This window comes from Dermacentor albipictus, chromosome 2 (assembly GCF_038994185.2).
Source record: "Dermacentor albipictus isolate Rhodes 1998 colony chromosome 2, USDA_Dalb.pri_finalv2, whole genome shotgun sequence".
In the NCBI taxonomy this organism is placed as follows: domain Eukaryota; kingdom Metazoa; phylum Arthropoda; class Arachnida; order Ixodida; family Ixodidae; genus Dermacentor; species Dermacentor albipictus.
Genome location: NC_091822.1, coordinates 57,185,792 through 57,257,880, shown reverse-complemented (window position 1 = coordinate 57,257,880; position 72,089 = coordinate 57,185,792). Strand labels below are relative to the sequence as shown.

Genomic DNA, 72,089 nt, shown 5'->3' with positions numbered 1-72,089 from the left:
GTTCTATTGGACTTGTCCTGAACGCGCCGGTTGACAGGCGGATGCCTAGATTATGAACAGGATCTGAAACTTTTAGCGCGTTTGGAGCTGCGTATATATAGGTGATGGCACCATAGTCAAGGTATGAGCGGACAAGACTCGTATGCAAGTTCAGGAGGTGCTTCCAATCACTACCGTATGTTGTGCAGGACAGAAGTTCTAAGAGGTTCATCGTCTTAAGGGATTTTGTCCTTACATACTTAAGATAAGGAATAAAGGTAAGCTTCGTGTCTAAAGTGGTTCGTAGGAACGTACACGGTTGCGGCTCGCAGAGAGCTCGTCTTCTGTGACTACAATACTTGGAACTTGCGCTACTCCGCTCTTGTTTCTAAGGAGTACGAGAGTGCTTTTCTGTTTGTTTCGCTTGCTCATTTAAACAACATATTTATTTCAAAGTTGATTTGCCGTTCTCCGATAGCAATGTTAAAGGATTTATTTATTTATTTATTTATTTATTTATTTATTTATTTTTACAATACTGCGGACAAGAAGACCAAACAGGGTGAGCAAAAAAGAAGATATACACAGAAGAACAAGATGAAACAAGTGTGTAACACGTTTTTTGCACAAATTGTTTCGTCGTAAGGTAGACGATTAAGGAAAATTCTAACTTGATTACAATACAACTATAATTATTACACGAAATAACAATATTATTTACACAAATGATATACAGCTCACGGGCGCTTTAGTTTTAGTTTATTCCAGTCATCTATTGTTTGTGGAAAAAAAGAGTACCGAAAAGTGTCACCCCTTGCGAAAATAGGTGTTAGAGAATGAGTGCAGTGGTGCCGAGTGGGTTTACTTATCAAGGGGGATACGTACTTTGTGGTGTCTAAGGCTATCCTATGATTAATTAAGTTTGAAAGAAACTCTATTCGACTTTTCCTTCTTCGAATTTCTAATAGTTCAATGCCGTTATCGGTTAGTAATGCAGAGGGCGAGTCAGTAGCCTTAAATTTACTGTAAATAAATCGTACTGCTTTTCTTTCAATTCTTTCTAGGTTCTTAATGTTAATTCTTGTGTGAGGGTCCCAAACTATTGAAACCTATTGGTACATCATCTACCTACATCGTAACGTACACGTAATTGGTGCCTGGAAATATTATATAAAGTTAATTCCTTTTCACAACAAAGGGTGCCAGTCTCTTGGGTGAATGATCTAGAAAAAGCGCTGCCAAATCTTACGCGGAATGTGCGGTCAGACAGGATACTTTCAATAATGTTCAACATGCTACCGCGGATACCCAGTGTCACCAGATCTCGTAATAATCCGAGGCGCCTTAGGCTTTATCTTACGCTTTATCGATGTTAAAGAATACAAATAAGAAGTATTGTTAATGAATGAAAACGTCCCTTATACTGGCGTCAATGCGGAATAGATGGTCGGTTGTGGATCTGCCTTCCTTGAAACCACATTGGTATGGATCGGACAGCTTATTGTTCTGCAGAAAGGGAAGCAGACGCCGATTGATCATCTTTTCGAACAAATTACAGAGACAGCTGCTCAGTGCTGTAGGCCTACACGTGGTGGCGAACGACGGGCCTTGCCGTGTTTGAGAATTGGAATTATAACGGACTCTTTCCAAGGAGACGGGATGTACCCTGAAGATCATATGACATTGAATAGAGAAAGGAAAGTTTCCTAGGTTTTAAGGTGCAAGTGTTTTATCATATCATAAATGATTTGAACGTGTCCCGGAGCGTAGTTACTACAGCAATTTAGAGATGCCTGGAGCTCAGCTAAGTTAAATAAAGGTTGTATGCCTCATTTTCACGCATTCCTGTTCCAAAGTTTGTCGTTCTGCTCTTTTTTTTGTATTTAAGCAATGTTTCTGGATATTATGAGGAACTGGAGGTGTGTTACAAAGGTGCGCTCAGAAAATCTGCCTAGTCTACGAGGCCATATCCCCGAGTATTTACTAAAGGTAATCGGTTTGACGGCCAGCATTTTCTTCTTACCCCTATTCCATACCTTTCGCTCCTAGCCTATTGACGCGTGATTTTCCCATGCGATTTTACATGCTTAAAGCTAATTAGGTTTTCCACAGTTGGAGAATAACGGAGACCCACGCTTTGTTTTATTGCTTATGTGCTTACTTATCCTTATTTCCGCCGTAGAACTCGTTGTTTTGTAGACACTCTATTCGTTTGTGGGATGCATTTCGGCGCAACATCAATAAGAAAAGCTGTAAAGTATGCAGCATCATCATACACGCTTAGGGAGCAGATGTCATTCCGTGACAACTACGCGAGTCCTCGGAAAAGCTTCTAGTCCGCTTATTCTACCTTTTACCGAGGTAAACGTCACAAGAATTTAGCCAGTTTTTTTTTTCTCAGCACTAAAGGAAAATCGTCATTAGCGTAGGGGCTTGTAATAGCATTCCACTGTATGCATGGCGTGAGTGCTGGAGTTGCTATGGTCAAATCTGGGGAGGCGTATGTGTTGTGAGAAGTACTGTAAAAAATCCTGAGCCATTACACTCTCTGAAGGTGGATGACCAGCGAAGCTGGATAGCAGACGACACAGAGGCGACACAGAATTTTGAACAAAGGTACGAACATGTATTGTCCTGTTCAGTGGTCATCCTGACGGTGGGTGCGTACGCACATTCTCGTATCACGTTTGTTAATGAACGCTTAAGCATTTATATGCCTACCCAGCGAGAAATTTGTCTGCCACATAAGAGAATGAATGTCTCATACCCCTTTCAAAAATGGCTCATAGCCCCATAAAAAAAAATAAAGGAGGCGGTTTTATACCGACAACTTCAAACGGGGTCGTTATTCACCCCGGTGCTGATGAGGCACGTGTGTCCAAGTGTTTATGAAAGTGATCTGTGTTGTGTGTGCCGAAAGGAAAGAGCCACTGCAGCTCACATCCTTTGGGACTGTGCTAAGAATCCGCATGAAGCTGCAACAATAACAACGATCCCGCCGCGGCTCGAGGCCGCAACGAGATGCTATGACCAAGATGTCCAAACCCAGGCCGTACAGCAGGTTTCAGCGGCCCTCGAAAGGCAACGACCGAGCGAAACCGAAGGGAGGCTGCCACCCCAAAGGAGGGGCAGGCGCGGTCGACCAAAGGGAATAGTGCGGCCGCGGCCGAAGTAGAGGCGCCACACGCCGCGAAGACGTCATGGCCGCGTCACGGTAACGCCTCCCTAACAGGGGAAGGCTAACCGTTCTGCGGGCGTTCACAACAAAGTTTCGTCACTCACTCACTCACGCGGCCTCCCCATTACGACGAGAGAAGAGAGGTGAAATTGTATGCTGGGATGATGAGTGGCAACGGACCAAACTGTGGAAGAAGACGACGCTCGAGCCATGGCTAATGATGACAGTGTTAACTGACGCAAATTTGTTGATGGACACAAAATATGCGCGGAAACCTAGCCATAAGCAGCTTCGCTGTAAAAGTAGGCTTCTTTTTATTTAGCAGACATGCCTCATTAGCAAGAAGAAAACTTTCAATTATACGGCCCCTCCCATCGCAGCGAGAGTCCCCCACTAATCTCCAACCATAATATAAGGTTCAGCAGCTCACCAGTTAAAGGCTAAAATTCCTGTCTGTGAAGAGATAATGCAGGGGTGCGTACAAAGATCAGTTGTTCATCATCGGCCTGGTTATGCCCACAGCAGGGCAAAGGCCTCTCCCATACTTCTCCAACTACCCCGGTCATGTACTAAGTGTGGTCATGTTGTCCCTGCAAACTTATTAATCTCATCCGCCCACCTAACTTTCTGCCCGCCTCTGCTACGCTTCTCTTCCCTTGGAATTAATTCCGTTACTCTTAATGACCATCGGTTATCTTCCCTCCTCATTACGTGTCCTGCCCATACCCATTTCTTTTTCTTGATTTCAACTAAGATATCATTAACTCGCGTTTGTTCGCTTACCCAATCTGCTCTTTTCTTATCCATTAACATTACTCATATCATTATTCTTTCCATAGCTCGTTGCGTCGTCCTCAATTTAGGTATAACCCTTTTCGTAAGCCTCCAGGTTTCTTCCCCGTACGTGAATACTGTTAACACACAGCTGTTATAAACTTATCTCTTGAGGGATAATGGCAACCTGCTGTTCATGATCTGAGAATGCCTGCCAAACGCACTCCAGCCCATTCTTATCCTTCCGATTATTTCAGTCTCATGATCCGGATCCATGGTCACTACCTGTCCTAAGTAGATGTATTGCGTTACCACTTCCAGTGCCTCACTACCTATCGTAAACTGATGCTCTCTTCCGAGACTAGAACTTGAGACTGACTCCAACCAAATAACTGAATTTTATTAGCCCGACGTTTCGGAGCCCATTCGGCTCCTTCTTCAGGGGGTTGTTCTTCGGGGGGTGGCGGTGTGCCGCTTTTAAAGCGTCTTTTTTGAAGAAAGGAGGGGGGGGGAACACGGGAGGTGGGGAGACACTCCACAGACGGAAAGGTGGGGGGGAACAAAAGGAAAGGGGGGTTTGTGTTGTTGACCGCTTCCAAGGTGCTGCGATGACCGGTGTTGAACATTACTTTAGTTTTCTGCAGATTAATTTTAAGACCAACCCTTCTGCTTTGGCTCTCCAGGTCAGTGAGCATGTATTGCAGTTGGTCCCCTGAGTTACTATGCAAGGCGATATCGTCAGCGAATCGCAAGTTACTAAGGTATCCTCCATTAACTCTTATCCCCAACTCTTCCCAATCCAGGTCTCAGAATACCTCCTGTAAAGACACTGTGAAGAGCATTGGAGAGATCGTATCTCCCTGCCTGACGCCTTTGTTCATTGGGATTTTGTTGCTTTCTTTATGGAGGACTACGGTGGCTGTGGAGCTGCTATAGATATATTTAAGTATTTTTACATACGGCTCGTCTACACCCCGATTCCGCAATGCCTACATGACTGCTGAGGTTTCGACTGAATCAAACGCTTTCTCGTAATCAATGTAAGCTATATATAAAGGGTGGTTATATTCCACACATTTTTCTATCACCTGATTGATTGTGTGAATATGGTCTATTGTTGAATAGATCAGTTGTTATTAAGTTTCTTATAAAGCACAGCGCGGACTGCAAGTGCCCCAAGGGCCGTTTGATGTTCGAATCGTTGGCACGTCATATTTTTGTTAACGATGATCGAAACACCGTGAGACAACGTAGTAGCGTCGTCGTGGTGTTTACGAATAATAACGCATTGTAGGAGAAAGTTTGTATCCTTAGCTTACAAGTGGCTTTGCTGTACACACTGCACCTTTGGACGGAATTTTCTGAAGAGCTCTTGAACATTATCGAGATTGTGGGGTAGACCTCTGACGTTTATTGTATTATTATTATAGCCATATTTAAAAGGGAAATTGCGCTTTGTGTACGAAAAAACGAGGCTATGTTGATTTATATTACGGAGACCTTTCGGTACCCTGTAATTCAGAGTTGTCCTTTTTTAGCGTTCAGGTGATTCGCGCCGCTCTTTAGGCACTGGCTACACCTTTTGGCTCGGTGTTATGTCCATCGCCTTTTGTGAAGTGCCGGACACGCGCTCTTGCAAGAAGGTGTGTTTGCTGTAAAAGCCTCGCCTCGAAAGCCGAGATTTGGGAGCCCACCAGCCCGGAGGTTGAAGGGCTCACTTTAACCTCTGAGCTGCGCTCGCTGCTGCCAACGCCAGCAGAGTACTCCAGTGTTGTGGTGCTTGAGGAAATTCCCTAAAGGTGCTTCCCTAAATGGGTGACGGGTGGCGGTGCTTCGCGCTCGCTGCGCGTGACGCAGGTGGCCGCCAAGTCTCGTTTTGGGGCTGCTCCCCAATGCACCACTTGGGCGAAGGTTGCGTTTTGTGTAAATGATGGAGAGTGAGGCTGACGTACATCTCTGAATACTGTATTCTTTTTTTTTACATTCAAAGCAATTATTTATTATTCTTTCTCCAAGGGTCGACATATATCTAGAGTGCGCAGTGTGACTGCCATTGCAATTTAGGCAATGGGCCTCACCATCAGAGGCGTCTTTCGTTCCGCAGTTTTCACACGTAAGACGCCCTCCACACCTCTGCATAACCTGACGGCCCCTATGCCACTTGAAACGGCTTCGTGGATTCCGAATGTAAGGCCTCACACGGATCTTAATGTATCCTGTTCTAGTGTCTCAGGTAGTGTGCTCGAGACAAACGTGGCTCTTGTGTGTTTCGTTGGCAGTGCTTCGTTGTCACGTCTGATTTTGATACGCTGCACATTGGTTCCGTTTTGTTCCTTCCATCGATCGAGGAGTTCCGTATCGCTCAAGTCCATCGTCTGATTATCTGTTCTGAAATTACTCCTTTAGCAGTGTTCATAGTTTGGTGCGCAGTTACTCTGATAGGGATATCTTCGAATGCCACAAGGCTGGTCAGCTTGTACTGCAGCTTGTCCTGAATTTCAAGTAGCAGATCCGCAATGGTCATCTTAGTCGCTTTGTTGCCTCATCCAATGGTCTCTGTGAGGCACTTTGAAACAAGAAATGGTGAAGTAATCCTGGCTATATGAAGGATATAATATTTGGTGAAAGTATTTTTGTTCTTCAGGCAAAACTGGAAAGTTGCATCGGTGTGCCCCCATTAAAGAACGATCAGTTGAGGAGGAGCTCGAGACTCCGATGAAGTGTAGTTCTATTCGACGACAATGCCAATCACCCACCACCGAGCCAAACAAAGTGACACGGCAAGGTGTGGGGTCATGCAAGCCTTACCACGCCCCCCCCCCCCCCCCAACAACACACTATCTCTATAAACATATATGTTATAACGAAGGTTGGTTATATCACACCCTGTTAGCTCTTTCTGTATGGATGATTCGAAGTAAAAGAAGTGAGGAGACAATAGGAAAGACTGAAAGTGAGAGAGAAAGACGAAGAGAAAACTCAGCCGGGTATCTTTGCTCCGTCGTGGCTACAGTAGCTTAAACCCTTCTTCAAGAAATGAAGGGCAAGAACAAAGCCAAACGGCTAGTCGGGAAAGTGCCGCAGGTTTTTCCTTGTGTGCACTCTGTAGCTCCTAACCGGAAATGTGGCTGACACGTACAAGATATCTATTATAGTTTTTGTGGCACCAGGCAAGCTGGTTGAATTGTGACCACGTTTTTCTCCACCGCGAAATCTGTCCCTGTGTGGAAAACACATGGTAGTGGATTGGATGCCCGCTTGGTTGGCATGGTCTATGAAGTGCCGCTTACTTGCAGCAGAGTAGGTAGGCTGGACCAGTTATCACCAACCAAGCTAAAAAAAACGAAAGCCATTAGCGCGGACGAAGCCAACTGCAAGTCGCTAGCAGCAATCTGAAGACGCCGGTCATGCTTATTTTATTCTTCCGATTGAAATATGTTTGTAATGAATAATTACCAAACTTTTCAGTTGTTATATTTACAGCAGGTATGTCGACATTACATGTTAGAGTGACTGCAAAAACATTAATTTTAATTGTTTGTGACACGCAATCTAGTGCGTGGCTGTATTATATTTTTTTTCGGCATGCTAAAGCAAGCGTGCGGCAATAAATAATACAACTTTTAGCTCGTTCTCAAGCGCATGGTGCGCTTTCATTAAGCTTAGAGCTTAAGGCTTACGATCACCATTTGCGATCAGACTTAAGCCATTGAATCAGTTACACAAAGTGCGCTGAACGAAAAGCGTGGTGTCGTACGAACGCGTCATCGCTATTTGCCACGTTCCTGACTCCTTTCTACGCATGCTTACTGCTTATTTCCCGTCACATCTGCCTTAGCAGTTTCATCCAGAGCCATTGAATGCCATAGAGCCGGACCTGTAATATCCGTCGAAGACGCGATCTCAAAATGGCACCCTTTTTCACCAACACGCGATCAGCATTTTTTCTGGGGTACACAACACGCATGCGCGAGTCACATGTGTGCGTCACACGGCAAACGCACCGAACAGAAGTCACTGCGCGTGCTGGAACCTGCGGAAGACAGGACCCACGTGATTTAATGGGCCTGTAAACTTCTGACCTAGTTTATTTGCTCTCACCTACATCACCATTACTACATCCCCAAGGAAAGACTAATAAACCTCATTCGACAGCGTGTGGGCAGAAGGTAAATGTTTGTTTGCACATTACACCTTTTTTAATTACGTCCCATGTCATTAGTTCTCACTCTAATGACGGCTGTGCAGGCTAGACATGGTGGCTAGTCTCAAGGCTGGAAGACAACGGGGAAAGTGAATAGTGCCGAGAGAGAGAGAGAGACCAAAACCACGCTGCTTAGCAGGGCGCAGGACTGTTGGCGGGGTTCTTGTATAGCGCTTAGCGCATAATGAAAGAAAGAACCTTCGCCTGTTGCACGTAGACAGGAATTCAGTGCGTAACAGTTCAATATATAAGCTCTGATTTTTCACGAGAACTTGGGATGCTTGTCCCAGGAAATGATGCAGATTGTTCTCCCGTTTGCAATTACCAAGTAAATTTTTTATGTATCAACGGACGCTAACGAGAAACATTAAATCAGTTTAATGGGATGTACTGTTCCAAAACGCTGTTTCTCTCATTTTCGTTGTAATAGATTGATTAGTATACGAAGAAACGAAGAGAAAAGTTCGAATTTTTTATTTACCTTCAAGCTGAAGCAACAGTTCCCGTTCTTCAGAGTGTTCTCAGAGATTTCAAAAATTCTTTTTTTTTCGTACTTTGGCCGTCGTGTCTTTGTACAAAATCTTGAAGCTTGCCAACTTCAGTCTCACCTCTTCTAGAATGCAATGTAGTCAATTTTTACCGATAGGCTACCATCTAGGCACAAGCAGACACTGTCGAAATCAATATGGCTTCGCGACGAGCCCGAGCGAGAACTTCAAAGCAGCGTCATCACCTACGTTTTCATTTTTCTGACTTACCAAGGCTCCCCTCATGGTAAGAATGCCTTTCTCGGTATTGCCGACTAGTATTTGCCAATACAGGTGAAGCCTTTTTTTTCTTACTTTCGAGTATCCACAACGCACTTTGAAGGGTAATAAATGTACAGCTTTATACTGCCGTAACATCGCCAATGGCGGCCAGACCCGCTAAACTTAGACCCGCCACGGTTCGTCATCACTTCGTTCACTGTGCTTTAATGAATATATATATATATATATATATATATATATATATATATATATATATATATATATATATATATATATATATATATATATATATATATATATATACATGCACACTCTTCAAAGCCCTGTGAACGAAACGGTGAAGAACCATGGTGGTGCCATGTTTAGCGAGTCTGGGCACCATTGGCGATGTCGTATATATATATGTGTATACTCGATGTAGGCAACGATGCACCAGAAAGAGGCAGTGAATTGTGTCAGTTGGAGCTAGCAGAAGCTAAACGAAACTGAATAGGTGAGGGGAAGTCAGACCGCACAGAAATGTTCCGCACCATTCTCGGGACGGCACATTGCCGCAGAAACGGGCATCATTTCTCATAATTGTCCTGTTGCGCTTCTCGAACGCCCGCAGGAGGGAAAAGCAGCGAACGCTTATACACCGGAAGGAGCTGCCAATTGAGTGAGTAAGCTTCGTCGTGGAAGGCCTTGTGTTGTGGTCATATTCTGCAAGCCGCGTATGAAGGCCTAACTCGCGAGAGTGAGTTTGGAGGGATATATGATTACCGTTGTGGTGTTGTAAGCGCTGAGCTTCTGACCTTCACATCGTTGGATACGTGCCCTATAGCCGTATTCATTAAAAATCCTGCTTAATACCATATACTTTTTGTCAATTCCGTTTGGTATAAGTGTCAGGAAACATGTGCGAACGTTATTGGCCCCATAGCTCTACAAAGAGAAACTGACCGAAAGTGAACGGTAAGATAAATCGATTTATATGGCCAGTCATTCTTCGTTGTTTGAAGCCATTAAATACGTGAAAGGAACCTGAAAACAGACAAATACATATGATCGCGGTGATGATTTTTCTTATCAACATCTAGCTGTTCTTGAGATTTCAGCGCTACTTCGCTGAGTACCTCTTGTTGCACAAGCTGTAGGTTTGGCGTTAGGATGATCCTTTGCATTGAAGGAGACTTTTATACAAAGAACAGTAGTCTTCACAGGACAAGCCCCACACCTGCATTACAAAAAGAGCAGCAGTAATCAGCGTTCCGTAGTGTCATACCGACCTCTTTTCTTCATCGTGGATTTTGATGCGCCTGTAACTATGAATTGTGCTTTCACCTTCTCCTGAGTTATTAACATCGGAACAATGATACACAGATGGGTAGTAAATATACCCAAAGTTTACGTCGTCGAATTATGGCGTAGCTATTTCAAGCATGAATGCGGTATTGAAAGCATCCTGCCGGTCATTAAGATCTCAATAATTGATCAAACTGGGGCTCACTGATGAAGCGCTTGCTTATTAAGAAACGCAATATCTGTGCTTGCGCTTTACCTTGCCGTGTTTCTCCACGAGCCCTTTCATTTTTTAATAGTAGACGTTTCTTCGACAGTGAAGCCCTTGTACAAATGTCCCGTACAAAATCACTTCTGTGTTGCGGAGCTCTGTTGTGATATCATGAACTCGAAAAATTAAACCAGACTCAATTTAAGTCGCCATCTACGCAAGATAAAGCATACACAGCGTGGTAGAGAATGGTTATTATTACTCATTTGACTGTTGTGGAGCGAATGGATAATGCCTCGGCGAAATCTTACAAACTAACGCACTGAAAGGCGGCTTTTCTGGCCCGAAATCAAGTCAAGCCCGAAATCGCTTTGCGCTGGCCCGTCCGAGCGGCCTACATCCCCTCTCCCCCCCTCTGCCATGGTGATTTCAAACTTGAGATGTCTTGCTGTGGTCACAAATTTCACGGCGTCGTATTTCAAATGATTATGGTGCTGCCAATTAACAAGTGAAAGAGAACGAAAAAAATTATGCGGATTCAATGCACAATTCGGATTCTATGTGAAGAGAAGCTTTTGAGAAGCGGTTATTGAAATTCTACAAATTTGCCCATTGTATTCCAGCGAACCCATGTTACGCATTTTGATAACTCTCATAGTGGCCTAAATTTGTTCAATTTTCTCATTTTTATAGATGCATTCCCCGATTCTTCGTCAATCCCCGTTGTCGGTATGTGCCATAGTACGGAACTCGCCACCGTATTGTATGCGGCGATCATCTCGAAGAACTACATCATGTTGACACGATAACTATGCACGTGCGGTTGCGGTCGAACGACTTGAACATCGGACTGCCGTTTGGAGGCTTATGTTCGATCGCAGCATCGGGCACCTAATTCAATCTTCATTTCTTTTTCTGAGTGTAAGCTATTCGACGGCAGCAGCAACCACTAGCCAGCAGCCTCATCAGAGATGTCCCACACGGTTTGCAAAATTAGCTTCGCTTTAAAAAGTGCAACCACCATTGAATACGCACTTGTGTTACAGAATGATATGCATGAACCCCCCGTAATACATTTTTCAGATATAATATTACAGTAATTCATAGCGAAGGCATAGGTAACTAATCTTGTACAAATCACTAGCCAGTTCGTCTCGGTACTGTAGCTACACGAACCATTGCAATGTACGGGGCTATCATTCGAGCGAATAAACTTAGCGGGAATGTAAATTTATCTACGGTAGTCTATTGGCTCTCAGAATTCCTTAATGCAGTTCCGCTAGTTCTCCTGCGCCTATAATATATATATATATATATATATATATATATATATATATATATATATATATATATATATATATATATGCAGGTTCCCACCAAGCGTAGCATTCACGTGTGAACATATTGTCATATAGACCATATGACATTGTTTGTCTTTACTGGCTTCAGTTCGATATTGCCCGTTTTTCAGCCAGCAGTTCAGGCATCCATGTCTCATATTCTGAGTGATCGTCGGCTCTGCCTAGATTTATGTTAACATGTGTGATGTTAAGAACAATACATATGAACCGTAAACAACGCAGCTGCTGTTTTGTTGCCTCTATTAAGGTAATATTTCACACCTCTTGAAAGCTGCGTAGGTAAAAACGGAAAGAACACAAGACGATGACCGCGAGGGCCGTGCTATTCAGCGGGTGAAAACTTCATTGAAATGAAAAATGCTGTGAGAGAGTACATTTTCCTGTGGTTCCTTTTATTTTTTTCCAGGCCAGTCAGGAGAGGCCCCAAACCTAGAGGATGGAAACCGTTGTCTGAAATAAACATCAAACTCCACACTAAAAGCGGTGTACCATCCCCAGAGTAGCCACCATTCGGGTCCTTGGCATGTTCATCGAATCGTATGGCAGTAATAATACTACGCTCAACAAGCTGACAGCCAAGACTGAGAACATGATGAGACTAATCAACAGAGTCTCGAATAGGCGTGGAGGCTTAAAGGAAGACAACCTCCTCCGGTTGTTCCACGCCTTCCTCATGAGTCATATAGTTTATGTGGCCGCCATGCACAACTGGTATAACTCCGAGAAAAAACGATTAAACACTCTCATCAGAAAAAGTATAAAAAAAGTACTAGGCATACCGTTACGGGCGAGCACGGACCTCCTTATGCAACTAGGAGTGCACAACACATTGGACGAGATAATCGAGGCCCAGGAGTCAGCCCAACTGGCCCGTCTATCCTGTACCCCGGCTGGAAAGAAGATCCTGGCAGTTCTTGGGATCAACCCTATCCTCATGGAAGAGCGGAAATATGAAATATCAGAAAATCAAAGGAACAACATACGAGTTGCACCGTTTCCCCGTAATGTTCATCCTCGACACAACGTAGGCAGACGCAGGGCAAGAGCCCTCGCCCTCCTCAAGCGTACCAAAGACGATCCTTACTCGGCATGTTTTGTCGACACAGCCCAATATGGACAGTCGTCTAACTTCGCCATTGCCCTCGTTGATCACAACGGACAGATAGTGAATGCGGCTTCCCTGATGTGCTCAACACCAACCAGAGCGGAGCAGGTCGCAGTTGCTATAGCACTCCTAGACAACAGCAGATCACAAATCTTCACTGATTCGAGATCGGCGATCAGGGCTTTCGCTTCAGGATCCATCGTTGAGGAGGCTCACGAGATTCTCAAGAACAAGATAATCTCTCCGCACACCATCACGTGGTTTCCGGCTCACCTCGACCCCCAGCTTGACTCGTTTCCCAATCTTAATGACATTGCCCACTCCCAAGCGCGTGCACTAACCCACCGCGCGGGAGCAGGATTGAGCTCAGACTCTGGGGTTCTCGAGTTTCGGGACACTCTCACTACTTTTTGCGAAATTACTATGCACTATCACCTGGGTAGGAGGACTTATCCTCCCCCTCACTGCAAACTGGCTAGACCTCTGGCGTCCACTTTACGCATGCTTCAGACGCAGTGCTATCCAAACCTGGCCCTTTTCCACATGATCACTCCAGAGGCTTTCAGCTCTACTTCCCCCACTTTGGGGCTGTTAGCAATCTCGAACACATGCTCTGGCGATGCCCCTCGTTACAGGGACCCAATCGCATCACAGAACAAGAATGGAGCTCTGCCATCCGGAGCTCAGAATATGCACATCAAACTTGGGCTGTCCAGAGAGCCAACGATGCGGCGGTTAGGCTCGGCCTACTAGTCCCCACGTGGGAGCGGCCCGCAGCTCTGCCTTAGGGCAAAGCGTCTCAGGACCTTGCTATTAAAGTTCTTTGTCTGTCTGTCTGTCAAGGCCCTTTTATGAACATTGCAAAGATTGAAAGCGCCCATTTGTTTGAAATATTTTTTTCTCAGAACGCTTTAAAGTCTGAATTTCATGTTGTTGGACTAAATATGTGATAATATGAGGCACATTACTGAACTCACTCGAACAAAGAGTGAAGAAGTAGAAACCTGCAGTGAGTTATCCTGTCATGCCCTAGGAATCAACATACATTTTCAACACTTATTCAAAAATTTATTTCCTGTGAGCTTACATTAGGTATAGTTTTGCAAGGTGACGCATTATTCACTGTTGCCCCCAGTGTAAACATTTTTGTGCAAGAAGAAATGATTATCGAACAACTCTGCTTTAAGCGCGTGTAGTGCTCTTCAGAAAATGTAACCAACTGAATTATTTTTTTTCACTGCTTGGACTTCTGACGTTTATACGACGAATACTTTTGACAATCGAACACATTCTAGAGTTTTGTTTCTGAGTCAGCCTGCCACGGTTCAGGCAGGTGTCCAATCTCCGCAGTGCTATTGCCATGCAAATATCCGTCTAACCCACTGTTATTCTGTTCCGCCTATGTGTCGGATTGTCAACATTCGTACTTTATCGCGTCCTGCGCTCCCCCCCCCCCCAGCAATGGCGCTTCCCTTCGTTATCCCGAGGGGTCAGTGTACCTTAGCTCGTCAACTGCATTCGCACGTGGGTTCGGCCGTCCCTTATCTGCGCACGAAATCCACCTCAAGAAATGCGAGCGCCTAATAACGTGGGAAGTGCACTACTCAGTGTTTTACAGACTGTGCAGCTAAGACGAAATAAGTAGAACACGGATAAATAAGAATGCCGGGCCTAATTCGGATCTGACTCAAGCCCGTGCCCGACCCAAGCAGGAAGCTCCTAGGCCGAAGAACAGACCCGGCCCAAGTCAAAACTTGCTTACGCGGCCCGAGCCCCGCCCACGGGCTGGGCCAGATCCGGGCTTTCGGGTAAGCCTGAGCCCGTGCTATGCTGTATTACAAAGTAATTCCTAGCGCACCGCATGGTGCTTTTTGACGTTGTGAAACGAAATAACATCAGTTGGTGTCAAAGACTTGCATTGAAGAGCGGCGCATACCCACGGAAACGGCCCCCGTTTTATACTGCACTGGCTTCGCGATCGGCCCGAACTGTATTGAACTAGTCTTGCATACTTTGCCCTAAAGCACGCACATTCAACGCAATATTAGAAAATGATTGACGCGAAGCTTCTTTGAGTTAGCGAGGTGGCAGCACTAGTGGGAGACACGAGCACAGCCTCGTCCGTCTAACCGCTGGTTGTTTACTCTCTGCGTAACGAAGATGAGCGGGCTGTATAATTGCTTGCCGTGAAAAGAATGTTCCTAGGAGGCGTATATGCACAGAGAAGCGCGACACATATGTCAATATATTTAAGCATTTTTATACCCCTCATGCCGCAGTGGCAGAAACCCGTTCTGGGGGATGCATGACAAGGTATGAACCTTTAACATGTCGCCAATATTATATGGGTCAGGTTGTTAATTATTACACAAAACCAGCAAAGAAACTAAAAAAAAGTACGTAATGAAAGAAAAACACTAGAGAAAAGTTCGACTTAATTCTCCCTCGGGCAAGGAAAGTTCCACGTCATGTGATTACCTTCTCTTTGAGTTGAAAATTGCCAGAGAAAATTACGCGTTAACCACCATTTTATTTCCTTGTTCTTCCCTTGAATTTGGGAACAGTATTGAAGTTTTTGGTCACCTTTGTTTAGTAAAGCCCATGGTGTTTTGGTATGCTTGGTTACAATGGACGTTTAGTTGGTGTAAGGTCGTAAAAGCAGTTCATGACTCAGCAGCAACTCGCTTTTTTCATGCCGTTGTGAACAGCGAACGGTGCAATTTTCCCGATTATTTTTCTTATTTTTTAAAACCAAAGAAAACGATAAATCACAAAACTTCATTCGTCAATGCAAATCAATAAATGAGATCTCGATGGCAGAATTCCGGTAGAACAATCCAGCCGTAGACACCATTTACGACTAGAACAACACAAACGGCGGCCACTGTATCGTGCAGTGTGTTTGTGCATGCGAAAGGCTTAGACGGCGGAAAGCGTAACAAGAAATCTGCAAACTATGGCCGCCACGTATCAGTGTCAGTATCAGTAAGTATCAGTAAAGCTCGGCGTACCTCTCGCTTGCCTAAGACCAATAAGAGTTTGTGCAGCGTAAGCTGTTACGGGCTTATTCCAGCAGCCATTAAGGGTGGCGATGATGTCCGGTGTCCGTAGCAGCTGTTGCACGGAATGAGAAAAAAAAAGTACCCAGTTCCCGCCCGGATCGAACCCGGGCCTGCTACGTGTTAATCAGCTGCTCTGCCACTGACCCACGTCAGTTCATTTTTTTCCTTTATTGCCTGTTTTCTCATACATAGCCTTTCACAAGTGCTTGCTAGCATGCAGCAGAAAAACATGTCCTTTAAACACGTCTTAGCGCACGAGGAGACGCGATGTGACATGCGCGCCGCGAAGGAGCAATACGTATACATTTTGCATTGCGATTGTGCCTTATTACACCAGGTAGAAGGCCATGTAGCAAATGCACAGGTTGCGGTATATATAGACGCAGATCCTTGTGATCTACCGGCACCTGCCCACTCTGCGGCAGTGGCTGAGAATCGGGTAGGTTGGAGTAAAGTGTAAAATAAGCCAAATTTTTTTAATGCGCAAGTTATAATGGAAAGGTAGATATTATAGAGTCTGCATAATGTTATGCAACTGAAAATTCCACCATGTTCACAAAATAAATTATTTCAAGTTAAACATTGGTGAAAGAAAAGCGGTCTATAAATTTTTGTATTCAGAGTTTAAATCTCGTTGATCCTAGAAGAAAATCTATCTTTGATGGCAGCGCTGACTTTCCCTTCGCTATGCTCAAGTGTAGAGCCACCCAAAGAAATTACATTTTGGACAGTTATATCAAATCCAAGAACGCGGAGTAGTGTTTCTAGCTTTCGTTTTCTTAGCCTAATAGAACGTCAACAAGAAATGATGCAATGCAGTTAAACAAAATTTGAGGGTTAAAAATCGAGGTGTATAAATCTTAATGTAAGAGAAATCAAGTATGGCATACCTGATTCTTTCAAGCAGGCTAAGTGACTGGTCTTCGCCGTCCCTCCTCAAAGGGAATGTATTTAAATCATCGTCACCATTAACATCGAATCGTGCCATTTCGCGTGCCAACAAACCTTAATTATCATCATCAGCGTGATCAACAATACCAACGTAACGTGCCACGGGTCAAGGTATTTCACATGTGCGCCACGTAGTCTGGAAACCTGGGTTTGCTCTTCTGTACACGTTATGATGCCTCCTTGCAAAATACGAACCGCTGTTGAAGAAGCGAATCGTAGAGCTACGCGCGCGACCTCAAGCAGGTGACATCGGGCTCAGCAGACCGCTGTGCAGAGAGCGGGACAAGCTGCAGCCCAAGCCGCGGCTCACCGTCGACGCTGGGCGGGCAGTTCAGGTCGTTGCGTGAAAACGACGCGATGAGACTTCGCCACGTGGACCCTGAAGAGCGTGGTTGCCGTAAACGGAGCTCCTATGCAGCCGCTCCTCCTGCCTACGTTGTGTCTGTGCTGCGTGCTCCGCGCAGGCATGTGAATTTTCTTTTTTAATGTAAATAAAGTAAAGAAATAAAGTTGAATTTTCATTTAGTCTTTAAATTTGCTATAGTTACGTTTAACGTTGTTATAGTATAGATATATTCTTGTGTTCCTGTCAGGCCTTCTTTCTTGGCCATTACTCTGTAGTCAGTAAACACTACTATTAACGAACGAAAACAGTAAGAACAAGATGACGCACATTTAATTTCATGTAATAGACGGAACTGCTAAACGAATTGAGCTTGTTAAGAGGAAGCTTTCTTCGCCTGCTTTCCTGGAGTTGACGTGGCATACTGGCTGTCGGTTCGGTGGCTATCTTTACCGATATACTTGTGCGTAATAGTGTGTCTCATGTAACTTTAGCCAATTATAAAAATGTACAAATGCGATGTAGTCGGACAGAACCAAGGTGATGTTGTTTGCCGACGTTTGGAAATACTCATATTAGTTTTTGTATTGCACCTAATTTTATAATTATTCTTCATTCATTATTCATCTTCTCGAATATTATAATTCGATAAAAAGTGCCGAAGAGAAAATTCGAGAACAGCCTTAAAAACTCTCGATACAGATTTCTGTTGCTTAATGCGTGCTACATAAAAATGTTTTTCCAAGTGGAACTCGGCCATCAAGAGCTCGGAATACCATCGTCAGCTTTGGGCTGTCCAGAGAGCCTGCGATGTGGGGGTTAGATTAGGCCTAACTGTCCCCACGTTGGAGCAGCCCACGGTGTCGCCCTGACGGGCGGCGCTTCAGGATCATTTTAGTAAAGTTGTTCGTATGCCTGTCCAAGCATGAGAGAAGCCCACGAATAAACGCAAAGTGCTTCGAGCAGCCAATCGTGCGGCAACATTTTGTGCATTCGCGGGCTTTATTCATGTTTCGAGGAACACTTTTACGTAGCACGAATTAGGCAACAAAAATCTATCATCATCATCATGATAATCATAAACAAGAACCTGTTTTATGTCCAATGCAGGACATAAAACCGGCGGTTGCTTTACAATTCTTTCATTGACACTTTCAGTTTTTTTATATTACCAGCGACGTTGATTAATTAATTAGGACGAATTAATTAGACGGAATGCACAAAATTATCCGAGTATGTCCAGGCTACAGCTAACAACATGACCTCGATTCTGTTCACCTACGTGATATATGCATATTTAATTTTTAATGTTTGGCTCAAGTACATGGGACTCCCTGTATATGAGTAGGTTATATGAAATTACCCGCGAAGTGGTTTACATAGCCCTCGTATGCTGACAGTGTATGTGCATTTCTGTTCTGCGTAAAAAAAGAAAATACTTTCGAGTCCAAGGAGTTAGAGCCGCCACCTGAGGCTACCACAGCCAAAACTGCCGGACCATTATTTTTAATTGTGCTTATTTGCTTCTTCTTCTTCTTCCTTGAACCTTAGCATCTGACATCGGCTCACAGGAATCTCTGAAACACTGGTCTGTTAGTAGAATGGGGAACGATATTTCAAGCATTATTTTATTTCCCTTCTTGGAATTAGCGATTCGATATGCGCCGTTGACAGTGTACCAGTTCAAGGCCAATCCTCCTGAATAGGTATATTTCACTGTGATCCAAGAGGTACGAGATCCTCGAATGTTGATTGATACGTGTGTGTTTTTCTGTGCATTCCCCTGTCACAGTCGTTATTCCCTCAAGCATCATATATCGCCTCCGCCGTTTTGACGTCGCTGTGCTTCGACGTGAGTTGCAGTGTGCATTTTGGCATAGATTGCGAACGACGCAGTGCACAAAAATAATATTGCATGGCATCAATTCCTTTGTTGTGGATGGCATTACATGAGATTACACGTAGTATAGGATGAAAGTAATCAAAATTTTGCGCCTCGCTATTAGTTGCAAAGCATATACTTAGGCGTTCTATTTAAGCTTTGCTCCAAGTAGCTTACAACATGCGCATGTGATGCGCATATTTTTAAGGCGGAAGCACTGCAGGCCCCATTACGCGTAAATCGATCGTCGTCGGCGGCGGCGTGACCGAGCGATGGTACCAACAATGGCCGACCTGTGCAATTAGTAAAAACGCATGAGAAATGCTAGGTTTTACGTCAGATTTCTCAGGGAAGTTCCAGTAAACAAAGTAAATAATGGCTTTGAAAAGAAAATTTGGCACATATTGCTCTTGGTGGTAATCGAACCCGGGCCTCCGGGGTGCAAGACGAGCACCGCTCTCCCAACGCCACGGTGGCTCCACGGTTCTCACTGACCAAAGGTTTGGCCCAGTGTGCGCGTCATTGGCAAGTGAGGAGGCAGCCAATGAGGTGGAGGTGACGCCACGTCATGAGTGCATAAAGTGAGGTCGTTCATAATGTTCCGCTATCTGCAAACAGCACAATGATTTGAAATTCCCACAGGTGACTGCTGATTTTTGTCCCTGTTCTTAGTGACAATGCAGATAAAAATAATTATAACTACTGGATTTATTTTCTTGGTGTTACAATACTTGCAAATTTAATAAAGTTTTTTTTTATATCAGTAAATATTAACAAACGCCCAGTCTTCGCAAATCCTCCCTTGTTGCATGCGCCAATGTCTGGGATCATCATTAGCCTTACAGATTCTCTACATATGCCGAACAGTGGGTCTGTGTCATATTTTGAGTGATAGTGTCGTCATCAGACTCTTTTGGCAACTAGAGGACGAGAAATACGCGACAAGGGTATGCGGATCCAGTCCTGGCTTGATGCGGTGGCCCGCCAAGTAGAAGAATGCCCGGTGCCCTGCGGCTGGGTGCGATGCTCGGTCATCACGGCCTCCATAGCGATACTCGGCATGCTGTTCGTAATCGTCGTGGTCGGCGGCCGCCACTACGCACGTCTCGGCGACTTCAGCGACGACAGCATCATGGCTGTCGCGGCAGTGAGTGTACACCTTTGAGACGTCCCATTTCGCGTTACGTATGGTTCGTTTTATGGCGACCGCTCTCGTGTGATACGAACCAAAGAGAGCGACAAAGGACCAAACGAGGTGGAAAAAATTTATGCAGAGCTAACCCGCATGTTGGAATCTGAGAAAGAAACTTTTTGTAAAGCGGATGAATTAGTGTCGCGGGACTGTTCATAGTCCGCACAGCGTTTGCCGCAGTAGCGATTACTTTCTAGCCAGTGAAGAGCGCATGACGCAGAGACCAACGTGTGACTTACGCCCGACTGCGGATTTTACTGTTTCCGGAATTGGCCACATTTGCTAGGACGCTGTATCCAGGGTGGGTGCAGTGCTTAGCCTCGACAGATCTTGTACACAGTGGAAGAGTAAACTGCACCCTACTCGGCAAAAAAACAAAACGACTAAGCAGATGCACCAAACCCCAAACCCTGAGGAAGCTGCCACCGAAAGGTTTACTTTATTAAGGAATAGTGCTTTTGATGGCCTATATTTGTTGCAACGAGAACATTTGGGTACATATTGTTTTATCATTGAGCAATGCCGCAGAACATTAATCCAGCAGCCAGGGCACCTGTAGGAGAAGTAAAGATGGCAGTGCAGTCCTGATTGTGACGCACTAAGCAAAACAGCACCCAGCTATGGTCGGAAAGCTTCTGGGAGGATTCGCAAAGAAACCGTCCCTTCAAAACACGGAACTACTGACCACACCAATTAAATACTCAATGTTATTCATGAAAGGGCATTTGCTTTCGCCACACTACAAAATTATCACGAAAGAGATGGTTTCATGATAGGGCGAGTAAATGCAGGCGAAACATAAAAAATGAATGTGGCGGCAACGTGGCCACGAATGGTGAAGGGACGTGACTGCTTTTTGTGATTTGGCACCTAGTGCAATTTACGAGCCTATGAATTACTACACAGGGCGTGATGTGTAGTCATCCTACATAAATGACCAGAGCTATTTAGGAGGGCGTAGGCATGCGTACGAGAGCTCTTAGAATGGAAGGTCGCCTAGGCATATCACCTAAGCTAAAGGCAGAATAAAATAACTGCAGTTTTTTAAATTACTGTTGGTACTATCTTTCTTCAGGTCGTATGCCTCACATGACAGAATTATTTATGTTTAAATAACTTGAATTTCGTTCTATGTCGTAATTGTTTGCAATAGTTGTGGCTTCCTGCACGTAAGAGCGAATGCATTTTCATCAATAAACTTCACCTGCTAGCTTATGTATGTCGGGTCAGTTTTTACATTTGGCCTGCTCGATTTTTGCCACGCTTTATTTTTTTTACATGAATTACCGTACAGGTCAAAGCAAGATGCAAATTATGGGCTTCATTGGTCTCTTCATAAATGAACCTGACAGCCGAGCCCGCTGAGGCATGCACCGTGGCTGTACCGGCTTTACCGATCGATCTCTGACATGACATGATGATGGACGAAGGATAAACGGGATGCCAACTCTTAGCGGCAGCTCCGTATAGAGATATCGATCCATGCGAAGACATCGGCGGAATTCTGCATGGCCCACTGCGGCAGCACTAACGTTTTGCTGAGGTATATTGAGCTCGACAGGAGAGGGCATGCACCTAGAGCCACAGGACACGTGCAGAGCCAACCACAGCGTCCCGCTTGTCATTTTGCTTCAAATCAGTTCTAAACCATCAGCGCACTTCGCAATATGCACGATCTACGGTTGGGCAGGAGCTAATTACCCGTGGTTTCAGTGAATCGGATATCTTCGACAGCTGCGGCAAAAGCGGTGGCTATAATTGTTCCGACTTTCATTTCATCCATTTCTATATATTATGTTTTTCATTGACAGATAAAGACTCGTGAAGGTACAGTACTCATCGGTTCAAACGTTCTTTTTTTCTCTCTGATCGACTAAAATGCCCATTGGTTCAAATGCGGGCTTTTTGTTTCTGCTTGCAAATCCTAATATTAGGCACAACAGTTGAAGGTCGCGCCGGTTGCTTAATGTGGCGAGACAGTTAATAGACGTGACTAAAGCAGACGGTATGCAAAAGCCGTCTGTACTGCTACGCGTGCACTCTACGTGACACAGCGTTAGCATTATCACATTATTCTTTCGGGAATAATATTTGAATTGCGAGGAAAAACCGTTTGCGAAAATATCCTACAGAACTAAACCGAAGGCCGGGAACTTTTCAATGGTCATATTACTAAAAGCTATAATTCCATAATTTACACAGATGTAGTACAGTCACTAATTAGTTAGCATATCACTAATTATTCCTGGCACTTTGTGACCATCTTCGCAGTTTAGTACTGTGAGATTAGGCGTTTGGGAAGCATCAATGTAACGTTCCACCTAATGCATGCTACGAGGCTTCGCCAGCATGTAAAATCTTAAAGATACGTGGGCACCTTCCCTACACATATGACTGCGAATGTACGCCGTGCATCAATATGAAAGAGACCACTAGATTTAACGTTAAACCTGGTATTGTTGCTTGCTGCTGCGCTCCAATAAGTATAGTTGCATCAAATAAATACCTTAACGCGTGAAGTGCATGGCCAGTAGCAAATAATTAAGCTTCTGACATCTACATTTGCAAGAATTGCTGAGAGACGAAAAACGTGTGCTCCCTTTCATATTGCTGCAGAGTGCACACAAGCTCGAGGTATTTAATAAGAAACGAAAGGCTTGAAAATTGTTGTCAGGGCCTTGTTTTAAATTTATTCCCATTCTCATTTCTTGGAGCGCTGCACAAATATTTTACTTCAAATAAAGTTTTTATCTTACGGTATTAAATATGCCTTGTGGCCTTACTGCCTTTGACCCACCCTTTTTGTCAGTAGAAACGTACTTTTCTTGCAATTCGTCAAACCAGAACACTTGCATGCAAATTTTGTTCGCCTGAGGCTGAATTCACAAAGGTTTTCGTGCGTAAGTGACGTTTCATATTGACCGTATGCTTTCGCTAACAATGTATCCATCATCTCAATTTGCAGCATTTGCTTTTTCTAAATGTTCTAGAGTAAGTAACTTTTTGTGAAAGTGGGCCTAGGTAAATTTGTATTCCCAACATGGAGTGAGGGTATTAGAAAAATTTCAGGCAGAGAATGAAGTATGTCGATGTAGGAGGTTGGTTACTTTTGATTGCTATAGTGAAAGTGCCAGTACGGCAGTTGATTAAGCAAGTTGATTAAAGGCATAATGATGTGTGTTCATGTTCTTGCAGCACGTCAGCCGAGGACACGATACTAATATGTCATATATTAAGGCGAGATAAAACAAATTTAGCAGTTTAAAAATATCGCTGCTACTTTGGTCAGCAATAAGCCAAACGTTGCCGCTTCCACGCAGGTGTACAACCGTCACGTCGATCCTCCTCTCGGTTACACCCAAGCCGACCTGAACGAGTGCACATCCGAGGTTTGCCGCTGGAACGCCAATTACCTCTTCAACAGAATCCGCATGCGGGGTGACCCTTGCGACGACTTCTACGAGCACGTGTGTTCAGCTTTCCAGTGAGTAAGGTCGGGCTGAAGTGCCATTGGGTCTTTTTGCATATTCCCTGTACCAGTACGTATGATCCGCTAACACTTTATATTGAAACTGCTCTTAATGCGATTAGTCTTCTTAGGGTTAACTTGACACACTTTTCGGGTCTGTCTGTCTGTCTGTCTGTCTGTCTGTCTGTCTGTCTGTCTGTCTGTCTGTCTGTCTGTCTGTCTGTCTGTCTGTCTGTCCGTCCGTCCATCCGTCCGTCCGTCCGTCCGTCTGTCTGTCTGTCTGTCTGTCTGTCTGTCGGTCGGTCGGTCGGTCGGTCGGCCGGTTGGTCGGTCGGTCGATATCTCTCACCCTTAAGGGCCGTTTATAGTCCGACGTAACGTACGCGCGCGCGCGCGCGCGCGCACGCTACGTCACGTCACGTCGGCGCAAACGACCCCTCTATAGTCGGGCGCACCGGCGCAGCCAACGTAACCGGCGGCTTCCGACGCGCCCCGACGGGCCCGGCGCCGATATGGCCTGAGCCATTCGCGCGTCGAAGTCGGCGGAACTCTGGCACCACAATGCATTGCGCGCGAAGAAAAAGGCGCCAACACAACTCCGCAGACGACTTTTGCGGACAGCGCGCGGCTTGGCAAACCTTCTGCGCATGCTCCGAAGATAGCAGCCTACGGCGCGCGCGTTGAAGTATAGAGGGGATGGCATCTCGGTTGGCGCAGCGCAACCAACGCAGCGTGACTGACCGCGAACGACGCTCGCCCGCGCGCCGATAACGTCGGACTATAAACGGGCCTTTAAGCCAACTTCTGTTACTAGGTATCTGCCACTGATTGTGTCCCTCTTTCATGAGCCCCATTCACCCGAACTTGCATCATTGCGTAGGTAGGTGTGCGCCACTCGGTCTGTACAACAACGTATGTGCCGCTCTTCCATAAACCTGTTTCACGACAACTAGGGTAACTGGGTATGTGTAATTGGGTATTTGTAACTAGCTGTGTGTGGTTCTTCAATGAAGCTCTATAACGCCAACTTGGGTTACTGTGTATGTGCCTCTGCGTGTGTGTCGCTCTTCAATGACAAAAAAATTATTTAAGTTTTTACGGTAGTGGGAGCTGAGTAGAACCCACGTAGTAAATATTTAAACTACGTTGCCTAAATAAGCGGTGCGTTTTATTTTACGTTTAATAGAAATTTTGAGAACACCCGTGTCACATAGTCCGATTATATTTCTGGAGCTGGATAACACTTTTAGGGAGACATTATATGAAAAAAAGATATATAATTTCAATTTATGAATAAATAATTTTTTGCTAATTAAGATTGAACTGATTACTTTACGACAGAGTGTAATTTACGAATTGCAGGTGATGACCTTTAAAGTCATCCACTTCGAATCAATTTTGAGGTTGACCCCACTGTCGAGATACGCTTTCTCAAAATTTGGCGCGAAGTGCATTCGTGTTCCAGTAGGCTTAGAGCTTCAAAGCATAAAAAGGCGTCTTTAGGAAACAAGTAAGTGTAACAACAGTGTATTTATGACAAGTTTGACTGCGCTTATGCAAAGAAGTGGAGCAGTTTCAAAATTCGTTTCAAGTGTATGTGCCTTGAAAAGAAAGCCATTGGTTTGAATTCCTGTGCTTCAATGTGTGCGTAAAAGTAATTAGTTTACTGGTTATTTGTGCGTTTTGATATTTCTTACTTATGCGCATTGATTTCGATTGTGAGTAATGTAAAATTTTCGAGTATTGAAGCTCAATAAGTAGATTTGTGTTAAATGCCACAGGGCTTAAAAAAACTGAGTGCCTTTCCACTCCGTGAAGAAGGATGACCAGCGAAGACGTGTCTTAATGGTGAACTGTACCTCCGCCGCGGGTAGGCGCGGCATTGCACTATCTTCGGGACTTAACGTTTGCTTTACCTTCGCTGCGGGTCGGCCCTACATTGCACTGTCTTCGGGATCAGCCCACGTATGGGAAGTTTTGTTTCTACACAGGGACACGATGTTGGGGGAACTAGCCCTTAATAGCTTCACTGTAGAATTGGATACGTCATTGTGTTTCTTAATTTATTATATAATTATATAATTAATTAATGATGACGACGACGAACGCGGTCGCATTAGCCCGAGCTTGTTCGCGCGGCGGCGCCGAGGGCCGCCAACGAGCCAGCTGTGAAAGAAAATGACGCTGTATTCAGTCGTGATGATGATGTTTTTATGCGAAGCATATTACGAGAGCTCAACCCAGCTCCTCAGGCGCGGCGGTGTCGCCTTCAATACCACGTGACACCGTGACGTCACGACAGAGGAAAAGTGGCTTTGGCTCAACTCTTGCAAGATGGGCTGGGTGGGAATCGAACCAGGGTCTCCGGAGTGTGAGACGGAGACGCTACCACTGAGCCACGAGTACGATGCTTCAAAGCGGTACAAAAGCGCCTCTAGTGAATGCGGTGTTGCCTTAGAAACGAGCTGTTTCTAAGGCTCAGGCGTGCGTCGCTTGCTCAGGCGCACATTTCGTTGCCGCGTCGAACGCTGCGTTGCTCGACGCTCACCGCGTCCAATGCGGGGCGCGTAGTCGCTGGCGAGTCGACGGGAACGCTGTCGCGTTCCACTCTTGAAGGCGAAGCAGAGTAACGCATGAGTTGTTTCTTCGTCTAGCCGAACCAAATATAGCCAAGCAACAGCAGTTCACCAGGCTAAACAGTGGTTCAACAACTAAAATAAAGGCTAGTATGCTTCGCATCCTGGGCTTAACCTTACCTAAGCCACAGCCATTTTTTTGTTAACACATGGACACAATCTAGGGGAAAGTAGCCCTTACCAGCTTTGCTTTAAAACTCTCGTAGATGTAAGCATGAAATGTCTGCCGGCGAAGCAGATGGGTATGAGATGATACTAGCCACAAACTTGCAATGGGTGTAGTGCATGTTCGCAACGACACACGCCCCCACATCACACCGCACCACGCCATACTGCGCACTCGTCCACATGGACGCAATAGTTTCCTGTCACACACAGTATTGCCTCTGTCAAACGGCCATTCGCGGCATGCCGGACACTCTAGGCTTAGACGCTGCCGGAGACGCCGCGGAATTCGCGGACCGCTGGCGTTGAAAGGAGCGCAGTCAACCCTGTGTAAACGCCAAAAGATGACAAGTATATAGTGCCCTGTATCTGCCTTTTGAACATCCCTATTTGGAATGAGATTTAAAACTTCAGCTTACTAAAAGTTACAGCTTGAGTGATATTGAACTTGGCAACAATCATCTTTGTAACTTGTTTGGGCAGTATCTTGCATATGTACTGCGATCTTGACCAGTTGCCTAGATGATCTCGTTTTGCTCTCGCAATTTGCGCGGGTGTTCTCGTTTGAGGTCTGGCATAACGGCTCTGGCTTTTTGTCTCAAGGTCACTTAAGGCCGCTGACAACGGGACCTAAAAGCGTTTGATGCCTAAAATCATGTTAACGTTAAAATAAATAACCCAGTATATTTACTCACGCACCACGCGGGGACTTCGCAGCGGTGGCGCAAGATGGCGCAGCATGACTCGACAGAAGCATGACAGAGCACCCCGGTTCCGCACACACCTAATACTCAAAGCGTATCTGCGTACGCAATACGTTGCGTCGATTCGTTGCTTTAATGCTAAGCGCAGTCGTGTTGAAATTCATTGTGAGATGAGTTCTGTCTGATTTTTTTTCTAATTAGAATCAAAGCACCTTATGAAAACAGCTTCTGAGGAAGCTTTAGCTCGGCCCCAACTCCGACGCGGCCCATTCAAATACATGTAAAACGCAAAAAACGCTTTTCTGAGCTAGCGCCTGGGCCGAGTTTAAGTTTGTTGTATTTGAGAGAGAATGTTAATTCTAGTGACTCTTGGAAGCGGAATTTAGATTTAATTCCTGAATTTTATAAAAATGATTTTCAAAAATTCGGAAGTGTGGAAAAAGATAGAGGTACGAAATTTATAAATTAATAGTTCTGCATCAAAAACAGATATCGCGTTTCTGTAAACGGCATCCATTAGATCATTCAAAGCGGATAAATTCGATATGTCAATTTATATTTTACATGAATTTGTCACGTTGTGTGCAAGAGTTCTGCTAAAGCTGTATTTACGTATTACTCAGTTTTTCAGATTCATGTGTGACATATCAAGTTTGTCCGCTTAAGATGTACTCTCAGATGAAATTCTCAGAATTGAGATATCTTTCTCGCTTGTTGAGTTGGAGAGTTGTAAACTTCATGGTTTCGTTTTCTGAAAATTTTTGATTTTGCCATGCTTTAATAATAAATTCACGGCCTAACTCGAAAATTAGAAAGCAACAGTCACTAGATTTAAAGTTTTTCTTTTAAATGCAAGAAACCTCGTCAAATTTGGCGCAGTGGTTGCGGAGAAAAACGAATGCTCCTTTTACATGTATTTAGATAGGAGCACCGGAGCTAAAGCTTCCTCTTAACAACTTGATCTATTAGTGCTATATTAGCCGCGAAGTGGCAAAAACATATGATATCGCGAGCAAGCTTGTATATTGTGGTGCGACTGTAAAAAAAGGACTAATGTGCCAAGAAATACGTTATCATTGCATCAGTGGTCCGATATTCCGCTTCAGATATGGACAGTTATGATTCCCTACGGCACATTCACACCGGATGGTCGCGACCAACAGTGCGAACAAGTTGGTCGCAAAGCAGCGGCTGCAAAGAAAAGCCACCCTTTCGTGTCAATCGCTGGCTACTCGATTTTTCAACTGTGCATCTGGGCTCGTACATCTAATGAACCAATAATTCGTAGCATGACATTAGAAAACGCTGACGCTTATTTTCCGTGGGTATTTTGGTGAGAGCACATGCTCATGACCATTCTAATTCTCTTGTCTGTTTGTATCGGCTCTCATCACAAACAGCGGAACACACCGCCGCTTCTCATTGCAAGAGACTTGATATAAGCCCATCAGAGTTTAGAGTTCGGCTAGGTGGTTTTACATATTACAGTGAAACAACGAACGAATCCGACGAATGCAGGCACAAAGAAGATAAACAAATCACTGAGTTTGTCTTCTGCCCATCTTTTCGTCTTCATTAGTTTACGGCGTTGTACCTTGTATTGATGTAATAAAGTTCGCAGTGGTGAGCGACTGGAGATAACTCGACTGAAAGTAAGCGAGTGATAGCTGTGTACGCGAAGGAAGGTGTAGCTTAACGTGCGCCCCGTCGACCTTGATAGCAGAAATATTGCCTTACAGTTGCATGTAATATATATATATATATATATATATATATATGAGGACACCGAGACACTTTTTGTGAGTTGGGAATGCGCAAGCGTAAATTTCGAATTGGGTTAGGAACTCTTCGCGGGCAAGCGAGCGCATTGAGACGCTTGGCCAACGTTTCCTAAATAGCACAAGGCTGATGCGGTTGGATACGTGACGTAAAGCTAGCCTAGCCGACTGCCATAATGTCAGATGAGGACCCAGCGGAGTAAGCAACTGTGATTTTGACGTCGGCGCTTTCATCAGGGCGGTGTTGGAAGTGGAAATTTTGGTTCAGGCAGCATGACGTCATAAAGTAGAGTGCACAGGGCTGCTGTACAGGAGGCGCTCGTTTAGCCCACTCAGTATGGCACTCGGCCTCTGAGCGTGGGGCCATAGCCTCGAAACTCATTACCGCCAAGGTTCCCGACGGCAGCTACCTCCAGGACTTACCCGCCAGAACTACAAGGTGCACTGCAGTCTGCAGACAAGGAATCACAACTATGGGCCGTCCAGCAGGCCCGGGGTGCGCTCGAGAAGCACAAGCCTCATGACCCACTACAAACGGGCCCAACTGGGCTAGTGCAGAGTAGGGCATAACCCCGGGTCGACGCTTGTCCAGCGTCACGACACGTTAAATCGTCGTTGCCGGCACTTCATTAAAGTTATTCCTATCCTATCCTATCCTATCCTACCGCCAAGGTTCTTCCTTTCAAATTTATTCTGCTTTTTTGTACATTCATTTTTTATAGAGGTTGCCGAGACTAAGTTAGAAAGCAGATCAGAGCTTGCGCGGGCAAGGAACTCCTGGATAACACGGGTTTCCGAGAGCGAGGGTGACGCGGTTTTGCGGCGATGCCTTCTGCACTCACGCAACACATGGTGCGCGAGCCCGGCAGCAGGTGGTCTCTTTAGGCCGAGCTGCTTCGTAGAGGCGCGCACGTGACCTGGCGTCACAGCCAATGGAAATGTATGCGCCGTTTTCTTGCTACAAACACCGAATTTTTCGCTAAATGGGACATTTGATTCCCTCGCATCAAAATGATAGCTTACTGCACCTTGGGTGCACGTCACAGAAGAAAGGCGGCCGAGTTTAAGCCAGATCCCGCTACGACGAGGCTCATAGTTTGCTTGAAGGGCAGCGCGAGAACCTACATAGGTCGAGAAAAAGAGACAGAACGACCGGACAGAGCGCTGGCTCTTATTTGACGGAATTTTTTTAACCTACCTAGCTTTATATAGAAATCGTGCTAAGGGCAGTACTGACAAAAAAAATCAGAGGATATGGTTAGGAAATAAGGAAGGGGATGGGGGAGAAAGGATAAGTATAAGGAAAAGTAAGAAAGGATAAGGATAGGAAAGGATAAGTATAATAAGAAAGGATAAGAAGTCAACGCGAACTGTAATACGAGGGACGTTCCGAAAGTAAGTTTCCTCGTTTAGTTTTACACGATAAGGTTATTGCAAAAGGAAAAGGAATACACCACGGCATCATGAACTATACACCTTGCACTATTTTTCTACATAGTCGCCACCGACATGGAGACATTTGTTGTAGCACGTAATTAGTTTAAAGAAACCACTCAGATAAAACTCGATTCCCTGCGATGCAATACCTGAGACATGACGTCTTCCCCATACAAGATCTGTAGGCGTCTGTGGATGACGGATGCGCTAGTTCCGCGTGCACATTCATACGGGATAACAGGACGCACTTTTATTTGCGACCGTGTTGTCAGCACACGTCTGTCTGCCATCGCGATTTGTACCCGAATAACCTCGAGCACACCGGTCTGCTGCTACTCTCTCTTACTCGGCTCTCTGCGCATACGCCATTCTTCCTCCACTGATGCTTCTTCCGTCATTGAACTAGAAACGGGCATGCATTCTTGTGGTCATTGTTTGTTTCACCTGCTGTACCATCTTCCCTCTCAAAAAAAAAAAAGACGGAACTAAATTTTGGAGCGCCCCTCATAGATGCGCAGTGAAAAAACGCGCACAATGCTGTGGCTATCAAAAATTCAAAAGCCCTGTGTACGCTCTCGCACTTCTCTTTCAATGTGTATCAGCAACAACTTCAGCGGTCCATTATTGTCCCTGATAACCCACTGTGAAGTTACTAGACGCTGACACTACACCATTTTATTAACGTAACCAAGCAGTATTGAGGACATGTTTATTCTTTTTTCGCTGCTTGTCTATGAACAGCCGTACTCGTTTGCTCCGAAATCCTTCCCTGTGGCGACAGTCAGTGTGCAAACAGTGTGTAAACATCTGTATTCTAGCGTCACTCCTTAATCGCCAATCGCGGTTAGTCGCGCGACCTCTGTCAATCTACTCTGTGAATGAGGCCTTAGGCAGACACGTCTCAACGGTAATATACAGGCTGCCGTGTCCCGTGTGCACCTTACACGATAGCGGGATACAGCATCTGGGTGTTTCTTTGAAGTTGTGATAAGTTAGCTCATTTTGGTGCATCTAAGGTACCATATTTCCATCTGTATAAGTGCTCGAGCTGAATATATATGGCACTTTTGTGATTTTAAAGTACTTTCGACTCCATTGCTCTACAATATAAGCGCTGCTGCCCCAGATTATAACGTAAAAACTTTTTCAGCACTCCGCTTGCTTAAAGCCCAACTCAGAGCCTGAATAAATCACATATATTACAAATGTATACAGGGGTCGTGCTGAGTCACCGGTCCAAGCGGCTCTCCGCCCTCCACAATCTTATCATCCACCACCGTGAAATATGAATGATAAGGAAGAAATTGAATTAGGCGATAATGTTTCTTCTAGTATAGCAACCATGTATTCCAAAACGGCTACTACAAAGGCAGCTTACAATTTTGCCGACACCATTAGGGCGTGCGAAGGAGTACTCGCTGTGACGTACTGAAAAGCGCATTGCCCCTTTCGGTTCCCCAGGTAGCTACTATGAGTCGGACTGCATTCGCACTTACAAAACATAACTCCTTTATGGGATAGAACAAGCATAAAAAATATCCACTTTCACACAAGTAGGATTGTGCTTGCCATTCAGGCAAGCACAATCAGCACGAAATCCGGAAACATAACCCTTGACTCCGCCGAAGTTCGGGACAACACTGAAAAAAGTTCAAACAACAATAAAGGCACCCTCCTATTCTACTTAGTTCAGTTTTCTTTCACGCATACACCTCCATTTAAATACCCCTGAATTGCATGTATAGAGACGGCTAGAATGGAAAGCTGCGCGTGCTGGCGCCAGTGTCGCAAACTGCAGGGTAACATGTGCTAGTGTCTCGGGAATTTCTTTGTGGTATTTAACTTATGAGCGTTTTAGAACAAATAAAAACAATGCTGTGCTAGCGATACCGAAGCATAATTGCAATCATCAGAGTAATACATATTCTGAACCTAACGAACGTTAACATACTAAACATAACGGTCAAATGCATTTTGATGTTTGTAGTATAAACCCACTACATCCCGATGCAAAAGTGCAAAAACGCTTGTGTATCATGCTTTGGGTGAGCATTAATAAAACCCAGGTCTCTCATAAAACAGTGTGCTGTTTTGGGACGTTGAACCTTATATTTATTTTCATATGAAGCTTGTATTGGCTCACAAGTGGCGTTCTCGTGGTCAAGCCAAAAACAGTTCCTCCCAGAGCAGGGCAGCTGCGGGAAAGGGCGGTTTGATGAGTTGACCGTTGCGCCGGCGCCGAAGCGTGAGTCATTAGCAAGGATTTCAGCTGCATAGGCGTGAGCTTAGGGCATGAGTGCAACGAATCAGAGCCGTTGTGCTTCCGCAGGGGAAGGAAGGGGCACGAGAGGGTTTCATTCGTGATGTGCCTGCTTCGTTTCTGTTCAGTACAGTCTCGGAACACGCATGGGAGGGCCACGCGTTGAGCGTTCCCCGAGGAACAGGCAGCGTTCGACGAGCGGCAGCGAGAACTTGCTCGTAAAAGGGCTCGCCGTCGGTGCGCCGCTCCAGCCGTTAAGGCCCGTTTATAGTCCGACGTTATCGGCGCGCGGGCGAGCGTCGTTCGCGGTCAGTCACGCTACGTCGGTTGCGCTGCGCCAGCCGAGATGCCATCCCCTCTATACTTCAACGCGCGCGCCGTAGGCTGCTATCTCCGGAGCATGCGCAGAAGGTTCGCCAAGCCGCGGGCCGTCCGCAAAGGCCGTCTGCGGAGCTGTGTTGGCGCCTTTTTCTTCGCCCGCAATGCATTGTGGTGCGAAAGTTCCGCCGACTTCGACGCGCGAACGGCTCCGGAGCCATATCGGCGCCGGGCCCGTCGGCGCGCGTTGGAAGCCGCCGGTTACGTTAGCTGCGCCGGTGCGCCCGACTATAGAGGTGTCGTTTTCGCCGAGGTGACGTAGCGTGCGCGCGCGCACGCGCGCGCGGGCGTTACGTCGGACTATAAACGGCCCTTTAGAGCCGCTCGAGCCCAGGCAATCCGACAGCAACGAGAAGATTTCGCGCTGAGGGACTGGGAAGCCCAAGCAATCCGGCCCCTTTACCTATCGGTTACTTAACCGGGGCTAAGGTCCAGTGCATGGAGGACAAACTTCGCTTACTCCCATTTTGCGGTAGGGGAAGGGTTGGTCATTTTATTTATTTTTGCTGCTCGCACTTACTTGCCCATCATTGAAATTGTATATGTCCCCGTGTTGTCTGCTCTGTTCGTTTGGGCGAATAAAAGCTTGACACCCATGAAAAAGAAGCTTGCATTACTGATAGGATAAACAAGTAGAATTTTTTCTGAGAAATTGAAAATATAATTACAGAGAAGCAAAGCAGCAGCATCTCACACGCTGCTGGCTGGTTGTTTGGTGATGTTCTATTTTTCAAGGTTTTCAAGCTCAAAAAATGCGAAACAGCGCTTGCTTTCAATTGCGAGGTAATTATTGTGAACACAACGAAGTGAATTCTTCGAAGCATGGGCATAATATACATTGTGTTTCCTTACAGGGACACCACGAAAACCCACCAGTTGCCATACCCGCAGCTCAGCATTCGGCAGCTGGTAGAAGATTTGGGTCTTTTCATGAGCAGATATTCGAAAATCAAGAATAGACGCAGGCTGTCTGGCGAAGGAAGTTTTCTGGACCAAGCAATGTGGTTTCACGAAAAGTGTAAAACCGCTCACGGGAACAACAGTGACGGGAATCAACAGTCAGATTGGGCGGAAATCCTAGGCACACTGCAGCTAAGCGCTTGGCCCTACCTCACATTCGAAGGTGACATTGTAAACGTTGTTTCCGCTGGAGATCGCTTCATGATGCTGCAATCACTCTTTAGGTTGAGCGTGCTTCGAAGTAACCGCAATGACTCTAAGCATCAGATTGTACTGAAAGAACCTGTGACGTATCTAAAACGTTACGCAAGTTGGCCAAGAAAAAATGTCCTGGAGCGATACCGAGATATAATTTTCAGCGCAATCAGCCTCTACAGCAACCCATTTACAGGCGCTATGGTTAGCAGGCAAATATCGAAACTCGAAATGATGCTGCATAAACTGACTTACCTTGACGGGGTTCCGATTCACTTGCTTGAAAAAGGCGTGAGTGCAGTAAATATGTTGCCCAAGAGCGAATGGTGGGACTGGCTGAAGTACATGACGCTTCTCTTCGATATGGAGCCAAGTGCTATGCGATCTACACTTACAATCGTAGAGGACCCCGTCTTTTTCAGCCACTTCACATCTATACGCAATTTTGTAGATTACCGCACTGCCATAGCCAATTACGTCGGCTTCAAAGCCATGGTTACCCTTGCACCGCTGATGCCACCGGGATACGCAGTGCTATATGATCTGAGTTACGGCTACGACATTCCCAGGGTGGAGCCGCCGCTCCTTCCATGCACGTTGCTGTTGGAAAAGATGTACCGCTATGGAATCGGAATCGCAGCGAAGCTGACGCTAAGCCGAGAGTTTGCCAACGTCTACCGGCGGCATCGCGATGGCCAGCTCAAAGAACTATTCAACAAGACGCGTCTTGTATTTCGACAAATGATGGGATCAGGGCAGTCATGGTTTTCGCCTAGTGACCTCAACCAGGCTTTGCGAAAGCTGGACGCAATGGCGATCGCTTTTGGTACGCAGGGAAACTTTGTCCAATATGAGAAGTACCGGCGCACACCACCCTTGCCGCTGGAATCCAATGACACGTTGCTCGGAACGGCATTCAGTATGCTGTCCTACGCGTCCCGCATATACTGGAGTGCCTGGAGCACTCGCGCCACAACAGGCGAAGCCTACGACAACGCCTACGACGCATCCGTGTTCGACTGGGAATGTGAGTACCAACCCACCAACAACCTCGTGTTCCTTCCGAACTCTATCGTGGCTTTCCTCACCGCCGTCTCGAACAAGATCCCTTTCCAGCTGTATCCCGTAGTTCTCGCTCCCATCGTTAGGGGTGTGGTTAAAGCTCTGCTCAGGAGTAATTCGGCCTTCGACGATGAGGGCCGAGCTTTGAGCAGGAGCTGGTGGAGCGCCGCATCTGTCGGCGCCAGCGAGAACATCACCGAGTGCCTTCAGCGCCAGTACCGGGCCGCTGCAGCAGCTGAAATCGGTGGTGGTCGGCTTTCTGCGGGGAAGTGGAGCGTGGCACGCCGCGAAGAAGCCTTTCTGGACAACGCCCTGCTGGTGCCCCTGTACGAACTCTACAAGCGCGCGCTGAGTGACCACAACGCCACAGGCATGTTCTATCAGCTGTCCGATTCGCAGGTCAGTGCGAGGGAACTATTCTTCTACAACTACGCGGTGGCATTCTGCGATGACGGCGACAGCGAATCACGCAGCGGGCAGCACTCGATGGCGATGACGCCCCGCAAGTGGCGCGTCAACATCCCGCTCAAAAATTTCCCGCCCTTTCGAAATATATTTTCTTGCGATGATTGGAAACAACCTCATCTGTACTGTAACGTGTGGAAGGGCTTCAGTTGAAAAGCGATTTCTGTTACTGGTTTTTCACGACCTTCATATGATTTGGAAACTGATGATGTACGTAATGTTTTCTCAGTAAATATTGTACACTCATTTCAAGGACAGCAGCCCAGTTCGTGTGATGCGTAGGAGAAGAATAGAGGTTAAATAAAGTTGTTCCTGCAGTAGGCGCTAGAAAATATCGCGTAGACAGTCTTATAATTTCTTTAGATTATATTTGTGCAACACTGACAGGGGGTCCTATAACGCAAAAGTATTCCAATGCGTTTTTATCCCAATCTCCTGACGTCAAATTTGCGCAATCACCAGCGTAAGCATCGGACGGTGACGCGCAGCGTTGCCGCAGCATCCCAATCAAACGTCCTCTTAGTTTGTGCGAGGTCACTTTTTTTGCTTTCAAAACAAATAACATTGCCTGGAATGAGCGCTTTTACCTTTGTAATTGGTTGCCAGGAGGCGAGGAGCAAGCTCAAGTGGAGAAGGTTTCGATGGGGCAGAGCCAGCGCACTGAAAATGTATAACCGGATGAAGAAGGTGGTGCCGGCGTCTACGATTGATCCGCTTTTCCTTACTCCGCTTGCCGCAGCTGCTCGAAAATCGCGACGGCGTGCAACGGAATGCAAACAACACCGCCAAAACGGATCCTCAGCAAAGAGTTGGCAGAGCGAGGTCATAAACATGCTGAAATTGCTCTAAAACTTTACAAGTACACGCAGGAAGCTTTATATACGCAAATGACCCCACGCTCTCCGGCAGGTGCAAGTAGCCAGTGCCCAAGCGATTGGCGGCAGCCATCTTTCGTTACTTTCGCAACGGGACAGCCTGCAGCTATTCAGAAAAAAAAGTTTTGTTCGGCATATTAATGCATCGTTAACGCGTGCACGTCACTTTGACGCGGTGAGTTTTCGCGGTTTTCGTAACGTCACGTGACAGGCAGGCGAAGTGGGGATGGTATAAAAAAGTTTTTGACCAATCGCGGAGGGCTGATTGCAGAATTGGAATAGAAAAGTTCGGAATAGCTTTATGTTATAGCGTCCGTGATTCGGGGACATTTGTTATCGAAATTACTCCGCGAAAGCAAGTATGCTGGAACAACAAGCGAGCACGACTGCCGTATAGCCATCTGTCGAGTGTCAGTACAAGTTATTATCGCCGTGGCTTTGTACACATGCGTGATTCTCGAAGAAACTGTCTTTTCTGGCTATTTCTAGACATCGTAATTTATATACCTAGGCCGGTATTCACAAAACGTTCTTACGCAGATATGTTCGTAAGAACTAATTCCCGCGAATCCTGAAGCAGGACATATCATTATCCAATGTTGTCGGCTAATGAGAAACGTCACTTACAAAGCAAAATGTTTATCAAATGGGCCACATAACATTTCACTCTCGCAATGACATTTAAAATTAACAAGCCCTCTTAATCGCGACACCCATGTCCCGCTGTCGGGACATCCCACACTGGGGTAAACGTTTAATTACTGGTCTACTGAAGACAAAGCCACGGTGGGCAAGAACTGGTGGTAACCATTCGATAAGAACAAATTGCTCGTTATTGCGACAGTTCCTTTCTTTATTCTTATGGTTCTCGCAGTCTTCGGCAATAAATGGTGGCCCCATAGAAGTGCCAGAAGCGCTTCAAAGTCTTGCTGTAGAAGCTGCAACTCTTACCTGCCTATTTCCTTGTTCTTTCTAAGCAGCGTTTTCTTTGCAGAAATCGAACAGTGGGCTGCAGTGGTGATGCCGCCGTGGAACAAATGAAAAGCATGCAGGGTACACAGAGTGCTCACCTTCATTATTCTTTATTCGATGTATCCAGCCTCTGCCACATTGTTTTGTACCAAAGGGTTGACATATACGTAAAATACGTCACAGCACCTTCCTCACACTCCGCACAGCAATCTTTATGTGGGGACTGCGATGTACACTCGTTAATATAACAGATTAATGAGCACCGATATGCCTTCACAGTCGTCGTACAAAGCACACCTTTCGAAGCATGCGGTAGCGTCAGCTTGGGGCTACTTTCATACAGGTCGCACACCACTGAGCGCAGATACTGCACGGTTCCGGCCAAAAATATTGCGATTCAGACATATTCACGGAAAATACATTTGTTTGTTGTTTACGTGAATCTTATTGCACGCTTCTGAGCGCTGTGTCTATGAAAACAGATAGTAAGCGCTTGATAAGCTAAACAGAAAGTTGTTTTGTTATGTTCAGTATAGAAACAATAATTATTACTACATGTATGACCAGCGACATATGCTGCACCCAGCTTCCGCAACATTAGCCGCTGACGCCCCTGTTATTACAATGTGCACTCAAAATTATGGGACTGGTCTGTGCAACAAGTATGATGCTGTGCACAACAAATCTTGCGCGCCTCGCTCACTTTCAGCTAGGTAGCTTTCAGTACGACTGTTATCTGTGCGGGTTTTCGTACCAAGAGAGGCTAGTTGCCAGAAACGTCTAACCTGCCTTAAATATCTTAAACTAACAGTTTTATTGTCGAGAACAAGCGATCCCAGCACTGCGGGGCATTGCCCCAGACAAACAAAAGTCGACAAAACCGCCTTTATCCACTTTTTCACTGTGATCCGCAGGAAGATACCGCGTGCACAAAACTCGCACTTTCGCGCACATAATTGGTCGGATGCGCGCAGCAAGTCTCCTTTACGGAATCAGATATCGGGCGTAGTGCCGCAGTCTTTCAACGTCACTCCCACTGGAAATTTGCAAAAGGTAAGCAGCGACACCACGTTGCCGACCGACCTTCTGATCACCACGAGGTAGAAAATGTCCCCACCGCAGGTTTTAGACTTCAGTAAATCCGACGAATGATGAACGTTCGTCACTCACATCAAGCATGCTTTGTTTTGCTGGCAAACAATCCTTGTTTACGATTAGTGCTCGTCAATGGATTTGCGCTCGCTTGCGGCCTCGTCAATGTCTGCCCATCGCTTGCGCAATGAGCGTGTCCTCCTTTCGCTCAGCAAAGATGGAGGTTCAGTCACCGAGTTCCTACAGGCGACTGCATCTTTTCAGAAGCTATAGCACGTTCCAAGAGCACGGTGTGTAGACTGGGTAGGAAACGAAGCGCACGAGCACAGGACCGTAGAGTCCGAGCAGTGTGCTGACACCAGCGAGAACGGAAGCCCAACCCAGGCGGCAGTGCCCGAGAGAGAAGGCTCCGGAGCCGTCACCGCAGTGAGCTTGTGCAAAGGGCGTGGCCAGGAACCAGGGGAACAGTAGAAGAGCCGTCGCCTGCAGAACCACTGCGGTGACAGAATTGTTGTTAAGGTTACATTCGCAATACATTCAGCTTCCTAAACAGCTCATGCTAGCGTGTACCAATGCATAAAATCATCGTGCAGCTTCAATTGTCTTTAAGCAAGTAGATGTCTAACACTGTTGGGTTCGAGCACTACCACAAGGTAATTTTTCAGTTACTATTGATTTCGCGTAGCATTGTGTTGCTCAGAGCTCTCGAAAGCGCGCATAGACTTTTGTAGTTTATAACATCCGAAAACAATAACGAAAAGGGCAAGGCCTGTGCAGAAACACCATCAACAAAGAATCCCATTTTAACCGAACAGCTATACACTCCTTGGAAGCTATGCGCTGTAATAAAGGATTTGTACGTTTGAGATGTATATTCATTTCAATTAGGATATTTAGGTAGCGTTCCTTGTGTAATTCGTCATTGCGTCAGTATCATAGCCGTTAACTAGCACGTCAGTAGCGGATGCATAGCTGACTGTACATTTAACGCCAATTTTTCATGTATATGTTGTATCCAATGGTGTCAACGCCAAAGTGGAGGGCGACGGCCATCCTTCTTCGCTCCTACCTGACTCTTTTCACGCAGCCTTAGGGGGAGCGCGAAAGGAGAATACGCTATCCTGTCTAAGAAGTCCATCACCGCATTTAAACATTCGAACGATTTAATGTTCTAGTGTAACAGCATGTCCATCTAGTTAAGAAGGCGTCCTGCAACTCAGTTGGTGGAGAGCACGTCCCCATTGCATCAGCACCTTTGTATCGGCGAATAAGATACGACCACTACCGACCATCAACCCCTAGAAAAACTGTAGATAAAGGCAAAAAAAATTATTCGCAATAAAAAAATGTATTGGTCAATAAAAGGTGCTTGTTCAAAGAACTCTTGATAATTTGTTTCCTGTTTATTATGGAAAACCCCAGACAGACATGTTGTTTACTGCATAAAGGATGTTCGTTAAGGTTCGTCACGGTGCGCACGTTGTGCGCGTGATTGTAACGTTTTGTGCATCATCAAGGCGCGACTTTTCCGTGATCATTCACTTTTGATATAGCATTACAGCTTATGCACAGCAAAATCACTGCTCGAAAGCACAAAAACGACTTGGTCCCCTTGGTTAATGTGAATACGACCAAGGGCAGTTTGCTCACTGGGGTTGCGCCACTAAAAAGCCTAACGCAGGGAGTTCTCCAACGCTGCCGTAACCTAACGCTGTGCGCAACCTTATGAAGAAAAAAAAAACGCACTGTCGCTCTAATTGCACAACATATACCGCGTATTTTTTTGGAGGGGTGTCATGTCCATTCAGCTTGACTGTAAATGTTTTGCGCACTACCATCGTGATCCCTTACAGTAAGGCTTGTGCAAGGAGGGAAGAGAAACGCGCGAGCGGTGCCGAGAGCCGTAGCTTGACGCTGATTGTCAGGACTGAAGCCCAGTGTCTAGGATTGCGGGGCCGCACCACGTCCCACGATTTTCCGGCCAAATGGGATTTTTCACACCTGCTACGCGTACCGTCAAAGTTTGCTGTTTGTCAGTAATACGACTCAATTGTTTCCCTGGTGTTTGGTTTCAAAGGTATTTAAAGAATTAAATATTAGAGGAATATGACGAATTATAGAGAAGGTAATGTTAGACATCCATATGCGTAGTTATAATTTCCACCGCGCCGTATGGCACGCAACCATTATATTTATGGAACCGATCGATAGCCACTTATAGCATAACACGAAAGCTAAGCTTTACACAAGTATCGAAAGAAAGTTGCTGTTGATAAATCGCAGCTTCCTACTCTGCAGTCAAGGAATCGAAAATGTGGAGTGGCATTGTTTGGTCTGCTGTCGGCCTGTTACGATAGTCAGTGACTTGCGTTTAGTACGTAGTCTCTGCGACTAGCTCATTTCTCCTTATGTGCTCTGTTGCTCTGAGGTAATAACAGTAACATAAAAATTCGCAATAAGGGTATGTAAGACGGGGCTTTCTTTTCTACGTTCATGATGCGTTTGCATTTGTGTATAGGTTGGTATAGTCTGCGTAAGGAGATATTGCTGGCTCTATGATCTGTTTCTTTTTTTCAGTTTAAGTCAAGGCACACGAACAGAGGGTTTCTTATGATGCAAAAGCAATAACGGATATTACGTGTAGCAATGCACGACGTGAAAATCATTATACAACACTGAGGCAAATAAATACATATTATTTTGATCTTCCTAATTATTCTGCTGAAGTATCTTTATTACAAAACACCACCTGTAAAGCTTTAGGGGACACAAGCTTGGAGAAGCCATCTGTAAAACTCCACTAACCAAATTATTATATGAAACGTTGTAAACATTTTGAATAAAACAGCCAAACAAAATGAAGAGCTAAGAGAGCTACCTCAATAATAGGGTCGAGATTTAAACTGCTCGTGGAAAAGAGTAGATCAAAATAAGTGCAGATTTTTGATGACACTGTACAAAATGATGCTGAATCTTTTGAGAATGACTGATTTCATACAAAGCAAAATGTGCACAAAATGATCCAATATGCCCTTAATGTACAGCTAAACTTTGCCACAGCATGTTGGTGATACGGGTTTGCTGTTTCCCACTTTGCAGAATTCGCAGCAACTACATAAAAAAATAAGAGAAACGACAAAACCTCGTTTTTCATCGTCGCACTGTGAGGGCTGCTTTTCATTGGTCCAAATATAAACCGCAATTTAAAAAGTACTATATAGCCTGCCACTAGAACATAGATGTCTACATTCGATGCTACAGTTACGTACCCGAAAGCAAGAACTGACGTTTTTACGGACTGTGAGAAGACACCATTTGAAGACGCGCGATCCTGAAAACAGAACTCCACCACAGAGGTAGGGTGGCTGTGGGCTAAAAAAGAAGGAATCGATTATGCGGAACTATGCGCTACCGACTTCCGGACATCTCACTGAAGGGTGCATTGGCACAAAGGGTCCGCGGGTGAAAGGTGCTACTCTTGCAAGGGAAAGAAGCAAAGCCAGCCTTTAATATAGGTGAAAGGGCGCAACGCTTGCGGTGAGTCAGCTAGCAATCCTGTTGATCGGGTGCAGGAGCTACGAGCTCGGGCCAAAGAAGGTGGCGGCAGGAAGGGTGGGGGGAGGCGTCCCTCTTGTGGGGGGAGATTCCATAGGTCGGTCCGGACGCTGGGGGGATCTCCCATCACCTCACCGCGTTACCTCGCACAATACAAAGAGTGCCGGATTGCGGGGAAAGATTAAAGCTCTTCTGGTTGTAGACCTGTCTCGTTCGGTATTCGGCCTCCTTTATCCGCCTGAGAGATGGCTTTCTCTTGACGGCGCAGCATGCTAGAAGTGCAGAGGTCGAGTCATCGCTCCGTGCTCCGCGCGTTCGTGGGACGGATAAGTTCGAGTGCGGGGTTCCTGCCCCCATCAGGGTTCAGGATGCGCGAGGTTATGGCTTGAGCGAGTTGGACAAAGCGAGGGATAGACTACTGGTTTCAGTAGCGGGCTTTGGTGTGGAGAAATGGCGCGAGGAGTACGCGTTGTCAAATGAATTCATTAGACGCCAGCTAAGTGAGGCCTTGGAGGCTCGTATGGTACACGAATCTATACTTGTTCGCATTGCACATATACAAGTATTGGCGTGTGCTTCAACAGGGATATGCTTATGAAGCTGCACCAGTTCACAGAAATGACAGCCCTAGCTGTGGACATGAGAAAAATACCAGTGATTATTATTGGGCCATGAAAGAGGAAGCGGTCCACAGAGTGGGATTTAAAGAGTAATGGACATGTTCTTGACGAAGATACCACAGCTTTACATACTATTTCGCTTCTTTGAACAACAAATGCGAACCAATCGGAATCTGACAATGCACATCGCGTGCATAATTTGTTAGTCTACGAATGTCAACATTATCACTGTTTGAAATACCTGATCTTCTCTCGCAATTTATTTTTTCTTAGAAAAGCAAATACAACTCCGTCAGGACAACCGAATTAAGCGTTAGAATGTTATACTGGAAGTAACAATACTGGGCTGTTATTTGTTGCATTTATTTCGAGACACTGTTAACATTAAGTTCAAATAAAAGCGTACATTCGCTCACGAAGTATGGCACCAGCGCTTTCACGGCCTGAAAATTACGAAAGACGTCGAGCACCAATGTATCTGCAGCATCTTCGCTAGGGCATCACCCACATCAAGCATGACGGAAAAGACGTCCAGAAATAATTTATTTTTGCTAAAAGCAGGGGTCCATCTTCGGAGTTCTGTTTTTTTCCACAAATATTTATGAAAATCATTCGTCATGCATTGTCACATGCATCAAACCAGGCCCGAGCGTGTCTTAGCGACTAGTTCACCTACTCATTGTGGGCCCTATTTTGACCTCTATGTATTTGTCCTTTCATCAACACCCCTTCTTGCCATACCTCACTGCAATCAGCTCCCGAAGACATCGCACGTCAGTAGTCTATGGACACACATGGCGTCAAATGAAAGCCCAACACGTTCTACGTATTCTTCATTATTATGGTTGCGTAATACTCGTGGAACTACGGCGTAAATAATAAGTTGTGCGGGTTAAGACGAAATGTTACATTGGGAGCTCATATCCCCCCCAAAAAAATGCAAACGACGAAACAAGTTCCTCGGTGACGACGGCACCGAGTTCGAGTAGGGTTATTTCATCTAAAAGGAAATACAAAAACCTACTAACTCCAGGAACTGGATATTAAACTTATATCATTAAGATTTTTAAGTGCAGAATTTCCAAAAACTAAAGTTTGAGGTTACAACTCTGTAAATCCGCAATGAAAAAAAAATGACATGACATTTCAGTAAACTGCAAGTAATGTTACATGAAAAGTGGACAACAAAACTCCTACTCCTGTAATACAGTACTTGTTTGTAAATAGAAATGTTGTATAATCCTCATAAACAATGTAACCGATTTCCCTTAAGCTGTGTATTCAATATCAATTTGGTCCTCTTGAGAATTGCAACGTCTGTTTCTGTTGCAGAGTTGCAATTATGGAATATTCGTAATTCAATTTTTTTACCACAGATTTTTGTCTATTTCGGTACAACACTGAGTTCAGAATTTAAAATTGGGCGTCCTACGCTTGCTAGAGTATGACATCTCACACACAAGAAAGTTCTTTAAAATAGGTCGAGTGGTTGTCTCATCAAAGCATTTCTGTGGTTTCCATATGTGCAACTAGGAAAATTGGAGTTGGTTCCATGTAAAGTTTCCTCTTGAAGACAGGAAAAACTAGAAGTCGGCGTAATTTTGCTACAATGTGAAGCTCGGGGGACGCTACGTTGCTGCAAATGTTGCTGGAGTGAATAATCTGGCTCTGATTTGCGAAGTAAGCAACTTATGCAGACCAAAACTGGATCTGCATAAACAGGAATATGAAGGAAGGTTCAGTGTTTTTGTATATGACTAGTTTCTTCAATCTGGCCACGCCCAACTTGGATTCTCGTTATACAGCGATTCGATTTCTCGTCAGGTGTGGGGATAGCTTACCTTGTATGTCTAGATATGAACATGATGGCAATGAATCGTGTGATTCCATAGGCAATAGGTGTTTCTGTGCTGAGAAAAAGGCCGACTCCCAGTTATGCTAAAGATATACGTGGTTTGTTTACACAATATTGGTGTCCTTGCACCGTGTAAGTTAAAGTTACGCATGTATTGACATTTCTTACAGTGAATTCACGCGTATTAGTGATCTGTTATGTTTTAGTTTGAAAGAAATGTACCCAGATATTTTCTGTAACACTTCCCGTAAGTGCAGACAGCAGTCACTTTATTGTTTATGTATCACTAATACCCATCGTAAAAAGACACATAAGTTACTCAGTTGTGGCTACATTCGACTAAAGTATGTGATTGCCTTTTTTGGTGATTTGATAGTTTAAACCTGCATATCATCTATGAGGGGGAAAATAGTGCAAATCTATACGGACGAGGACGTGATACAAGAAGACTGCAGGCGCGCTAATTTTCTCCTTAGGATAATTGCCTTAACAAGCCCTGCTAGTATTCTTATTATCTGCTCGTTTGTTTTTAGAGCGCAGCTTTTATGAGGCCGTTCCAGTGGTGAGCGTCGGCGTAACCGTGCGAACGAGCACAGCGAAAGATGAAAGCGAACGCGGAGAGCAGTGGTGGGATGAGAGACGCAAGGAAGAAAGCGGTGAGGAGAGTGCAGCGCAACCAGCAGGAGGGGAGCGGAGGAGGATATGGCGAAAAGGTTGAGGAGGAAAGCGGGGTGCCCGGTACGACCAGGTATGCGGCCAGAGCCGACACCAAGTGCTAGCGTGGGCTTCGAAACCACTGCTCATGCGCTACTTCACTTGCAGCGTGCCGCCGTTAGGAAATGCGCTCCGCACGAACCACGTGTTACCGTGTTCGCTGTTGCTTTATGAACACTGAGCAACGCAACAGGTGCAAATGCTTCGTCTGCCGCTGCTGGTAAACAAGCTGCCTGAGAAAAAACCCAGCGCTGCCGACGAGAGCGCCTTGTCCTTCAGGATCAAATTGTCTGCCGTAATATATCGCGAATTAAAAACACCTAAATAGCTGTCCTCCAAATTGGTATTAGGAAGTATACTTATCCTCAATGCATTATTTTTCTTTCTTACAGCGAAGCTGTTTACCTCTAACCCCCGTATGCATCCTGCGCATGCGTTCCCCCTGAGCTGCTTGCGTGCGCATCGGGGACACGGCACATGGACAGGAATGCGCGCGCAGCCGACCGTTTGTGTGTGAGGAAGGAAAGAGTGCGGCAACGGGACCCTGTGTACGTGGCCCGCGCTTCCTTGGTTATAACGTCACGCGCGTCGGAGGTGCAGGTGCTGCTGGAATGGAGAAAGGTAGGGGCGAGGAAAACCATTTAGAGCGCGAACTTGTGCCGCCTAAACAACATACAACACGACAGGGATAGAGAAGCGCAATCAATGGTCATGTGGTGCATTCGATTTTTCTAAGTTCGTCCACTTTTTATCGATGCCCTGTCTTCGACTGTAGCGCCTTCAAATGTGCTTGCGTCTATTCAGGAATGTGCTGTATGGGATGTTTTTAATAATCCACTCGCTGTGAGAGATACGAGCACCGCGTTTTGTGCAGCGCGAGCGTACTCGACTCTAACGTGCGTACGCGTGGGGTCCTTGCGCACCGCTATTGTCATTCTCGTCTTGTTCGAGACAGCGCGAGACTACTCGTTTTCCCAAAGCAGTGGCTTTAAGGGCAGTCAACAACATTCGGGTCTACTTTTTGCGGCTTACGAGTTCGTCTACACACTTGGGCACTCCTGTCAACTAAAAGCTCTGTCGCGACACGCGACCCCGCGTTCAGCAAAGCGCTTGCGTGCAGTGTACGCGGTGTAATGAACGCATTACTAAAACGATCTGTTATTCGTGCTGCGTGGACAACATGAATTATTCTTGAAGCCGAATCACTTGTGACATAACACGTTTGGCGCGTAACCTGAAACAGCGAGTGTGTCTTAAACTGAAATGAAACAGTGGCAACAAGCATCGATATTTAGATCAAGGCGAGCACTGGCGAAAAGTAAAACAACACATCCGTGGGAGCTAAAAAGACTAAATAAAAAGAACGTTTCTGCATCGGTGAAAACAAAAGCGAACTAACAAACAATACGTGTTTCTAGTTAACTGCTTTAGGGTTGCAAGAGAAGACTCTTCTGAGTGCTGGCACTGCAGTTATAACACAGGGGGCTGTGACAGCTACTCTACCACGTACCACGTAGCCTCAGCAGCACTTAAGCATTCTACACAACATTGGAGTAAATCACGGTGTGGCAACTTTTGTTGTCGAAGTGCCTCGCAACACTCAGTTACACCTTGCGTAGCTGCCGCGCAACGGCATGATTTGTTCCTCAATGGCTGCACGATGAGCCCTACAATTTAAGCCCCCGAATTACGGCTGGAAATGCGCTCTGCTGTATAATCTTGCTCCGTTATAGGCTCTTTCTCCGAGAGATCAATCTCACTTGTGTGGTGCCAGCTGCGAAGCGGCAGTGCGAGACATGATGTCGGTAGAGCGCAATCCTCTCGCCGTCCTAATTCCCCTGGTGGGTTCTGACGGGCGCTGAATTTGTGTAGGTGTTCCGCACTTTCACGTTAACGTAAGAGAACTGTGTTGCACTTGAGCTCCATGAAAAGCAAAAGTTAGCAACATGCGAGGGCTGGATTAGTGTACCCAATGAAGACGTTCCCAAAGCTCAGAGCGGCACTTTCATGAAAAAAAAAAGAATAAGACTGCGCTCAGCATGTTCTTTGCTTGAGCAAGAAGGTTGCAACGAAATCTTCTTGCTTTCTGTCGAACTTGATACCAAGGCAAATAGTACGATGGAAAACTCCACATGCTTAGTTAAATTGTAATTAACGTAGATGTGTGTTAGGTTTGGTGAGTTAGCGGCTTCTTGAAAGAACCATATGGCAGCTGGTGCAATCACCACCAGATATTTCCATCAATGAGGAAAATATTCCGAGACATATTGTAAAAAGAACAAGTGTACTTGGGCATAGAGAGATGTCTGCTTTTGCCCCAGCGAAGATTAGGAAAGTGCTTCCTGGTGTTGGTGTCCGCCGTGAAATCACAAAAACAATTTTTTTTTCATTTACTAACACGGCTGCACTAACTTTCAGTTGGGTGCGCACTACTCAACTCCATACCTCACTATGACAGTGAGCTTCGTGTAAGGCTCGCTGTCAGAGAACACCTAGGGGTAGTATAGATTTCAGCAAATATGGCCATAAAATTTACCACTGTCATTTGTTGAGTCGTACAGGCGGCGACAAGTACACTGCACCACAATCTGAACGGTGTCAATGAACTCAAACTTTCCGCATCCGCCGTAGTTCCTCAGTGGCTATGGTGTTAGTCTGCTGAGCACGAGGTCGCGGGATCGAATCCCGGCCACGGCGGCCGCATTATGATGGGGGCGAAATGCGGAAACACCCGTGTGCTTATGTTTAGGTGTACGTCAAAGAACCCCAGGTGGTCGAAATTTCCGGCGTCCCCCACTACGGCATGCCTCATAGTCAGAAAGTGATCTTGGCCCATAATAACCCACAATTTAATTCTTTTTCAAAAATTGCGCCAATCATGCCGTTGCTATCATCGCGCCGATCTATCCCGCGATCGTCTGCGTTAAAATTTTCGCAAGCCGAGGTTGAGATTTCAGAGGATATTACCACTCTGTGGCCGTGAAAGGCTTTATACGCTTCATCCTGGTACCGTTTAAGTTTCAGTGCTTCTGCGTCCGTTCTTTTTTTGCGTGCGAGATAGTTGACTATTTCCCTTCTGGTCTGCATGAACTGGGAGTTTGCCAATGAGAAAAGCGTCACCTACGTGTATTGCTGAGCGCAGCGGAAAACCACACGCGCGCACGAGTACAGTTCTGTTTCTACAGATTCCCGGCACTACCTCCAATCTTTATCGGCTTGAAAGCACGCGCTGCTTACCGCCAGCTGCTTGGGCATGTCCTATGACAGCGGCGGCGGCCACTCTGTTGGGCGTTCCGTGCATCGCTAACGACAGGATGGCAAGCACGGCCCCGATGCAGAGCACCGCCGACCCAGAGCTGAACAGCAGGAATCCGGCACGCCACGTGACGGAAGGGAACCTGGCACCTCCATGTGGTTCCTCGTGACCAGGGGGCATGTCGTCGAACCTGAAACACAGCGCGTCACCCCTCACCGCTGCTACGCTGATGGCATCGTCAGAGTCTCGGTAGCAGGCCCCGTAGAGACCCAGCATGTACGCGAGGTCATCGGGGTCATAGGTCAACGGAGGCCTGTACACGTCCGTCCGCTCGCGCACCAGCCACTCGGGTTGAACGAGGCTCACGAGACTCATAAGGGCCACCAGTGTGGAGAGCAGCGCCCACGCCACGGACACTGGCCACGATGTCTTGTGGTGCAAGACGTGCACGCGCCGCGGTGGAAGGAACAGCGCCGCAGTCGTGACGTCTGGGGGACAGAGAAGCGGGTGCGCGGGACAAAATCCGGGCGCAATGTCGTCTAACGTCGGCCCGATGCCTTCTGACGCGCGACATTTAATTCCTTTGCGGATGATCATTGATACCAGTTCACTTGGTCTACCTTGCCGAATATTGCCGGACGGATTTCACTGTTTCTCGTGTTCTTTGAAGGGTCGTTTCACTCGAAGCGAATCAAGCTTCTCATCAGTACGTATGTCAAAATTTGATACCGACTTGTGCTGACTAAAGTTCGTGAGGAATACGCCCTTTTCTCGTCGGATTCACAACGGCTCTCATTATATTGGCACACTTTCTTTATATGAGTGTTCCTCTCTTTTTTTTGTCGCAAAGAAGCAAGGTTTCTTACCGAAGTAAATCTATAGTACACAAGGGAGTACACGTGCTACTCAAATCAGTACTCCAGCCCAATACTGAGAGATTCCAAAACGCCGAACCCCAAACACTTATAAACTACTATAGAACTGTTGCTGATATTCTTCCTCTTACTTTCACATCACCAGTGCATTTACCCTTGCAAGTAGCAGCCTAACAAAACACACAATCATTTGTACTTCTGGCTTGTAAAAATGTAAGCATTCGGGGGAACCTATCTTCCTGGTGCTTACGCGACAAAGTTTGAATAAAGATGCCGCGTAATCATGTTTCTAGACGAAATTACGGTGCGTACGCGCTCCTTTGCGGAAGGTCCTTAGCGAAATGCAAACCAACCCGGTGTCTGGCAATCGACCAACGGCAACCACAGTATGCACGTCCGCCTGCCTAATTAGCGCACAGAGGTCCGGTCGAAATTCGATGTCGCTGCTACCGAATGCTGCACGGCTGACGGCAAGTGTAGCGTCTTCCGAGGTGTTCCTCTTCCACGACCTGGCGATCGCGAAGCCACGAGAATCCCGGAGCCTCCGCAGCTCTCATCGGTGCGAGCACTCAACCGAGAAAACAACTCGAGACGGCGTCGAAACTGTCGGTCGAACCGCGTAGCACTGCGCACTCCTCTTGCGTGCAAGTAGGTGCGGCGCACGCCGAGAGCGCTGCAACGGCGCAGAACGCCGCTGGCGCGCCACCTCTTCCTCGATCCCCAGCGATGCCGCCGGGTTCCTTGAGCGACAGCATCGGAATGAGAGGGCGTTCTCCGGGGCTCGCGGATGCCCCCTTCCAGACGGGGGAGCCTCCCTCTGCCTCCGCGGATCCCTCCTTTCCTCGAATGCTCCCGGAGGACCAGCGTTGCCAGGCCAACAAGTGGCGCTGTCCCTGCGCAACGGAACGCGCGCTGCCGCTACGCCGCCACAGCCGCCTTTGCTCGAAGAACGAGCGCATGCGCTCTGCTCTCCCCTCTGAGCCCGAGCACATCCTCCCTCCTCGGAGCCCAGCTCCCGAAGAGAGAGGCCGTTTTCTCCCTTCTCTACTCCTATTTCAGTTCCTTCTATTCTGGAATTTATCTACTTTCCGGGTAGGCTCTCGTTTATTTACATCTTTTTTTGTCGTGTTGTCGCGGATGTATCTGTCCTCGGCCAGTCATTCCTTTTGTTTTCTGGTTTCGTAACATCCCCGATTTCATACAGGGGAGCCGTCGTCGTCCTCATCCGGGGTTTCTTGTATGTCCCTGAGCGCCCACCGACAGTGGGGGCAAACCGGCTGTTCGGGATTTACTGGTTTCACTCTCATATGTTCTGTTATTTTTCACATACGTGCGCCACAAGACCGCTGTCAAAGGGATTTTATGCGCTTCTGTGGATGGAGTTGGCGTGTTGCATTGAGGTTGCCCTAAAGGCAGCATTTAGTTCTCATTGCGTATTTCAATAAAATACTACGACATTCAATCTCATAATTCAGAGGACAAAGCTCAGTGCATAACAGATTGCATCTGTAACCTACACGACGTACGTGCTTATTAATTCTTCTGTCCTTTTGCGCTATATTCTATTACTTTCGATCTCTTGTATTGGAAAGCTATCTATTTTTTATTTGATTTTTTCAATCTCGACTACCATTGCTCCAGCATGTGAAAATGTAGACTCGCATTAGCCAAATGACACAGTTTGGTTGCGTAATTTTTATGCAGTTAATATAGTTTAAGAAGCCCAAGCAAATTGGTGTCCGTGCATTTCTCTGCTGAATTGAATTCTGCGGTTTCACGTGCCAAAACCACGAGTGTATTATGAGGTAGTGGCCGACTCCAGAATAATTTGGACCCCCAGGGGATCTTCGATATGCCCCTATTGCGCGGGAGACAGGCATCTTTGCATCTCGCCACTATCGAAATAAGGCCGCTGGGGCTGGGATTTCATCCCGCGAACTCGTTCTTAGCAACGCAAAACCATAGCCTCTGTGCCACCGCGGCGGGTGACTATGTTTTTCTGAAGCAATCCCAATAGGTGGTATGAAACGTAGTAGTAGTCACCTCTAGCTTAGTACTTAAACTATTCGTTGCTGCGGAAGAAAACCAAGCTAATTTTCCTGCTTGCTGAAGGTTTGTTTGGGCACTAAAATATACTGAGGCGTAAGAGAACTACGATGGAAGCTCCGCTCTAGAGCAATGATACCTTGTGAGAGCTGGGATATTCAGGAAAACCACGTGAACATTACGAACGCATTCTGCGATTCGTCATAATCACTTAGTGTTTCTTTGGCGAGTAAAGGTGACCTGAGCTACACCACTCTGGTGTTTTCTTGCCTGTCAGTTCGCGAACTAGATTGTCCTACCCACATGTATAGTGCAACCTGCGTTGCATTGCCGTCTCTTGTCGCCCGAAGAGACAACGGTATGTGACCGCGCCGCCGCTTTCAATAAAGTCTACGGCATCTGCCTAGCCGCCACTTATTGAGTGCTAGTCTGGGGTGTGCCATTCGAACGCAGGCGTGTTCTCTGGAATTCCGTCTGAGAAGGTTCTCAGCCCCGGTTTGGGAAAGACTGCAAGGTATCAGAAACAAGACTACAGACGTTGGCAAACTGTTACGTCATATAACTTGTACAAGTTTTATAACTTCTAACACCTTGGAACCCTGGGTGTGTTGTGGCGAAGTCTCTTTATTCAGCGTGCACGTAAAGCCATGAAAATTTATTTTCTAACTTCGTACGTTTGATAACTACTGAGGAGGAGAGTGCAGCGGTGGCGTAGAGTGCAGCGGTGGCGTAGAGGTAGAACACCCGCCTCGCGTGCAAGAGGTCCGTGGTTTGAATCCCGGTGCCGGCAATTTTCCACCGGATTAAAAAAAAAGAATCCGCGTGTTGATAAAATTGCATAAACAGGCCTGGAGTGTGGCCTGATCCCGGTGACCAGAACCGGTAACGCACTCCCTCACCAGAGCAGGATTCGGCACCCTGGTGCAGTACTTGGCCACAACCTCCTATATGAACAACACAATCAAACCCCGGCCCTCAGTCCCCAGCAGCTGTGAAGCAACTGACCACGGCGGCGGTCAGACCTGCGACGCAGCTGAGGGTGCTAAGAATCACTGGCTCCGGACAGGCCGCCATTGGAATATGAACCTGGCAACGTTTAACGCTAGAACATTATCTAGTGAGGCGAGTCTAGCAGTGCTATTGGAGGAATTAGAGGGCAGTAAATGGGATATCATAGGGCTCATTGAAGTTAGGAGGCCAAAAGAAGCATATACAATGCTAAAAAGCGGGCACGTCCTGTGCTACCGGGGCTTAGCGGAGAGAAGAGAACTAGGCGTCGGATTCCTGATTAATAAGAATATAGCTGGTAACATACAGGAATTCTATAACATTAACGAGAGGGTGGCAGGTCTTGTGAAACTTAATAAGAGGTACAAAATGAAGATTGTACAGGCCTACGCCCCTACATCCAGTCATGATGACGACGAAGTCGAAAGCTTCCATGAAGACGCAGAATCAGCGATGGGTAGAGGGAAAACTAAATACACTATACTAATGGGCGACTTTAATGCCAAGGTAGGCAAGAAGCAGGCTGGAGACAAGGCCGTGGGGGAATATGGAATAGGCACTAGGAATATCAGGGGATAGTTATTAGTAGAGTTTGCGGAACAGAATAATATGAGGATAATGAATACCTTCTTCCGCAAGCGGGATAGCCGAAAGTGGACATGGAGGAGCCCGAACGGCGAGACTAGAAATGAAATAGACTTCATACTCTGCGCTAACCCTGGCATCATACAAGATGTGGACGTGCTCGTCAAGGTGCGCTGCAGTGACCACAGGATGGTAAGAACACAAATTAGCCTAGACCTGAGGAGGGAACGGAAGAAACTGGTACATAAGAAGCCAATCAATGAGTTAGCGGTAAGAGGGAAAATAGAGGAATTCCAGATCAAGCTAAAGAACAGGTATTCGGCTTTAACTCAAGAAGACGACCGTAGTGTTGAAGGAATGAACGAAAATCTTGTGGGCATCATTAAGGAGTGTGCAGTGGAAGTCGGTGGTAACTCCGTTAGGCAGGATACCAGTAACCTATCGCAGGAGACGAAAGATCTGGTCAAGAAACGCCAATGTATGAAAGCCTCTTACCCTACAGCTAGAATAGAACTGGCAGAATTTTCGAAGTTAATCAACAAGCGTAAGACAGCTGACATAAGGAAGTATAATATGGATAGAATTGAACATGCACTCCGGAACAGAGGAAGCCTAAAAACAGTGAAGAAGAAACTAGGAATTGGCAAGAACCAGATGTATGCGTTAAGAGACAAAGCCGGCAATATCATTACTAATATGGATGAGATAGTTCAAGTGGCTGAGGAGTTCTACAGAGATTTATACAGTACCAGTGGCACCAACGACGATAATGGAAGAGAAAATAGTCTAGACGAACTCGAAATCCCACAGGTAACGCCGGAAGAAGTAAAGAAAGCCTTGGGAGATATGCAAAGGAGGAAGGCAGCCGGGGAGGATCAGGTAACAGCAGGTTTGTTGAAGGATGGTAGGCAGGTTGTTCTAGAGAAACTGGCCACCCTGTATACGCAATGCCTCATAATGTCGAGCGTACCGGAATCTTGGAAAAACGCTAGCCTAATCCTAATCCATAAGAAAGGGGACGCCAAAGACTTGAAAAATTATAGACCGATCAGCTTGCTGTCTGTTGCCTACAAGGTATTTACTAAGGTAATCGCAAATATAATCAGGAACACCTTGGACTTCTGTCAACCAAACGACCAGGCAGGATTCCGTAAAGGCTACTCAACAATAGAACATATTCACACTATCAATCAGGTGATAGAGAAATGTGCGGAATATAACCAACCCTTATATATAGCTTTCATTGATTACGAGAAAGCATTTGATTCTGTCGAAACATCAGCAGTCATGGAGGCATTACGGAATCAGGGTGTAGAGGAGCCGTGTGTAAAAATACTGAAAGATATCTATAGCGGCTCCACAGCCACCGTAGTACTCCATAAAGAAAGCAACAAAATCCCAATAAAGAAATGCGTCAGGCAGGGAGATACGATCTCTCCAATACTATTCAAAGCGTGTTTACAGGAGATATTCAGAGGCCTGGATTGGGAAGAAATGGGGATAAAAGTTAAAGGAGAATACCTTATTAACTTGCGATTCGCTGATGATATTGCCTTGCTTAATAACTCAGGGGACCAACTGCAATGCATGCTCACTGACCTCGAGAGGCAAAGCAGAAGAGTGGGTCTAAAAATTATTCTGCAGAAAACTAATGTTTAACAGGCTCGGAAGAGAACAGCAATTTACAATAGGCAGCGAGGCACTGGAAGTCGTAAGGGAATACATCTACTTAGGGCAGGTAGTGACTGCGGATCCGGATCATGAGACGGAAATAATCAGAAGAATAAGAATGGGCTGGGGCGCGTTTGGCAGGCATTCTCAGATCATTAACAGCAGGTTGCCATTATCCCTCAAGAGAAAAGTGTATAATAGCTGTGTCTTACCAGTACGCACCTACGGGGCAGAAACCTGGAGGCTTACGAAAAGGGTTCTACTCAAATTGAGGACGACGCAACGAGCTATGGAAAGAAGAATGATAGGTGTAACCTTAAGGGATAAGAAAAGAGCAGATTGGGTGAGGGCACAAACGCGAGTTAATGACATCTTAGTTGAAATCAAGAAAAATAAATGGGCATGGGCAGGACATGTAATGAGGAGGGAAGATAACCGATGGTCATTAAGGGTTACGGACTGGATTCCAAGGTGAAGGGAAGCATAGCAGGGGGCGGCAGAAAGTTAGGTGGGCGGATGAGATTAAGAAGTTTGCAGGGACGGCATGGCCACAATTAGTGCATGACCGGGGTTGTTGGAGGAATATGGGAGAGGCCTTTGCCCTGCAATGGGCGTAACCAGGCTGATGATGATGATGAGGAGGAGGAGGAGGACGAGGAGCACGACTAAGGACGAGGAGGAAAAAAAGAGAGAAGGCAGGGATGTTAACCAGAAATGCGTCTGGTTGCCTACCCTACTCTGGGGTACGGGAAAGAGGGAATAGAAAGGTGAGATAGAGAGAGGGAGGGGAAGGGAGGAAAGCGGCGGTGAGCTCGCGCACGCACGCGGAGGGCCTGAGCGAGTCAAAGACGTTCACATAGGCCAGTCGCCCTCAAGAAGACAAAAGTGCCTTCATAGCTTTGAGGATCGACGAGCGAAAGGGATGGTCTTCAAGGAGCACCTGCACAGGCAACGGCCGATCGTCCAGTCGTTGCAATCCGATAAATAATGTTTGTCTTCCCGAGTGAAATCAATGACAATGGCCCAATAAATGTTCGATGTCCTCTTCCACTCCCCACACGTCGCATGCAGCAATGTCGGTCATTCTAATGAAAGTTGTGTACGCCTTCGTGAAAACCACTCCCAACTACAGCCGGTATAGAAGCGATTCCTCACGTCGGTGAAGCCAGGGTGGAGGTCGGAGTTGCAGCAAAGGGTTCAGTTCGTGCAAGCTGATGCGCATTATATTTGGGGTGTTCGAGTCTGTTAAAGAGAGCTTGCGTCCCACGTGACGAAGGTGCCTTGCAGCGTCTGTCCTAAACAGAGGAATGGGAACGCTGTGTTGTTCTTAATGTTACTCTCGAGCAGTTTTGTCAGCTTGATCATTTCCCCTGATTCCGTAATGGCCAAGTAGCTACTGTAAAATAATTTCGTGGCCTTTCTGTTTGACGTCTTGATGAAGCTTGACGATTTCGTGTGTTAGCTTCTCGTGAGCTCCACGTTTGAGAATTGACTGCATGCTGTGTAAAGCCGGTCTCGAGTCAGAAAACAGGGCCCGTATACCAGAACTCTCTGTGCCAATAAATTGAAACGCACTGCTCCAAGCCGTGAGTTCTGCAGCCTTGGAAGTCGTAACATGTCACGTACCGAATCACAGTGTTACTCCTCTTGTCGGTATAAACAAAGCGCCCCCAGAACTGGTTGATATGGTCGATCCGTCAGTATAAATGTTAACGTGGCTACTGTATTTGTCGTACAAAAGCAGCATGCTCAATTGTTTTAGTGCAAGCGGTGGTAGATATGACTTTTTCTGACGTCCTAGATTTCTGAGGTGTACTTCAGGACGGCACAACACAACGTGGAGGAGACACCGACCTTGCCGCAAGTGTGTACCCCGATGTAAGCGAGGAACGATATGCACTGTCAGTTGTGCTAAGTGACGCACGGGTTCTTTCCAAGGAGAGTTCGGCGAGGTGGTAGCAATGGGTCCGGGCAGTGTGCCTGACATGTGGACGCATTGTCTCGACGGCGATGTGTGTCGTGACTGAATAATCTTGAGAAATGGCAATAGTTTCAGCATTGACGCACTGCGTGGTAATCCAAGGTATATTTTCAGAGCTTGGGCTTAAATGCTGTGAACTGTACGCAAATTGGTGTTGCAGGGGTTGGATATTACAGGTAGGCTTTACCGGAGGAACCCAACAAACAACACCTGTGCATCTGTAACATATGGATTGTGTGGATGCCCCCCTGTTCTTTCCTGCAAGGAACCTGAACAGATGACATATCGTAATCAGTCGCTTTTTCACGTGGTTCTCGTGAGGAGTCAGGGACGAGTCTCTGTCAGTCACAACACCCAAGAACCTATGATTTCTCCTGGACGATAACCCTTGCCCTTTAATTGATACGGCGTACGCAGGCATTGACCTCTGGGTAAACGCCACCACTGCGCAATTTTCCCACGGCACCTCCAGACCCTGTTTCCGAAGGTGGTCGCATGATGTTGAATAGGCCACCTTCTGAAGCCGAGCGCGAAGCTGAAGCCGTGTCACCCCCGACGTCCCGATACAGATGTCGTCGGCGTAGATAGAGAATCGAACTTTGCTTGACAGGTCCTCGTGTAGTCCAATAAGGGCTAGAACAAAAACCGTTGGAAGTAGTACTCCTCCCTGAGGGAATTCGCGGCTACTGTAATACTGGAGTGTCGGGCCATCCCCAGGGATCACGTAGAATGATGGCATCTGTAGGTAGCTATGAAGTCAGAGGTAAATCTTGCCACCAAGTCCTATTGCTTCTATGCTTTATGGATACCTTCATGGGTAACGTTATCGTAAACCCGTTTAACGTCTAGAAGCAAGGCAGCAGACATGCGTGTACAGGCCTTCTGGTACTTGACGTACGTTACCAAGTCGACAACGTTGTCTATAGATGAACGGCCACGTCCCCACAACAATTTGCGCCTGGATCCTGTTAATGTGTTTGGACAAATGTCATAGTGTTCTAGGTACCACTCCAGACGCGTTAGAACAATGCGTTCCATTACTTTTCCTAGAGAATTAGCAAGCGCGATCGGACAGTATGACGCAATGTCGAAAGGCGACTTGCTAGCTTTCAGAAGCGTAATCACGCGACTTGTCTTCCATTCTTAGGGAACCGTGCCAATCTGCCACAATTGGTTGCGCAGGAGCAGGAGTGCCATTTGAGACCATTCACCAAAGTTACACAGAGCGCGCTATATAATGTCATCTGGTACTGGCACCGAGGAACGCCTGCATAAAGCAAGCGCAGCCTCTAGTTCGTCCAGAGAAAGAAAGCACTCCGTACGGGGATCACGGGAGAAGGGCAAGTAGTCGGGAGCGTGCGTTCCAGTGGAGCTTGCTTCACCGGCAATCCTCCTACCGAAGGATTCTGCGACTTCAATCTCTTTGCATTGTAGGTAAAGAGCCAAGGAATTAAATGGGTGGTGCTGTCCAGGGGTTGCAAGGAAGCCATGAACAGCTCTCTATATTAGAGACAGAGGCTTTCGGGGACCCAGAGACTCGCAGAAAGACATCCATCGTTGTGAATCCAGCTCCTTCATACGACACTGCATTTTCGTCTCTGTGCGTCTGGCCAATCTCCAACCACGAATGGACGTTGTGCGCCTGCATCTTCCTTCCACACGGCGGTGAACGGCCCGAAGTTTTTCTAACTCGATGTCGAATTCGGTACGTGTGAAGCTTTCTAACATCGTTTATGTGGCACCCTGTAAGGCACCTTTTATTGCGTCCCCTAGGCTGGATGGTATGTCGTCTCGACAGCAGTCTTCTATGACTGATTTAAATTTTGGCCAATCAGTCAATGGACGGCTGGAAGAATTCGGAGCTGATCAGCCCCTTGATCTTGAGATAAGTCGGGATGCCGTCATTTGCCCACGTTTCCAAGTCCGAGTACCATTGAGCCCTTCTGTTAAAGGAGTGCAAAACTCAGCTAAGGTCGAGGCAGCTACTATACGCTGTTCTTGGCAAATAAGTGGGGCTTCCATCATTTAACAAACAAAGTTGTCGTTCAGAGGCAATGGACACCAATCTTCGGCCCCTTAAGTTAATCTTGTTGGTTCTCCAGATATAGTGGCGTGCATTGAAATCTCTACTGATCAACCACGGCAGAGGAGTCGTTGTCAAAATTTCCCGTAAGCGCTCGTAGATTGAACGACTTGATGGTGATAAGCACGCTTCCAGAATAGTGAAAGTGACCTTTCTCTTCTTCACAGTTAAACACACGTACTGGTTTTCATTTGTCAGGTGGCATGGGATGATGAACATACGTGAAGTCACGGTGTGTAAAAACAATAATCTTGCTGCAGTAATCTTACCTGTCAGTAGACGACATATTGCGCTCATACCCACAGTCTGATAGGAGATGACAGGTTTGGCTCACAAATGACAATAATTGGAAACTGATTCATGAATACAAACTGTCGAAAATTGGACATATGCAAATTAAGTCCTCTGGCGTTCCGTTGAAGGACATATATATTCTAGAACTCCTCTCCAAAGGATGGTATCTAGCGAGCCATTGCTTTACCCCAGAGCCGCAAGCACTGCACCCAGGGTGTCCAGCACCTGCAGCGCCCTCTGCGCCGATGGGGTTTTCATGTTGCTTCAATGGTTGAATAGTTGAATGGTTGAATTCAATGATGAATGGTTTCAGCATTCATCAGTGACCGTAACATTTTTATGAGCTGGCGTTCATCAGATGTCGTTGCACCAGCGGTTTGAGAGTGTGTCGACTGCGTTGGTATCCGAAGTGACTTCGTGGCAGGTTGTGCGCTTGGAAGTGCGGGCCACTCTGCAGGATGATGCAGAGTTACCACTTTCATTTTTACCGCGGTATCTTTCATGGTGGCGCTCCGCGTTGATGAAGCAGGCACTTTGGTGCAAGAGGTTGCTTGTTACGGCGTTTTCTTGCACTCTTCGTTGGCCATACCGCCGCCGCGTAAGTGTAGCGGCAGCATCGCTGTTTGTTGAATGATCCCGAACCATGCGCTCTAGAACCGCGAATTCGTTCCGGGCCCTCGGGCAGTCCTTTCATGAGGCTTCGTTGGAACCACGGCAATTAGGGCACTTCAGGAAAGTCGCGCGACAGGCGTCTTCTGAATGGGGTTCAGCGCACCACGGCCACATAGGATTGTTCACACATAGGCTATTTACATTACCAGTCTTGAAGCACTTGTGACATTGCAGGGGCTTCGGTATGTAAGGTCGAACTGCATGGCAGACATGGCCAAAGTTGACGTGAGAGGAAAGGCAGTCTTCCTCAAACACAAGCCTCACGCAGCGTGTGTTTCAGAGTCTGGTGAAATACGTGATGACAGTGCCTTCTTTTGTTGGCTTTATTAATATTGGCAAGTCGCCAGCCAGAATGGAAACGTCGACGTCATAAATGACGCCAACAGTGCCTTTACTGCCTGTAAGGCCTATTGCTCGAACTTTTACTCTGTTGAGTTCCGTGACATTGCGAAGACTTTGTATTGTGCTACAATGTAAAACATATACAGCCAGAACATTCTTCCGTGAGCTTATTCTCACGTCTTTAATCTCTTTCGATGCGATGCCCTCGAGTAAAAAAGAAAAAAACCTGCCTGTTTAGGAGGCGCAAGTTGGTCATAGCGTCCACGGGCAAGAATAGAACAGTGTGTGGCTAGCGCTGTGGCATATCCTTCACGGTTGAAACACTTGCCGGTGATGACGCCTGCAGCAATCTTCTTTCTGCCTGTCGGCTCCTGAGAACTTTGAAGTCGTCGCCCGAGGAGTCGCAGCTGTCCGAGTACAACTCGGTGGATTCGCTGTCTGTGTTGCTTGCTCGCTCCCACATTTCCTGGACGTAGGCAGACCGGACGGCAGCGCGCCAGGAAAGTCCTAGGAAGGTTCTTCGTCCATTGGCGCAACGAGGGAGCGGCAGCTCACAGAATTTGCTAAGAAACAAAGTGAAAATGTAGAGACAGTGTCAGCGTTCAACTAGAGAATCACATCATCGTCGTTTTCCCTAACTATTGAGGAGGTTGATATTAGAAGTAGGAGCTATTTTAGTTTTTGTCGTCTTAGAAGAAATTTCCTAGCGTTCTTGAAGAACTTTTCGGTGAGACTCTGGGAAATTTATTTAAAGACGAATGGCCTATTCACCACCGGCGGCTATTCACCACCTCGGGCCACTCCTCCCGTCGAAGCCACTGGGCCTTCCCGGCCGGGCTGCTCCGCTGCTGCCATGGCGACTCTCTACCGTTCTCCCTCCTTCTCTGTCCTTCACTCCCATATCCAAACCCCTGCTGGCGCTGAGCCGTGCTCCCACAAGGGATGCAGAAGATAGTGCCAGCCTTTCCTCCTTTCCCCACAAGAACCACTTCTCTCTGTTTTTGTGAAAGGTGCCTTTATTCTAAGCACACAGTAATACCACGAGGAATGGGAGAAGTCTGACTAACCATTAGCTTTTAGTCGTAAGTCTTCAGCATTTCGCAGAGGCCATTTTATGATGTCTGAGATCAAAATGTAACCTGTCTGGTCCATCTCAGTCTTCCCAGAAACATTCGTGTACAGTGGTGAAGGGATTACAAAGTTTATTGTTTCTGTTTAAATAGGGCTATTTCAAGGTGCCTTGCAAATAAAAATGAAATAGGAAGAAAATAAGAAAAGGTGACGTAAGTGAAGGACCAAGCGCTTGTTCTTTCGTAGAAATAGTTCGTTTTTTGGTCAGCCCGCTTTACTGATGTGTTCGAAACGACGTATTACTGCTGCTTCTTATAGAACGAGCAGTTATAGCTTATAAACGCCTTTGTGTATGATTCTTTTCCGTCTTAGTTGTACACCTGTTTGGTACGCGTGCCTTTTAATATGCTAAATCCGAAGTAACTCTCCCACCTTTCTATCGTTCTACGTCCTTTCGACTACGCGATATCGTTTAAGCAAATCTGAATATTTCCATATGCATGAGCTTTGCTGAGTAAGAATAAAATAAAAAAAGCACAAGTTTCCATTTTTATTAGCCGCAAGCACATGACATGCCTCCAGGTAGCCGTACAATAGGGTTACGTGCCTTCAGTGCTCCCTTCAAAGGCTTGCCCTAAACCCATCGAAAAGTGCGGCTAATCACCATCAATTATTCCTGGCGAAGAATAAGAGCTCTGTCCTCGGTTCATCACATCAAGCCTGCCGCCAATTAAATAAGCGCCTCGTGGCAAACGCGCGTCACTTTCTTCTTTCTTGTATTCTCGTACGGCTGCAAGTTGAAGGGAATCAAAGAATTTCATAAATCAAGTGTAACAATTTCGTCGTCGCACGCTCGCGTTGTCCCCTAGGTACTTCGCTCTAAACGTACTGCATGATGGAGCGCTCTCTTCCTGGAAAACACACACGCACATAGACAAACATATATTAAAGTAGCAAACGTCCGGAGGGCAGACCGGGGGGAACCTCGCTTGAGGATGAACAAGGGTTTTCTTCGGTACAAAAGGCTTAATGCCTTTGGGATACCGGGACGCGAACGGAAGTAAAATGGCTAGAAACACACAGTGTATAACCCCTGCGATTGGCTTTTCTCAAGCACGGGGCCACAATCAGGATATAACTATGAATAAAGTAAAGACACATAAACGAAAAACTAGAGCGGTGTATGCAGCCTATGCAACTTTTATGTGTGCCGGTGCGCTTGAATTAGAAGGGTGAGTAGGAGAGGGCGCAGAGAAGCGGATTCTTTTTTTGATCAGTTTAGTTCCGGCGCAAGCCGGTATTGTGTTCGAAGGCGCAGAGGCCCTCGCCGCGACGATGTGATTAACGAACGCTTTTATTGCCCCGATCTGTCGTACCAGGGGCACCACACCCTGTAGGGCCCGCTTGCGACGTCAAAACAGGCCGGCATCATGTGTAATGTATCCCAATAAATCGGAGTACCGCTACAGAAACCGAAGCAAGTACGGCACCAAACAAGAGACGTGCACTCTGGCAAACAAGACCGGCGTCAAAGCAATTGCATTGTGCAAGGCCACGGCAAGTGGTTACTAAGTGTAGGTGTTTCGCGTATATCTCATCATCACCATCATCCGCCTATTTTATGTCCACTGCAGGACGAAGGCCTCTCCCTCCGATCTCTAATTTCCCCTGCCCTTCACCAACCTATTCCAACTAGAGCCCGCGAATTTCCTCATTTCATCGCACCACCTAGTCTTCTGCCGTCCTGCACTGCGCTTCTCTTCTCTTGGTACCCATTTTGTAACTCTAATGGTCCAATGGTTATTTACCCTCCGTATTACATAATCTGCCCAGTGCGCCATTTTTCTCTCCTAATGTGAGTTAGAATATCAGATATACCCGTTTGCTCGCTGATACAAACCGCTCTCTTTCTGTCTCTCAAGGTTACCCTAGCATTCTACGTTCTAGCGCTCTTTGTGCAGTCCTTCACTTGTTCTCAAGCTTCAGTGTCAGTCTCCAAGTATCCGCCCCACATGTCAACAGCGGTAATATGCACTGATTGTATACTTTCCGTTTCAATGATAATGATAAGCTTTTAGTCAGGAGCTGACAATGCCTGCCGTATGCGACCCAACCCATTTTTATTTCTCTATGAATTTCCTTCTCGTGATCAGGGTTCCCTGTAATTAATTGACCTAGGTAAACGCACTCCTTCACAGACTATAGAGGCTGACTGGCGATCTTGAACTCTTGTCCCCTTGCCCGGTTATTCATCATTATCTTTGTCGTCTGCATATTAATCTTCAACTCCACTCTTACATTCTCTTTGCTAAGGTCGTCAATCATTTGTTGTACCTCGTCTGCAGCGTTGCTGAATAGAACAATGTCATCGGCAAACTGAAGGTTGCTGAGGTATTCGCCGTCGACCCTTATTCGTAAGCCTTCCCAGTTTAATAGCTTGAATATTTCTTCCAAACAAGCAGTGAATGGCATTGGAGAGATTGTGTCACCTTGTCTGACCTCTTTCTTTATAGGTTTCTTCCTACTTTTCTTGTGGAAAATTAAGGCAGCTGTGGAATCTGTGTAGATATTTTCCAGGATATTTAGGTGAGTGCCCTGAACTCCTTGATTACCTAATGCTTCTATGACTGCTGGTATCTCTATTGAAACAAATGCCTTTTTGTAATCTATGAAAGCCTTATATGGAGGCTGATTGTACTCTCCGAAATTCTCGATTACCTGATTGATGACATGGATGTGATTCATTGTAGAGTACTCCTTCCTGAAACCTGCCTGTTCTCTTGGTTGAATAAAGTCCAGTGTGGCCCTTATTCTATTGGAGATTATCGTGGTGAATATTTTATATAATACCGTGAATAAGGTAATGGGCCTATAATGTTTCAATTCATTAACGTGTCCCTTCTTGTGGATTACTATAATGTTTATATCTGCGACCGTGTTATGTCATACGTGCCCTGTAACATGCACAAAGTGAAAGGTTGTATCGCTATAGGCGCAGCAGACATTTAAAGCAGCCGTGACCAGGTAGGCTTCATTATGCAATAAAAGAAGTGAGGCGTGCAGACAGGGCACAAGAGTAGAGAAGTGGACAACACGAACGCCGACTATCAACCGAAGGGAGCACTGAGGCGAAAAAAGAAAAAAAAAACACAAAACTCATCAGCGCACGCTCAGGAATGGCAACGGAGCATGCGCAGATGAGTTTTGTGTCTTTCTTTTTTCGCCTCAGTGCTCCCTTCAGTTGATAGTTGGTGTTCGTATTGTCCTCTCATCTCATCTTGTGTCCTGTGTCAACGCCTCACATCTTTATTGCATAATGAATCCTTACCAACTAGCTCAGCTTTCTGCCATTCTAAGTTACCAGGAAGGCGTTTGCTACATGTATATTCGACGTATTAGGACTAGCATCAACCGGTGTCAGAGCAGTGGTGGTGGTGGGAGGTGGTGATGTTGAAACAGGCGGGGTTAGCCTGGCATACATAGCCGACAATTGTGCCGTCTAATCCTCCTTCGAGTTGAGATCAGGGGTGTGTCAGCATGTATCGATGAGCCCCGTGTCTCGCAGGTAGGCTATCAGCAGTTGTTGCGCTTTCTTGCTGTATATATGCCGCGGGCCCTCCGGGGAAAACAACGTCTTCAAAGCTCCTGTGCGTAAGACCGCTCTTTTGTAGGTTATCGACCATCGCTTTTCTTTCTGTGTGAAACTGCGGCCACAGCGAACTGAAATGTTCGATGTCGCCGATGTCACCACAGAAAACGCAGAGTGGGGAAGCGCGAAGCCCAGTCTTGAATAACAAAGCTGGGGTGTACGCGGAGTCGGCCCTGATGCGGTATAAAAGCATCGCTTGTTCGCGTGTAAATCCATGAGTCACACAGGATTCGTGTGGATTCTTGTGCATCTCTCTAAAGTGAAGGCGGATTGCACCCTTAGGGTTTTGAAAATCTTTTTGGAGCTTTCACTTTTGGGACACATGTCAGCGCTAGGTGTGCAAGGGCGTCAGCTTCCTCGTTTCCATCAATTCCTACGTGTGATGGAATCCACTGAAACCTTATGTTAAATCCTTTGCTCGTTAGGTCGTCAATCAGTTTCTCTAGAGGTAGGCCCCGAAGTAATCTCTGTAATGCTTATTCGGAGTCCGTCAGCACCACGACATCTCGCACAGAAAAGGCCCGTAGTTTCCGCAAAGCCGCGGTGATTGTGGCGCTTTCTACTGTTGCAGAGGAAACTACGCGATCCAGTCGGCCAAAGCATGACACATCAAGGGATGGTATGCAGAATGCCGCTGCACAGCTATCTGTTTGTGCGCACACCCAACCGTCTGTGTACAGTTGTAGATGGATTTGAAACACAGTGCTCAAGTGATCCAGCACAATAAACTTTGCTTCGGCAGTTGAAATGGTGCGTTTCGTCGGTAGGTGGGGTACATTGAGGCTGCTGGTAACGTCGGAAAAAGACCATGGCGGGTCAAGGCGACTTCGTTTAGGCCAGTCCAATCCTCAAATTCGGAAGGTGTTCAGCGCCGCATGGAAATGTGAGTGAGTTCTTGCTCTTAGCCGCCGGAGAAGCGCTGTGCCTGCGCGTGACTCGCTCAGTCTTAATAGCTGCGTCAGCAAGGCCTGAGATCCCAAGAGGCGGAGTGGAAGAGACTCTGCCTCATTCGTGACTTCCTTGTTTGAAGCCGCCGTTGGAACTCCCAGCGTCAAGCGAAGTCCCTTTCTGTGCACTGCCTCCAAGCGCTCGAATTGACTCGATGACGGTGATATCAGAGGGAGCTGATAGAGAATGCGGCTTGTTATCAGTGCAGCGGTCAGTTTAAGCATGAAGGTTGGATTGTTTCCCCAACGTTCACTTGCCAATCGACGAAGTGCGTTGACTCTTTGCACTGATGCAGGCACAACACTTTCGACCGCACCACGCCATAGTAGCTTATTGTCCATGGTGACGCCCAGGAATCGAACATGAGTTGCACGAAGAATTCAATGCCTTCTGATATTCAGCGTCAGACGTGTTGACTTGCGTCTCACTGATGGGGAAAGCATGAAGGTAGATTTTTCTGCCGATAAAGATAGGCGAACTGTCGATAAGTGGCGATCGATAGTGGAGAATGCGGCCTGGGCTATCCGGGCCAAATGTTTGTGTTGGTACCCCGAGATCCAAATGCAGATGTCATCTGCGTAGACGAACATTTTAACTGCCGTCCGACCTACCTTCAGGGCATCTGGAAGGCTGGCCATGGCAACGTTAAAAAGCAAGGGAGATAGGACACTTCCTTGTGGGACGCCGAGGGAAATTCGTCGCTCGTCACTCATTATACTTCCGAGCTGAACTTGGACACATCGGTCACTGAGAAATTCATGGGCGAATCGAAGAGCATTTCCCGAGACGCCCGAGGCTCGGAGTCCGTTGGTGATGCCTGTATGAAGCACACAGTCGTATGCCTTGGCAACGTCCATAAAGATGGCTAGTGTGGAAAGGCCGTCTACGCGATGGTGCTCGATATGGCTTAGTAGATCCAAGACACTGTCCTGGGCACTCAACCGTGGTCGAAATCCGGTCATACGTGATGGCAGTCTATTTCCTTGCTCAAGATACCATGTTCACCTCGTACATATTAGTCTTTCCATCAACTTTGATACGCATGATGTTAGCGATACTGGCCGATATGCGGTGAGGTTTGCAGGATCCTTTCCGGACATGAGCACTGGCACCACCCATGCTGTCTTCCACGCTTCTGGGATCTCTCCTGTGCTCCAGACGTGATTAAATATGTCCAGAAGGGCTCGTTTTCGTTCATATGGCAGATTTGTCAGCATCTGATTGCTGATCAAATCGGGACTTACAGCACAGCGTCTTCTTAATTTGCTAAGCGCCAAATCCAACTCACGAAAGGTGAACGGCGTATCCATCGTATGGAATGCTTCAGACAACAGAGGGTTCGATACTCCTGCAGATCTTCCAGATGTGTATACGTCTGCAAAAGCTTCTGCAAGGGTTTGCAAATCTTTTCCTTGCTTTAAAGCAAGTGCTTCGAATGGCCTGTGTAGGCGAATCTTTCCGGATAGGCTATTCATTGCTCCCCATATCCTTGTCATGGGAGTAAACGGCGCTAAACTCTCACAGAAAGCAGCCCATTGAACTCGTCTTGAACTTTTAGTGTGACGACAGATGACAGCGTTTATCCTGTTGTATTCAGTTTTCGCAGATGGATTTCCCGTCTTTCTAATTAGTTTTCGCTCCGCTCTCCTACGCGCTGCGCAGAGGTTCTTGCGCAGCGCGTAACCGGCGTGAGAGCGCCGTTCTGCGCCACGCAATGAAAACATTCTAATGTCAACTAGATTGCGTTTGGTGTGACTGCTGCATGGAACGAAAACACCATGGTACTTTGCAATACAGCGTATAATTTCCGCACGGCCAGAAATGGACGCACCGACATTTTGTGACGCAACACCCAATATATGTAGATCGGAAATAAGTTCCATCTTGTTGATGGTTTAGATGTCCGGCCGCTGTTGCTAGCTGTAGGAGATTCCATGCATAATCATCTCCATACATCATCATCATCATCATCATCATTACGGATATAGGAATGCTGAAGGCTGTTTTCATTCACACTTTACGAAATCTGCAGAATGCAGGTAAACAAGCAACGTTGCACATGCACTTTTTCAATATCATTTCTGTTGTTCACAAGAGTACTCAGTCTCTCAGCATCGTTAGTGTACACTCGGACCTCTTGCATTTAGAACCGATTACGCATCATGCCCGCCGTGGTTGCTCAACGGCTATGGTGTTGGGCTGCTGAGCACGAGGTCGCGGGATCGAATCCCAGCCACGGCGGCCACATTTCGATGGGGCGGAATGCGAAAACACCCGTGTGCTTAGATTTAGGTGCACATTAATGAACCCCAGGTGGTCGCAATTTCCGGAGTCCTCCACTGCGGCGTGCCTCACAATCAGAAATTGCTTTTGGCACGTAAAACCGCATCATATATATATATATATATATATATATATATATATATATATATATATATATATATATATATATATATATATATATATATATATAGATTACGCAGACGGAAAGGCATCTCAGCGTTGAACCAACGTTTGAACATTTTTTGTTATAGAAAGTGCCGGGCAAGAATGGAGACCAATCATTGGCTTCGTTGAACGGTACATGATTTCGCGAACTCTTTTTTTTACGTGAATACCTTAATCATGCGCGAGCGAACAAGTATTATGGTGCAGGGTTCGAATCAATAAAATAGCAGTCTAAGGCTGAAGTGTATTTGCATCCGCCCTTCGCCCTTGTTTTCCGTATACTCTATTCCTACGTATAACCATGCCGCATCGACTCACCCAAACCACCACGGTTGCGAAGAAAGGAAGAACTCCGATGAGAAACAGCATAATAACATTCAGAGCACAGCGGCGCTCCCGACGCCTGCGGTTGCTGGGTTCTTAAATAATATTTCTTGCTTTACAATTCTACGTACTAGTTCGCCCCCATTAGCGCTTTGCTAACCAATGGCACCTTACTGCAGCAGCCTGCTGGCATGGTTTTACCAATACGAATTCTACCAATACGAATAGGAAGCGCGCTCGGAGTTTTAAGTTCTTTTTGTCTTTTATGAAAAAGTGGTGCAGCCTTTCTTTTTCTTCTCGAGCTCTTTGAAGGCTTCCTCTTCGCATTCTTGCAACCGGTGGCGGTCGATTTCTCCGCGTTCTCCTCTTTCTTATCTCTCAGTAAGTGCTAATGGCCCGCGGCGACAGAACCCTGAATGTCCTAATGGGTCTTCCAGATGCGATAGCTATAAAAAAGATAAAGCTGGAATGAAAAATATATGTGAAACACAGGGACAGGGAAATGGCAGGGAAGGAAACGCCGGGAGTTCCTTACAACGATCTTTCGTTCTAAAAGCAGAAAATTCCGACCTCCGACCTCAGCTTGCTATGAAAGGAGAAGCGATAAGGGACCGCCACGAGAACTACTTCCTTTCAGAAACAGAGTGTGCCAGGTTTTATCGTTGTTACAGCGAAAAAAAAACTTTCTGACCACAAATTCGGGTGTATTGAGTCGGCAAAGCGGGGTTTATCTTGAAACCGAAATGGGCGCATCGCATAATATGTTCGTTTACATACGCCTCTAGTTGCTGCAAAAAAAAAAAAAGATATTTATCGTGCGCTGCGACTTAAGTATATAGGTAGGGTTAAAGGGGTCCAACAGGAGAGGTTCGGAGCACAAAGCATCCGGCTATTTCATTTATTTATAAGGAGAATACAAATTCGTTACCAAAGAAATAAATTAATTAATAATGAAAAGAACCTGAGGTAGATAACTGGTCTTTCACTGGGCCGTCTATATATTCCTCTACCTTTGGTACAAAAACAAATGCAATAAAGCAGCACTGCGGTTTATGGTTTTATAAGTATATTCAGATTAAAGAGCTTCATTTGATTTTAGCATATATAAAAAAGTTGAAATACATAGATCTTCCTTTTCCATAAACAAAATATTTTCCTTCGAGCACTGCGATACGCGCTTTCTGTATACTTGGGGACGATACAAATGTTTCTTATAGCATACTTCTTGTCTTCCACCTTAGAAATCAAAGGCCCTATGACGTGAAATTATTCCACCATATTTTTATTTCAATATCCTCACGTGAAAGTAACGTAATTCCCTACGTAGGTATCGGGCGGTGGCCCACATCGTTGTTTGAACCATGCAATCAAACGCTCTCCTCGTTAATAGGAGGTTACTTTTGTTAGCTTTCACGGCGAATAGTGTTGAGGATTTTCACAGGGTTTTTCTTATCTCATTAGCTGAAAAGACGGGAGGAACGCACAGAAAGGGAGAGAGTGTCAGTGGGACCGAGCTGCTAGCTTAGTGAAAAGAGGCAACCGGATGAGGAGGATGGTGCTGTCGCGCGGAATAGGGCCCTTCCCCTTCCTTGGCTTCCCACGGCTGGTTGAACATAGCGGTCGCGTGCAACGCGATGTTAAAATAATGAACACTTAATGGAGTCCTCAGAGAAGAATAATTAGCAGAGAGATTTCTTACACGTACTAAAAGGGCTCGACAACGTTATGCTGCCAGGTAGAAAAAGAAAGGTATAATGCCCGAATAAATCCGTTCTCTACGGCAGCTGCGACTATATATATATAGTGCCAGAGTGATTGGTGGGCAAACGACCTTCCTTTCGGAACGAAGCAGTCTCCAGCTATGCCGAAAAAAGATTTCTAAGAGAGAACAACGAGCATCTTAACAAAAGAAATAGATACCGCAGAAGAAATAGCAATAGCCCTGGCTTTCTTAGCTAGCGGGAAGTGAGCCCTAATACTGGCTCACAAGCGGCTTGCCCATATTTTCTGAAAGGGAGAATCTCCAGGCAAGTCCTACAAATCCTCACAGCCACGGCGAAGCAGCCCCTACCATATATATACATCGCTTGGACTCCGGGCCACGAGTCGCTGCTGGGAAATGAGGCAGCCGACGCCGCTGCCCGAGCTCACGTTCAACGGGGATGTTCACATGACGCGCTAAGGAGGAAACATGAAGTCCCCCAAAAATACAACAATATTTTACAGCACTACAGACTAGACTGAAAGAACTTACCCGCTACCTGACTTCAGCCTAACTATTTAAGAGACAGTAACCCTCAGAAAATTGCAGACAAGCACCTACCTCCACGGTATCCTATATTGCACCGACTCTCGTCCATGGAGCACCCATATATCTCCAAGTACTGTGATCTTCCATACACCCTATGTCATATGGTATGTGTACGAAAACATGGCATTGTAGACTCCCAAAGACTAACTGATGACACAGTGGGAGGACAAGCTTACAGACCCAGACCCGAAGAAACAGTGCAGCCTGTCCGAACGGGCACTGGAGTTGGCCGTGGCGCGCGGCCACCCCGAATAAGGAGGCCGCCCACCTAGGGCACACACTGCGCCTGCTCAAAACAAAAGTTTACTCTCTGACTCCCTCTCGATTTTGTACGGCATAAGAATACATGTTTTAATCTATACACGAGACTTTGACGTGACGAGTATTAACAATTTTGTGACGTCATGTCACAACAAGGCGAAGTGGGCGCATCCAGAGAACTTTCGACCAATAGCGGATGGCTAATTGCAAAAAAAAGGCGTGAAATAAGAAATAATTATTTGGTTTTTGTTTTATCTAATCCTGCATAATCAGTGTGCCCAAGTTATATCAAATAGATAGTGCTCACTGTTTCGATGACGTCGCGTGAATGACAGGTGAATCGGGGGCATCCCGAAAAATGTTTCACCAATCGTGGAGGGCTGATTGCCGAAATGAATAGAAACAGTTTAGGATAGCTTGACGCTATAGGGCCCCAATTCAGCATTGGAAATAGTTCAACTGGCTGTCAGATCTGACTAACTTGATGTGGTACTTTTATGCATTCTTTATTCCATCTTTGCTGTGTTCTGCGCAATCATGTGATGTGCACATTCATGCACATATGTCATTACGACGTGGTTCCACGCGAAAGCATGCATTCATCACCGGAGAATACCTTTACATTTAAAAAAAATGGTCAGTTTACAAGGGTTCTCCGCGGCCTTGCGACGGTGTCTTGCTTCATCATTTGCTAAAGAATTTCGCACAATTCAATTTCTCTGTAATTTGGGCAAAGAGGAAATTATCATATTCATTAGTTTAGATTACCTCGCCTGGGT

General features: G+C 46.2%; 2 protein-coding genes across 2 annotated transcripts; one reads left to right on the top strand and one right to left on the bottom strand.

Annotated features, from left to right (window-relative positions):
- The first annotated feature begins 19,996 nt into the window (after positions 1–19,996).
- Positions 19,997–36,121, top strand: LOC135901881 (phosphate-regulating neutral endopeptidase PHEX-like). Its single transcript, XM_065431708.1, has 3 exons — positions 19,997–20,248; positions 23,614–23,777; positions 33,975–36,121. The coding sequence occupies exons 1-3, from the start codon at positions 20,051–20,053 to the stop codon at positions 35,953–35,955; spliced, it is 2,343 nt and encodes a 780-aa protein (XP_065287780.1). The 5' UTR covers positions 19,997–20,050; the 3' UTR covers positions 35,956–36,121.
- A 1,688-nt stretch (positions 36,122–37,809) lies between these two features.
- On the bottom strand, positions 37,810–50,347 carry LOC135901880 (LHFPL tetraspan subfamily member 1 protein-like). The gene is made up of 2 exons (XM_065431707.1): positions 48,723–50,347; positions 37,810–39,235 (listed from the first exon to the last, which is right to left on the bottom strand). The coding sequence occupies exons 1-2, from the start codon at positions 49,336–49,338 to the stop codon at positions 39,009–39,011; spliced, it is 843 nt and encodes a 280-aa protein (XP_065287779.1). The 5' UTR covers positions 49,339–50,347; the 3' UTR covers positions 37,810–39,008.
- Between the last annotated feature and the right edge of the window lie 21,742 nt (positions 50,348–72,089).

What these genes read in the sequence shown, in the direction of transcription:
- LOC135901881 (XM_065431708.1), top strand. Translation starts at nt 20,051, where the DNA reads ATGCGGATCCAGTCCTGGCTTGATGCGGTGGCCCGCCAAGTAGAAGAA. An exon ending in GCATCATGGCTGTCGCGGCA is followed by an intron (nt 20,249 to 23,613) that starts GTGAGTGTACAC and finishes GCTTCCACGCAG; the next exon opens with GTGTACAACCGTCACGTCGA. An exon ending in CACGTGTGTTCAGCTTTCCA is followed by an intron (nt 23,778 to 33,974) that starts GTGAGTAAGGTC and finishes GTTTCCTTACAG; the next exon opens with GGACACCACGAAAACCCACC.
- LOC135901880 (XM_065431707.1), bottom strand. Translation starts at nt 49,338, where the DNA reads ATGATCATCCGCAAAGGAATTAAATGTCGCGCGTCAGAAGGCATCGGG. An exon ending in ACATGCCCAAGCAGCTGGCG is followed by an intron (nt 39,236 to 48,722) that starts GTAAGCAGCGCG and finishes CTGTCACCGCAG; the next exon opens with TGGTTCTGCAGGCGACGGCT.